Source organism: Sprattus sprattus (assembly GCF_963457725.1).
Source record: "Sprattus sprattus genome assembly, chromosome: 16".
Lineage (NCBI taxonomy): Eukaryota > Metazoa > Chordata > Actinopteri > Clupeiformes > Clupeidae > Sprattus > Sprattus sprattus.
In genome coordinates, this window is record NC_137914.1 from 30,245,302 (window position 1) to 30,317,390 (window position 72,089).

Here is a 72,089-nt window from a genome sequence, read left to right on the forward strand (position 1 = left end):
GGGTGAGTTTTTTTCTGGCTGATTCACGAATGTTCTACAGAATGTTCTACGGGAACATTCTACAGTCATTGTTAAGGCTTCAAGGAAATTATTATGCAGAGTTTTCCTGATCTGATATGCTATCTAGACGTTTTTTATCAGTAGTGTAGGCTATTCATTAAAAATATTTAACAAATATCAGACTAATCAACAAGTGCTTCTTTGTCAACCGTGTGACGTCATCGTAACACCATAGGCCGACAGGTGCCTGCACGTTTGTAGCGATGATAATGTCGTGGCAGTAGTTACCAGCCAGTCTCAAGTGAATTTGTCATCACCTGGCCCAACAGTTGATGATTTTCGACGACTATTTCCTTTCCTCACATGGATTCAACAAAGGGTAAGTGACCTTATAATTTCTTTCTTTATGATATCCAGAAAACATCAGAGTTGTAAATTAGGCTATACAAATCGATGTCAAACCGTTTGTAGGTCAATAGAGCTAGTTAGCAGAATATGAGGTGATGTGATATGATGTGTAAATGCAATGCAATCGTGTGAATGCAAAACAATACAAATGTGAATACAATCGATGTCGAACTGTAGGCCAATAGAGCTAGCTAGATGTGAAAATAACGTGGAAATACACTCCAGAAAGTGAACGTCTAACAACAATAGCCAATTATTTTGTTGTGCAAATCCAGAGCTAGTCAGATGAGGCAAACGAGAAGTTGAGGTGAAATTACCTAATTTTTGTGCACAGAAACCACATATCAGTGTATTACTTTGCGAAGTTAATGTAGTCAATATCAAATATAAGGCAGTTTAGTGTAGATTTTGGGAACATGATAAATGTCGAACAGTGATTTTGAGTAAAAGTTAGGCTAAATGACAAAAAGTGTGTACAACTCTATAGCAAACTATTTGAATATTTCAAGAAACCAGAAACATTTATTTTTAAAAGAGGCCAATTACTTTTATGTGCTCATGGACACACACACACACACACACACACACACACACACAAACAAACACAAGCACACAGACACACATTCACTCATGAACAGGTTTTCATTTGATAACTGTGTTGAGACATCAACTTATCTATGCTTAGCGATGAACAGTGTTCGTACCGTAGGTTTATGCATGTATGTGTCTTTACATTTTGGCCATTACACTAACTGACTGGTATTTCTGTGTGTTTCAGCTGGTGAAGATGTCCTGAATTTTATCATCAGTGAGCTGTTGCCTCCTTTCAACATTTCTTGTCATGTTTATTTAGTTTTGTGAGTTTACGTTTACGCTACTTGTTTTTCTGTACTAAATGAATGAATGCGATGCAGGTATCGGTGTGTCGTTATTTTTTTCAAACTGTTGCATGTTGTGGATGCGCTGATAGTGCGCAAATATGATTTGTCAGTGACAAGTGATTGTAATATGAAAAGGTGTCTGTGCAGTTTGTGTGCATCAATGATGAGACTACAACTATGGAGGATTATCGGGGCCAAAACTAAATAAAAAAATAACTAAATAAATAAATAAATGAATGGTTAAATACTTGGATAAATACATAATTAGATTTATTTATACCTACATTTATTTATTTATACTTACATATATTTATTTATACTTACATATATTTATTTATACTTACATTTTGTCATACATTTTGTCAAACATTTTGTCATACTTACATTTTGTCATACATTTTGTCATACTTATTGTCATACTTATTGTCCACGGTGTAACTTGCTTGCAGCAAAATAAATCCGTCATCCCCCGTCACCAAGTCAGGGGGCGGGTTAAAGCCTCTGATTGGTGGTTCAACTTGAATTGACTGCTTTTGACTAATTCAAGATGGCAGCACCCGGTGTGGATTCAATAAATGGAATATTGCATGCTACAGTAGTCGAAATGTTGGCTGTAGCTGAGGAGATGGAGGCAACTGCAATTCACATTGTTTTTAAAATCATATTGAGGGCTTCGCTGAGATTATATCAACGGTATCGGCCCTGACTGACACAGACATAGATGAAAATGTGTTCACGATCCTCAGCGAGATGGTAGCAGATGAGGCTGAGTGATAGCCTACAGGCCATACATCCTGGAGGTGGTCGTACTCTGTTTGATCTTCGGCTGGCACAATTGAACACTTCGCACTCTCTGGCCTGAAAATACAAGATATTGCGAACCTTTTTCGAGTGTCCAAGCGCACTATCAAGCGACAAATGCAGCAGAGTGGTATCAGGTATTAATAAGAGTAGACTGTGTCTGTGTCAGGGGTATAGATGTTCGGGATCTGAAGAAAGTAATGGGTAAACGTCCCTTGTCATGACTAAAAGGAGAGCTCCAACTATTAACTCTCTAGTCTGAGAGTTGTCATTTGTTGGGGAGCTGTGAGACTCTTTCTCTGAGACTGTTGTAACGTCATTACTGCTTGACTGTCACTATGTTTACATTATTGTGCCCTATAAAAGATGGTCCTCCGGCCTTCAGAGCGGAGAGAGACATGATTGAGACCTAAGCCTGGTGTTGTGTTGTTTTTTATTGTCAGAGGTCTGGGTTTCTCTCCCAATCTACAGATTGATAAACGTATTAAAATCCAGAACTCAACTGAACGTAGACCCCGTTTATACGGTGGGAAAACGTATATATTTGCATGCGGTTTGGCCTTTCATTTACGAGAAAAAACTGAGGTTTTATCACGGGAAACGATCATTTCTAAAAACTCCGGCCAAAGTGGAGATTTCAGGAAAACTCAGTTTTTGCGTGTGCACTGGGTCAAACGGAGTTTGCGTCACATATGCGCCTAAAATGCATTCGTGATGTGAGTGTCCTATATTTACTGTTTACTGATCATGGATGCTGTTAACGTAGTGCTCATTTATACGTTAATGCAAACGCAGGATTGCATTCTTTCAACCCTATAACTGAATCTCTCAACCCTTCCCCAGTGTGTGACTATTGGCTTTAACAATGGTATCCCCTGCACTTCCACCAGTGGACTACGAGTTTTACATTCCATCTTGTCTACCTGTTGTAGCCAAATAAACGTAAAGGATCCACATATCTAGGACTCATAGCCAATTTAATGGATTAGCAGCCTACTTATGCAAACCTACAGGTTTAGCATAGTTATGATGGCGTTTGGGGGCGTATATGCGGGTTCATGTAAACAGAAAGTTTTTTGGAAAAAGACCTTTTGTGTACGACGTTATTTTTGAACGGAAGGGCAGAAATATTCTCTATTCTGTAATTACCCGGCTATGTGTAAATGTGGTCTTACTCTTAGTCATCCGTTTATGAAGAGACGGACAAAACACTTTCTTCATCACTGGTGATTCAAAAACTGAGGACATAAGAACCATGCTACAGCGTAACATTCTAATAGCAGCCTGATGCAAACTATGGAAGAGATAGACGTGATGGGGTAACGACAGCGCTACGACCTGGCTACGACTACTACGGCCAGTGCACCCATGGCTAAGGCCAGTAGGCCACATTAAACCCAACATTTCATAACACTACTAGAAATACTACTAGTAGTAGACGAGTTGAGGGCCTCTTAAATTAAGGATGCAGCCTCACGCAGCAGCTGAGGGTATGTCTTCTGGGACATTCTGGTATCTTGATTTATTTAAATAATGCTCAATAACTTTCATTAAACTAAATCTGGCGCTTGGCATCCATAAACGCCAAAATTCAGTATCCCTCGAGCCTGATCGACTGGTTGAGCCTGCCTGGTGTGTAATACTGTTCATTCACCAATCAGAGGCTTTAACCCGCCCCCTAACTTGGTGACGGGGGATGACGGATTTATTTTGCTGCAAGCAAGTTACACCGTGGACAATAAGTATGACAATAAGTATGACAAAATGTATGACAAAATGTAAGTATGACAAAATGTTTGACAAAATGTATGACAAAATGTATGACAAAATGTAAGTATAAATAAATATATGTAAGTATAAATAAATATATGCAAGTATAAATAAATATATGCAAGTATAAATAAATAAATGTAGGTATACATAAATCTAATTATGTATTTATCCAAGTATTTAGCCATTCATTTATTTAGTTATTTATTTATTTAGTTTTGGCCCCGATAATCCTCCATATACAACAGGAGCTTATGCCTCTAAGCTAGTCAGCTCGTGAAGCATTTCATGTACGGTTACTACAGTATATTCCCACTGCGATGCTGGTTTTCATATCGAGCTGTCGTTGGAATTGATGTTTGGCTGAACATTGAGTAATGTACCATACATGTTATTTTCAGTTATGTATATTTAATTTACCATTATTTCCCTACGGGGATTAATACAAGTTTCATGAAAAAAAACACTTGTTGTGCTTGTCTTGTACCGGAGATCATGTCTTTCCTATACTTGCAAACGTTCAATTTCCTATACAGCATACATGCAAGCGAGACCTAGCATGCTATTAACGGTTACTGCCTGGGCTCTCAAGTTTTGAAGACGGTAAGAGTGCCATACAGGCAGCTAGGCACTGGAGTTACTGGGGCACTGGCGACTTTTACTGGGGCACGTGCCCCAGCAATAAAGGCCTGACGACGCCCCTGTTGCTGGGGCACGTGCCCCAGTAAAAGTCGCCAGTGCCCCAGTAACTCCAGTGTCAAATGTACCTGCAGTAGCGCCGTTCTCATTATGGAACCGGCAGGAATCGTCAAGGCATCTCCATGAGCCTGCTACTTACAAGCCAATCAAAAAAAGAAATGGGCTACACAATAGCTAATCAGAAAATAGTACTACTGTATCTGGGGAAGATCGAACGCAACAACCAATGAAAAAGCACAATTATTCTGGAATTGGTCACGTCATTCCTTCGAAAGTTTCGTTGTTCAATCAAGGTCATCTCTCTCCCCGTTTCTCAGTTCTTTCTGAGGAAGAGGTATGATATGCTCTCTATTTTCAAAATCTAATAACTATCCCCTTTACAAATTGACATCCACCACTATTCAAAGTTCTGTCCTGATTGTTCTAATGACTGTAGCATTATTATCATATATTAATTAATATAATAGTGTCGCATGGTATAAAATAAACCTGTGGCTATTTAGCTTGAGGTATGCTCATTGCAAATGTGCACATATGCACATTTTAATATGATTATTATGGTGGTGAGTTGTTCTTATATTGCATATTAATATGATAGTGTCGCATGGTATAAAATACACCTGTGGTTCTGTCCGTTATTAGCATGCTAGGTCTCGCTAGCATGTACGTATGCGTTAAGGTTAGCTAGGCTAGCTAGCTGCCTGTATGGCACTCTTACCCCCCCCCCATTCCAAAGGTCTTAAAATGCCTCCTTCCTTCCTTCCTATCAAGAGAGCAAGGAGTGTCCCATTGCTCTTAAACCTTCAGTTCCGCTTTTGTCCGACTCCTTGAAATACGTCACATAACGGTCGTTTTTCAAGAGAGGGTCTGAGCTTCCTTGATGCCCTAATGGTGGCATTTATTACCCATAACTCTGTGCGCCATTCCCAACCGGAGATTTTCGTTTTATTTCGAAAATAATGGCGGACATAATGGTTACGGTGGCTATGATAGTAGAGTCAGAAGACCACAAGGCTACAGACCTTAAATGTACATATCAGCAGTAATTAAACAACTGTACTGATATTAAATGTACATGTACATGCCATTCTCAAATTAAAGCCAGTGACATGAGTATTTTGGTGGTTATTCACGATGTATACCGACAGTTAGCATACCTAGCTAGCCTAGCTTGGTAGCATTACCATTGGTTCTGAATGGCAGTTATGCTAAGCAGCTGGCTATCCCCCCACCTGGGACTGTACAAAGAGCTATTTTACCACCCGGGAATAGCCCGTTAGTGCACTTTTAATCGGACACTTTTCGCTTGACTAGCGGGGGCAATTATGCCGTGATTGATTAACAAAGAATTGTCTGAATTCGTTGGGGAGGTATACGTTAGCCATGTCGATGTGAGTAGCTTATTATGATTGCTCGCTTGCTAACAACGTGCTTGCTAACTCACAGAGTGACGGCACCACATACTGCAGTCTGACAGAGCGCGCTAGTGCGAGCAGATACGTACACACAGCGTGATGACGCCACATCCTCTCTGATTAGAGTGTCCCGAATGTTGAAAATTAACGGTCTCTTGATCTCTCGTCACTGACTGGGCATTGAGGAGTCGAGGAGTCGAGGAGTCAAGAGGAGGAGTCAAGAGAGCTCTCTTAGGTTCGGAACGCACGTCTTCAAAACTTGAGAGCCCAGGCAGTAACCGTTAATAGCATGCTAGGTCTCGCTTGCATGTATGCTGTAAGGTTAGCTAGGCAGAAGAAATAGAAAAAGAAGAAGAAGCTGCCTGTTTGGCACTATTAGTAACCTGTCTTTAAGATTTGAGAGCCCTGTAGATGTATAAGCATTTGTTTTGTGAAGCTGTTCTGTGATTAAACATTAGCCCTCTGCACAACTATTCAGATGGACATCAGGAAATTCTTTGAAAACACAGGCAGAGGGAGAGGAGCAAGGAGAAATGAGGAGGTCGAGGGAGGTAGGCAATTATAATTGCCCACATTAACGTTAACATTAACATTTATAATGTAATAGCCTACAATTGAAAGTATGCTGTGCTGTTATTTGATCAGTTGATTAATGGCGAACTTAAACAAGTTTGCTGCATTTGAAAAGGTAACCTACAGTATCACCTATATCACTAGACGTGTGTAGGCTTTAGTATATTAGCGATAAGCTACAAAGAACCAGGATGACTACAGTATATGACTGTACAGTAAATTCAATTGTTTTATCTTTTTCAAATTACAACCTGTAATAGACTATCTGACTGATTTGCCATGGAGGGAAGTACATTTATATTTTGCCTATTCAGTTTTGTCTATACTGAAAAAGGTAAACTTCCCTCATGTTAAGTAGGAAAGACTATAAAATGCATGCAGTGAGTTTACTTAGGCCTTTGTGTTTGAATGTTGCTGACTAGTGGCTGCTAGAGAGAATGAGGGGCAGAGTGCTGGAGCAGTAGGAGAAGAAGGAGAAGAAGAAGGAGGAGGAGAGGGGGAAGAAGGAGCACAGGCTGGGCAGTCCAGGGCCAGGCAGGGCGAGGAGGAGGAGAGAGACATGGGGGCTAGACGTAAAACTAATCAGAATATGGAGGAGGAGATCTGTGACCTGGTGTGTGTGTGTGTGTGTTTAAATAAATTTCATCATACAGTACTCATGAAACTATCTTTGTATTTTATCTTTACCTGTGCTATAATATAGTGTATGACGGTGACAATAATGATTTTGAAGCTTGTGCATACCCTTCTGTAATCTGTAGCCGTCTATTTCATAGTTTCATATTGTGCGCACATTATAAATAAATAAATAAAATAATGTTGGGGCCTGTGCCCCAGTAAAGCTCTAGGTCTAGCAACGCCCCTGCTGGTAGGCAAACTAGCCATCTGATTATTTAGGCTAAACGTGACAAACTGAGCCTCGATTTATGAAGGTTTTAATTAATTTCATAAAACATGATGATGATTGTTCTTTTGTTATACATTTCTACAACTTAAAACGTACCTTTTCTGACAACGTTAAAGCAGTTTTTTCATCGACACAGAAGTAAACAACGGTGGCCGAAATTGCAGGCTCAGGTACTGGTCGCATGCAGTAACAAAGTCAGAGGAGGGCGCATGCCCCCCTCCCCCTACTGACTTTCACTCTCGTTGCCCATAGGCTTATCGATTGGAAGTGAAGAAGGCTACTTTATGACGTTTCGGGTGGCGATTTTTTAAAACTAGGTCTACATGAAATTCTTGGGCAACTCCCCGTCTAAATTATTTTATTTTTTTCCCTCGGAGGGGCACTTTTACTCGAGGGGGGCAAACGGGCAGTTGCCCAAGCAACCTTAGCACACTCCTGTGCACGTTCCTGCGCGCCAGTGTCTCAGCTGCAGAACGCATTCAAATTACTTCTCTTATTGTTGGCTTAAATTGTGACAATAAATCCTAACGAGTGTTCTTCATCTGTTGGAAACCATGCGCGTATTTTTTGAGTATTCAGTAATATTCTGACCGGACGCAACATTCACAACAGTGTTTCGGGTATAATTACTTCGTTTTACCACTGTAAATGACCGGCAGCTTTAACAGGCTGGGGTCCTGTTTAAATTATGTATTTAACATTCACCCCCCGTTCCAAAGGTCTTAAAATGCCTCCTTCCTTCCTTCCTATCAAGAGAGCAAGGAGTGTCCCATTGCTCTTAAACCTTTAGTTCCGCTTTAGTCAGAGACCTTGAAATACGTCACATAACGGTCGTTTTTCAAGAGAGGGTCTGAGCTTCCTTGATGCCCTAATGGCGGCATTTATTACCCATAACTCTGTGCGCCATTCCCAGCCAGAGCTTTTCGTTTTATTTCGAAAATAATGGCGGACATAATGGTTACGGTGGCTATGATAGCAGAGTCAGAAGACCACAAGGCTACAGACCGTAAATGTAAATATCAGCAGTAATTAAACAACTGTACTGATATTAAATTAACTAATAACATGCCATTCTCAAATTAAAGCCAGTGACATGAGTATTTTGGTGGTTATTCACGATGTATACCGACAGTTAGCATACCTAGCTAGCCTAGGTTGGTAGCATTACCATTGGTTCTGAATGGCAGTTATGCTAAGCAGCTGGCTATCCCCCCACCTGGGACTGTAGTTAGACCGACGAAGAGGCACTAAATTGGGACACTTTTAATCGGACACTTTTCGCTTGACTAGCGGGGGCAATTATGCCGTGATTGATTAACAAAGAATTGTCTGAATTCGTTAGGGAGGTATACGTTAGCCATGTCGATGTCAGTAGCTTATTATGATTGCTCGCTTGCTAACAACGTGCTTGCTAACGCACAGCGTGATGACACCACATACTGCAGTCTGACAGAGCGCACTAGTGCGAGCAGATACGTACACACAGCGTGATGACGCCACATCCTCTCTGATTAGAGTGTCCCGAATGTTGAAAATTAACAGTCTTTTGATCTCTCGTCTCTGACTGGACATCGAGGAGTCGAGGAGTCAAGAGAGCTCTCTTAGAATCGGAACGGGGGGACAGTCATATAACAGCTACGCCATTGAGTCAATACGTCAAAACGCGACAGACAAAATGGCGTCTCTATGACGTACCTAGTAGATACGCTGCCCTAGTAGCTACTTTGCCCACACCAGCCAACCAGTAACAAAGGAACAGGTCTGGGGTCTGCATCCTTTTGAAGTCATGGCGGGAACCACTGATTTGAAAAAAGCCAATGTACATATGATGCTTTGAGGTCTTATTGTATCCAACTGACTGAGGCAGTGAGAACAGCCTCTGAGCAGGTCAGAGAAGCATAGCAAGACCCTGCGGAGGGTGGACTCTCGTTGGTGCCAGAGCAGCGGGTCATGATTCACAAACCACAGAGGTTCCATATCAAATAGTTCTAGTCGCCAACTTCTGTTGTTCAAAGTCCATAATTGATTGATTCCTGCTAGTCACTGCAAATTAGCAGAGGCTCCTGAGATTTAGGGCTAGAATAACATTAGTTATGGGCAAAGCACTTATCCTATCTATGATTTCCATTGCTTCTTTTTTGACGGTGTATATAAGGCCAAGTTCAGGGAGATTCATGGATGACTTTAATTTCCCCGGTGTAGCTGTATGTTGTTTTCATGGGGAAGAAGGCGAATTAAAAGCCAGAACCAATATTTTATGTCTCTAATAGAATTTGCCAAAAGGGAAAGGGAAGAGTCAAAGAACCTTATTGTACAAGATAGCTGTTTCTATATTCTCTTTAAAATGCATGCAGATTCTGGACATCCTACTGCTTTTATTCTTGCAGAACAGAAATTATAAACCAATTTTTACACAGAAATCTATTGCTCTCCCACAAATGGGAAAAACCTTTAAACATAGTTTAATTACATTGTTGGATCCTGTACACATCATTTATTATAAATACATATACATACATACATACATTATATACAGTGAAAAAAAAACAAAATAGCATTTTCTTTACCAAAAACAAACAGGACTAGTTTTATAGAAAATGTATGTGAAAAAAAAAATGTAGCAGTGGCCCCTCTGTAAAATGTCCTATTGTCAAAATGTATTGGTTTAAAATTCTGTATTGCTCCATGCCTGCCTGATCTGCCTCCACGGAGATCCCAGCAGAGAAGCAATGATGAAGAGAAATACTAAAGTGATGCTCTTCACCAAGGCCTGTGAAAAAGGCTCACCTGAAAAAGAAGGAATTAAGATGAATGGGTTTTAAAATGCATATGACTTCAGATGACAGATGCCTTGTTGCCCTTTCAAATTAGAGCCCAGTAGAGCCAAAATAAGTTAATTGTCTGCAGACATTAAAGATAAATATATTAAGACCTAATATGGTACTTGCAAGTATTCACCCCCCCTGTGCTTTTGAGTTCCAGATTTAGACAGATGGCAAATTAGTCACAGATGAGGAAAAGTGGGGAAAAGACTGCAAGAACATTTTTAAATGTCCAGTTGAACACTATAAGACAGAGAAAAAGAAAGTGGTAATTGCACCACACCACCCTGACCCTTTGTAGAAAAGGCTGAACCCCAAAACATCCCAGGAGTACATTAACTGGTGAGGGAGGCCAGTTACCAACTTGAAAAATGTACAAAGTTGGCTGAAATTGGAGTCCAGGTTTAGGGTTCATCAATCTTCAGAGTTCTCTATAAATGGCCTCCATTGAAGGGTGGCAAAAATGAGCCTGGAGGAGTTGGAGGTTACTTAAGATGGGGGGGGAAACCAACAAAGAGCTGCTTTTGGGCCAATCTTCAAAGCACTACATGTGATGTAAATACACCATCCCTATAGTGAAATATGGGGCAGTGGTAACATGGCGCTGTGGGGATATGTCTCTGCGGAAACAGGGGAACTAATTCTACACAATATCACAAGATGCAAATTGTTGAAAAACTAAGTCTTGGTAGAGGGCTTACCTTCCAATAGGGCAATTACCCAAGGCACAAGGCTAAAGCAAAATTGGAGTGACTCAAAGTTAAGTGAATATTCTACAGTGGCTCAGGTCAAAACCCTGATCAAAATCCTACTGACAATATTTGAGACTATAGTCCAGAGCATCATCCGTCCAACCTAGATGATCTATATCCAGTCTGCCTAGACTTGTAGAACACACATTGAAGACCAATGTACAACGCTGGTACTGGCTCACTTTTAAAAGACTTCAGGCTGCTATAGCAGCAGGGGTTCTCTAGCATGCAGTAATGTATAGGGGTTGAATACTTAAGCAAGCAGAATATTAAAGTTTTTTAGTTCTTTTCAATTTTAGGAGACAAATAACGTATTTAGCCTTTAGAAATATACCACATAAGTGTTCACAGTGGAAATACTGATTAGGAAAATATGTGTAAGTATCTTTTGTAAACAGTGATGACTTTAAGGGGGATTGAAAACTCTACAAGACACTGTTTGTTAAAAAAAAAAAAAGTCTCCTTACACAAATACAATGCAAATAAGTGCTGAATCCTGTCTTACCTGTGTAGTATCTAGTGAAAGGGTATAGTAGTTCTGGCCAACAGACATCATTCCTAGCACAATCAAATTCTGTATAGGTAATCTGAAACCTGTGGGATAAAACAGATTTAGATAGAATCTCTTTTTCAACTGTTGCATGGGAGAACAGTATTGTTCTCATTGGGTGAGGAGAATGCGAACAGTACTAACATAACATGAACTTCACTACTCCCAAACAATGGACCTCATTCTGGAACATTTTCTTAAGTGTCTTCTTAAATGTATTCTTACAAACTTCCTAAGATCCCTGCCGGACTTATGAACGCATGGAAATGTGTTCTTAAACTGCCAAAGTGTTGTCAGCTGTGCTCCCCCGAATGAGGAATGCCACTGTTTCTTAAATTGAACGCACATTCTCATACATCTGAATTTGCATACATAACCACCCTGCCAGCTCCTTATAAGGGTATGCAAGCACAGGACCGTTTGCACAAAGAATCCACAGGCAACGCGAAAGCAATTTAAGACTCATCATTAATATCAAAGCGGAAAGCGAACACCGGTGGTGCACCGGCCAGTAAACGCAGACCTAACTTCACTGGTGCAGAGGTGGAGGCACTGTTGCAAGGAGTAGAACATAATGTATTTAAGTCCGAGGACGTCAGTAGAATTTATGTGAACGCAATCACCAATGATTTCTCTCAAATTCAGCCCTTGAGAATATGGGCACACTCCAATCTGGCCTATCTACGACTGCTTTTCCACATTCTTAAATCCTGTTCTTAGCTAAGAATGAATCATAGATGAGAAACCATTCAGCAATGCCAGACATTTCTTCTAAACTTTTTCTTTACTGCGTTCAGGAATGAGGTCCAATGTCCAACATTATAATATTATATTTATATTTTTCTCTGAAGACACAAATAAATAACACATTTGAATGTGGAATCACTGTTTACATTTTCGGGTTTGTCAGTCATAATCATCAAAGTGCCCTGAGTCTAGCCCCAAACTCCCGGGGTTAATGCTGCACAAGAGGAAGTGCAGTCAACCTCTATTAGTGAACCCTGAAGACCTTTAACCTGTATTTGCTATTGATGTGGTTATTGTGACTGTAATAACTAATTGAAAATCCATACTTAGGCTAAGTAAGGGGGTGAGTTGCGGTGAAAGGGTCACAGTGCTATCGAACACAAGTGTACTGATGAAAGGCCCTGATGATCACCTTGTTTTGGGAGGAACACTGTGCACCAAGTCTTTACTGAAAGTGACAGAGGAGGTGAGAGGGAAAGACTGAGTTGTATTCAGACGCTGGCAGTGTGTTCCAACGTCACACTGTAACCTCCATGTTGTTGCTTTTTGACTGTAAAGAAATGACATGTATGCATGTAAATTTGACGCATAGACACATAGAGATACAATAAAGAATTAAAATTATATTTTGTATTAGTCCAATTTGTTCAATTCAGTCAGAATCACACCACATTAATGTTTTCTCACTATGCTGGTCAAACCTGAACGTGAAGTTTTGGCTGGCATTCAACATAGAGTATAATTTAGAATTTGATATTATAAAATTGTCAACAACAATGGCAATATTTTTGTACGTAGTAGCAATGACAGGTCATTGTAAATGGAAAGGAAGTTGAAATATGAGTGTTGAATTTGGAAGAACACTGGGTGGCATGGGCTCATAATGTCAACAGTCAATTAGATGGTACATCACAAGCTAATAATGGTTCCTAATTAGTTATTGTCATGTGTCATGAGACGTACTGGATTTCTACAGCTGTTATCTCTGTTTGTGGTCCAGCACTGCAGTGGATAATCATGTGGAGATGCGAGGGCACACCCTCACACAGACCAGGGAAGCCAGGGTTTAAAGATTTGCTGTAATTCTGTACAACACCTAATGGAAAAGACAGGGGAGTGATTAGAATGACAGTAAAATACTTTAATTCAACAATGTTCCAGTAAATACATTTACATATACAGCCAAGATATTACTAATATTGCAAATGGCTATTAATGATAGAAACTACTGGAGCCGGTTTATTTCCTCTTAGCTCATCTTTATACATTCATTTAAATACTAGTTGGTCCTAAAAAAATAAATTATTATAAGCAAATGTAAACCCTACCTAAAGTTCATACTGTAAAAGAAAAAAAGCAGGATATGCTCTTTCGTTAGGTGGCAAGGTACTGGTAATTGAGGGTGATTTTTTTTTTTTTATTCAAAAGAAAATGTTCATTGCTCAGGGATATCCAAAATTTTGCATTCAACTTCTGTATACTATATATCTGATCTGATGTTTATTTCTATAAAAAAAACACACACATTTCATTACAAACAAAAAAAACATTCAGAGGCACATATTAATAACACAAGTACCCTTTGTCCCAATAGTACTACTTATACCCCAGTAATGAGAAATACTCCTTTCTGATTGGCTGAAAGGTGACTGCATAATGGGACACCACAACGTTTAATCCCCGTCCTATATGTTCAATTCTTTAAACTTGGTAACTATAATAACCATTGATTGAAAATTTGACTGAAAAGCCATGGAAAGAGGCTACTTCAGTGAATGTGTAGTCAGACAAGCTAATGAATGAACAAATAGATGTGTTCTCTCATTTTGCAGAGTAGTGTAAACACGATGAATTCCAAGGTTAAATAAAATGTTATCTGTCACTAGCAAGCTGGCAAACTTGCAAGTATAGAATCAGAAACAACTAGCAAGCTAAATTATTCGGGTTTAGCAACAATGCAATGAATTTTAACCTAGCAAAGTATCCAACTTTATCCATGTCTGTGAAAAAAAGAGTAGTACTACAAACTAAACACTTTTTGTACTGAACCAAAAGTAGTGTATAAATGCATGCCTAAATACATGTGTGGCAACCTGCTTGGTAACAGCCTGGGAGGTGTCACGTTATACAAATATATATATAAATAAATATATAAATATTAGGGCTAGGCAAGTTAACGCGTTAATCTTGCGCTAATTCATCAATTAATTAACGCCGACAATTTTTTTATAGCGCGTTAACGCAGGTTTTATTATTTATTTTATGATTGTACAAGTCTGTTGCCTACAGGCTTTTATTTTAAAAAGTCTGCTGCTGACTGCTGCGCAACTGGAAAAGAAACGAATGGGCGGATAAACAAACCTGGAGAAGGGCATAGACATATGTACTTGAAAAGTTGACAACACGCAAGTTAACACAGATACACGAAAGCTAAACTTCTAGAAATAATGTGGCGATTCATTGCCTGTGCGTCACCTCCAGCAAAGGTTAACGTCAGTGGGCGTTAACCGGTCAGCTGTTCGCTAGAATCTAGATGTTCGTTGTCTCTGAATGATGCTAGCAGCAGCTAAGCAGCTGGCTATCCTAGCCTGTCACCCTACTGGAATGGATCCATCATTAAGATCACATCAGGATGACAAGAAAATCAACTATCGAAAATATGATTTTGAGCTTGTTGTGCAATGATATCCCCTGTCCTCCTGGCTCCCGATAAGTTAAGCTAACTAATGTTACCGTGCTAGCTATCGCTAGCTAGCATGGGTAGTTGCCATTAACTAGCGAGCTACAAACGTCAAAATCAAAAGAGATCTGGCAGAAACAACGTCATAACCAGGCTGGTTAGTTACATTACAGGGAAACCAGCCATCAAGTACATATTGCCAACACAACTTTTTGGTGCTTCGCCACACTCTAAACATTAATGCCCTGGCAGTGGCAATAAGCTTTAGTTTTGTATTTGTTTTGATAACATTGTTTAAGTTGAGAATTACACAAAGTATTTCTTTTATTAAACTGCTACTATATAAAAATGTTTTGGCACTTTTGTTCATATGGCAGAACATTTCAAATAAAAGTGCTCTATACTTTTGAATTGATTATTGGATTTTGCGTATAGAAATGCGATTAATCGTGATTAATCAGGGAAATCATGCGATTAATCGCGATTACATTTTTTTATCGTTGCCCAGCCCTAATAAATATTGGACTTGGCAGAGAGTTCTTTACCTCCACCTTCTTCAATATCTTCATATTGGACACCTTGAATGCCGTTATCTATTACAAACATTCTACTTTACATCTGTTTTGACATCCACTGTATTTGCTGTTACTCACTGGTAACATTCACCCAGTCAGCCAGGCTGGTGAAGTTAGGATTTCCATTCCTGGCAATGACCGTAGATGTCACTAATGATGTTAAAATGGTTTGGACAGTATCTCTACGGAAAGTAAACACAAAAATAAATTAATATATTGACAAGCAAACAAGAAAATCTGGTTTAACTGTCTTGGTGATTGCATATCGCCATCTTTCTGGGATTAAACAATTGATTGGTGCTTTGTGAAGTAAACCTTATCTCACTCACAGTTTTACCAAATGTTATGGTTATGGTTACAGTATTTAGCAGACACTTTTGTCCAAAGTGATTTACAAAACATAAAAAAGACATTAGAAAACACAAAAAAAGCAGGAATAGAAATAAGCCTAAATTAGTAATGAAAAATTATTAAATCATCAATATTAGGGTAACAATTATTACTATTATCATTGTTATTGTTATTAATAATAATAACAACAACAACGCCAAATACCTAACTATGACTACAGAGTAGACCTCAATCAAATGAACTAATTAGACAGATGATAACTAAAAAGGTGAGATTTGACTGTGATCTCTTGCTGTGGAGAGGTGGAAAAGACAACAAACGGTCATCAGAGGAGTGTACAGGTCTTCAGGGGGAATAGAGTTGAATCATAGCATTTCAACAGGCAGGTGCCAATCCAGTGGCTATCCTATAGGCCAGAGTCTGGACCAGGGTCTGCACAATAAGTGTAGCATATTGTGTGATATAGGGTCTGAGTGTGAACTGTCAAGACCATGAGACAGAGGCTACATGCTCAGATTAAGATGAAGATAGTCATCAAATACAATTCCCATGTTTCGTGCATATTTAGTTAGGGTCAATGAAGATGCACCGAGCTGGATGTTAATATTCTGTGGAATAGCCGAGGATCGAGAACTCAGTTTTCAAAAGAATGAGCTGAAGGTGACAATCCATTGTCCAAGCTGAAATATCACTGATGCATGCAGAAATGTGAGCCCATATTGTGGAGTCATCCTGGGGGAAAGACAGGTTGAGTGGCGTCCACAGTGATAGGAGAACCCATGGGAATAAATGTAAATAGACAATAGGAGGGGTCCAAGTACCAATCCCTGAAGTACACCAGTGGAGAGTTAGTGAAATTTTGATAGTTTTCCCAGCCATGACACACCGAATAAACATCAACTAAGGTATTCAAACCAGTATTTTCCCTTAAATTCCCAGTTTAGAGAGAACTGATGTCTGATGACTGGGCAAAAGCTACTCTCAATGCTTCAGTCACAGGTAAAAGAGCAGTTTCAGTACAATGACCACTCTTAAAATCAGACTGCTTAGGATCTAGAAAATGATTCTGAGAGAGGAAATAAGTCACTTGCTTGAAGACAATCTATTCAAGAGTCTTTGAAAAAAAAGGAAGAAGATTTAATCCTTCAACCCAGAAGGGTTAAATGAAACTTTCTTAAGCAAACGATTAACCCGTGTAACTACCCAGATAACTACCCGTGTAAATTAATCTTGCATTGTTTGCTTTTAAGGCTAACCTACCTCAGTCTGCTACATTCAGTGAAGTTCTCCAGGCTAACAGGTAACATGCAGCCAGAGGTAGAGTTGAGCCCAAATATCATAGGCCTCAGGTCAGCAGACTCACAGAGCCCGTGTTCACCTGAGGAGAGACGAAAAAAGAAGCAGATTTTTGTGGGGTTGTCAAACTGGGTCAGTTCACCTAAAAATCTCCATCACAATGGACACTGCTCTGATAGAAAAACATTATTTTCCACATCAATAATAGAAACGTTGCAACATTTCATGAGCTTATCTTTATACAGGAAGTGGCAATATGAATGGGGATACAAACAACAATGGGATAGAAGTGCAGTTTCACATTGCATGCTGGAGATCTCCTTATGCTGTTTCTCGAATCGATGACTACTAACAAAAAGGTTTTCTCTCCCTTGTAGCATGATCCTATTCCCATACCCTATGTTAGCATTTATATGCAATATATATGATTGCCACCACCGACATGTTTTTCTGTTCCTACTCTCCTTACCCTTGTAACAGTAACCCTTTGAGCACAGTGTATACCCACTAAACTGTTATATATCAAATTATGTTTGATTTTATATACAGCCGCGGAAAAAATTAAGAGACCACTTAAAAATTATCAGTTTCTCTGGTTTTACTATTTATTGGTATGTGTTAAAGTAAAATGTACATTTTTGTTTTATTCTATAACCTGCTGGCAACATTCCTACCAAATTTCAAATGAAAATATTGTCATTTAGATCATTTATTTGCAGAAAAATGACAATTGGTCAAAATAGCAAAAAAGATGCAGTGTCTTCAGATCTCGAATAATGCAAAGAAAACAAGCTCATATTCATTTTTAAACTACACAATACTAATGCTTTAACTTAGGAAGAGTTCAGAAATCAATATTTGGTGGAATAACCTTGATTTAAAATCACAACTTTCATGTGTCTTGGCATGCTCTCCACCAGTCTTTCACATTGCAGTTTGGTGACTTTACGCTACTCCTGGCGCAAGAATTCAAGCAGCTCGGCTTCTTTTCATGGCTTGTGACCATCCATCTTCCTCTTGATCACATTTCAGAGTTTTTTTTATGGGATTCAGGTCTCGAAATTGGGCTGGCCATGACAGGGTCCTGATCTGGTGGTACTCCATCCACACCTTTACTGGCCTGGCTGTGTGGCATGGAGCATTGCCCTGCTGGAAAAAACACTTCTCAGAGTTGGGGAACATTGTCAGAGCAAAAGGAAGCAAGTTTTTCTTCCGGGACAACGTTGTACTTTGCCTGGCTGAGGTTGTAAAAGACCATAAGGATTGAACCAAACGGACTGGAGGTTCTTCTAAGTTCGTCTTCTCTGATGAGTCCAATTTTCAGCTTTGCCCAACACATGGTCGTCTGATGGTTAGACGGAGACCTGAAGAGGCCTACAAGCCACAGAGTCTTGCACCTACTGTGAAATTGGACTCATCAGAGAAGACGAACTTAGAAGAACCTCCAGTCAGCTTTGGTTCAATCCTTATGGTCTTTTACAAACCTCAGCCAGGCAAAGTACAACGTTGTCCCGGAAGAAAAACTTGCTTCCTTTTGCTCTGACAATGTTCCCAACTCTGAGAAGTGTTTTTTTCCAGCAGGGCAATGCTCCATGCCACACATCCAGGCCAGTAAAGGTGTGGATGGAGTACCACCAGATCAGGACCCTGTCATGGCCAGCCCAATTTCGAGACCTGAATCCCATAAAAAACCTCTGAAATGTGATCAAGAGGAAGATGGATGGTCACAAGCCATGAAAAGAAGCCGAGCTGCTTGAATTCTTGCGCCAGGAGTAGCATAAAGTCACCCAACGGCAATGTGACAGGCTGGTGGAGAGCATGCCAAGACACATGAAAGTTGTGATTTCAAATCAAGGTTATTCCACCAAATATTGATTTCTGAACTCTTCCTAAGTTAAAGCATTAGTATTGTGTAGTTTAAAAATGAATATGAGCTTGTTTTCTTTGCATTATTCGAGATCTGAAGGCACTGCATCTTTTTTGCTATTTTGACCAATTGTCATTTTTCTGCAAAGAAATGATCTAAATGACAATATTTTTATTTGAAATTTGGTAGGAATGTTGCCAGTAGGTTATAGAATAAAACAAAAATGTACATTTTACTTTAACACATACCAATAAATAGTAAAACCAGAGAAACTGATAATTTTGAAGTGGTCTCTTCATTTTTTCCGCGGCTGTATATATATATATATATATATATATATATAGGGATGGGTATCGTTTGGGTTTTTTCCGATACCGGTACTTAACCGATACTTTTAAAACGATACCGGTGCTTAAACGGTGCCATACTTTTTTATTTTTTTTTTAATTAAAGACATTAAAGGCTTATTTATTGCCAAGGCAAATAGTTTTCTTCAAATGTAACAATATATTAACTGTTTAAAGTGTACTATAAATAAAAATAAATACAAAACACTTGGCTTCAAACCTTTTAACTTCAAACTATGAACAATATATTAACTTTTAACTAGAGATGTCCGATACTATCGGCCCACCGATATTATCGGCCCGATATTAGCATAAACATTTAATATCGGCCAATATCGGTATCGGATTTTTTCTTTTTTTTTATAAGTCAGCTCAAACAAATGTTTTCAAAATTGTGCAGTACAGTGCACATTGTAATTGACTCATATTTGTGCATTTATTCAATTAAGGTTATTGAGTTTTAGTTAAAGAAACATACTGCTATGTTGCACATAGTTGTTCAGGTACAATGTTTTATCATTTGTGAAGTCAAGTTTGCCCTATTTGTTGTGGGCATTGTCAAGAGTATCTCAGGGAGAGTGTAATCCAAACTGTTGTCTGAGACCATTAAAAAAAATAAAACATGGTACTCTTCCCTTAAATTAAGTTGAAGTATTTTTCTTATTTTGCACAGACAATGTTAACATTTGGAAAGCCTTGTTGCATTCAAGAATGCATCCAGTGGGGCATCACAATAACATTAAGCATGTTGTGTTAATTCCACAATAGGAGATAATTGATATGTAATGTTACCTAAATTTGGTTTGAGGAAAAATAACCCAAATATCGACATCGGTATCGGCTGATATCGGAATCGAAAATTTAGAGTTGGACAATATCGCATATCGGATATCGGCAAAAAAGCCAATATCGGACATCCCTACTTTTAACAACTGTTTACAGTATACTTAAATAAATATAAATAAATACAAAACACACACTGTACACACACTTCACACTTCAGTAATTCTTTTGCAGAAATATGAGCATGTTTGCCTTCAGAGTAAAAAAAATATTATTTTGTTTGCATTTATTTTAACCCACTGGTTTCGTGAATGTGTACTGCCCCTTTAAGAGTTTAGGTTCAGGGCCTCTTGCCTTCTCTCCCCCCTTTACACGCAATTTTGTTGTTGCATACTGTACGTCGCGTTGTTTGAATCTTTTTGTGCGAAATACAGCCACACTTTTGATCGTTTACCTTTCGGCATTTTCTCCGTTATATTGATGGCTAGCTCTGTTTGTGCTTGCTCTGTGCAAGGCTGCCAGCTCTTCGCTGTCATAAGACCGTTGCAAAGTTAATGTAGCGTCCGAGTTAGTGTTCTCTTAAGAACTCACATTGAGAAGGAATATCTTTGGATGAGACAGTAGCTCTCCGTTTAATAAAGCGCATCCAACTTCTGCTTAGAACAATCACACTTATCTTGAAACCGAAACCAAACACAAGTCAACCCATTACCATAGCAACTCCTCAACACAAATCCTGTTTCCACTAGTCCCATATGGAATGCTACATTATCACCAATGAGCGTGAGTGACACAGGCGAGTCTACATTGGGAGATGGAGCAGTTTTATATGTGCCTCACGAAATCTGTTAGCAACCAAAAAAAGTATACAGATCGTACTCAGAAAGATCTACGCCACTAACGTTACTTCTCGTTAGCTATCGCTAGTTTTGTTAAATTATTAATGTTTTAATAAAAAAAAAAAAAAAAAAAAAATATGCTCAGGCACCGATATCTGCGTTGCATTTCGGTCCGGGTAGGTACCGGTTGTATGGAACCGGTGCCGTTTTGGTACCGGTTCTCGGTACCCAACCCTATATATATATATACTTGTTGTTTCCTTTACCCTTCTGCCACACAACCCTCCCCCATCCCCCTTTCTTATCTCCTCCCCGCCGACCTGAAGCATATGGGTCCCCCTTATGTGCTGTGGTTTTGCTTAAGGTTCCTTCCTGATAAATAGGGAGTTTTTCCCCTGCTGCCATTGTTCTTGGTCCAGGCTCTGGGCTCTGTAAAGCGCCTTGAGACAATTACATTGTTCTGGCGCTATATACATAAAATTGAATTGAATTAAATTCTATTATACATATATCAATGTTTTTTTCAGTTTATTTATTTTGGTTTAATTGTATCTATAGTTATTTCCTATACTTATACTTATCAGAAACATCATATGAAATGGTCAAACCCAAACTACCTGAATGCCATAACTTCAAGGTGGCTCTCTGTATGACCATGGCTGGTGACATCACAACACCCCCAATGACAGGTCTTCCCACTAGATAACCTAAAAAGTAAAAGACATTTAGGAGACATTCCTGTAAGAGGTATAGGTTAGATTCCACGTTAGAGCCACCACAAGACAACTAACCTGTCATTCCTGAGTGAGGTTTAGCTGCAATATCTCCATTCACAAATGTTGCAGAGATCTTGGTGATCAATGGCGCTAAACATAATAGATCGTTAATACAAAACGTAATAGAGAAAATATAATGTGAAATAGAGACAATTTTCAAGATATTTAACAAAAAATGTAATGTTGTTGTGAATGAGCAAGTTTCCTGCATATTGTTTATGTAGAGAAAGAGTTCCAAACTCTCTACAGACCAGAGCGTTCATCAACCCCAATATAACCAATAGAACTTTTGGACGTTCTGTTCAGACCTGTTCTAGTACTCTGACATGAAAATGTGTTGTTTCTATGGCATTTGACAAATCAATGTTAAACTGAAATAGGCAGACGATGAAAGATATAACCTGGTGTTCACATCACACAGAAATATTCATGTTTTTGGTAGAAAAAGATACATTTATTCACCATGGTAGCAGTCATTTTATCAGAAATCATAGTAAACACATTATCAATGCCATAACACTATTCTATGATTACAAACACATTTTACAAACACTTTTTTGCACTTTATGAGAGTGGGGTAGTAATTTGCATAATACAGTTTATGGAAATGTGCACAGACTTTTTCTGAATACACTTAAAATATGAAAATGAGTAGGATGGAAACCCAACTACTCTCTCTTCATCCAGACACCTTGGCAGCGCTATCTTAATTAGATACTGCATAGGGAAGCCCCACTCTGCTGCCACGCTTGACACCAGCAGAACACGGGCAGTTTGAGCAAGTGAAGCCTAGACGGGGTACAGCTTGCCGAACTCATAAATAAGCACTTTGCAAGCTGTTGCAAAAGTTAGACCCCCGTAACCATGGAGTGCCATCATTACTGTCAATTTGTACCTATAAATTATCAGTACTTGGAAAATGTCAGAACATAACAATGCCTGGAAGAGAAGATAGGAGTCATTTAACTAATCCATTTTAGTACCAAGCTATCAGACTGTGTGCTCTACTCACATCGCCGTTTGGTATACAAACCCAATGAGCAATGGTGTTAAAATGTAGGACTTACAGTGGGGGTCCAAATGGACATGTCCAATGGTGTGATCCAGAGTGATCCCAGAAAGGCCTTCTCTTCTCCAATAAAAAGTGTAATTCAAAGCCACGGTCACATTCTCACACACAACCTGATGGGATTCTGCTGATCACACAAAAATGACAACAATATCACTCAGGAGAACAACTCATTAAATATACTGTACTTTAGATGTCCACAAAATGTCATAAAATCCTTTACTGACCAGATCCAGTATTCACATTTTGGGCCAGGTCAGCTACCAACTTGTCAGTTATATTAATAGGTACTACCCCTAAGCAAAAGAAGCATACATGAAATATTGGAATGAAATCAGGTCTGACTCAGCACTGGTTAGCAGTTATATGATCACCATACATCACTATTGTACTAAATTGAAAAATTACCTCCGTGGCCGTCTCTTATATCCACTGCCAGATCAGTTGGAAAGGGTGGGCAGGTGAGGGGGAAGCGAGTGCATTCAGTCTGAACATTTTCCAGGAAAACCGCAGGTGCATTTTTCATACAGTGGCCAAGCAAGGACCTCTAAACATGGGAGACACTGCAGGTCAATAAACGTGTACGTCTATGACTTAATGTGCTAGAAATGCTGCAAGGCAATATTGTGATGTGTGTCTGTGGCTTATTGACAGGAACATTATTTCATATTTTCATTTCTAAAAGGCAATTTCACAAAATTACATAATTTGTTGCTTTCCAACAACTCTACCAATCATTTACAACATTTTGGGCAATGACATTGAAGAGGAAAACATACAAATTAAGAGACTGTAACTAAACGAATGTTATTGTAGTTTGCAATTGTTGGTTGTGTTGGTTTGGATTCATCAAATGAAACTGCGTCAAAAGAGATATCTGAGTTGCATTACACAGACATATGGTTGAACTACTTTAAAAGCCATTCAGTAGTTATTCAGAGATGGTCTGTGAACATTTGTGACGTTTGATTGAGAGTTTGATTCTGTAGTTATTCAGAGATGCCTTTGATATCCATCAACTGAGCTTAAAGTATTATCTACTGTTTGAAGAAAATGAAGATTTCTCTCTTTCTCTGTAAAATAACTTCTCTTCAAGTTTAAAGTCACCTTTTTGGGCTTCATCAGTTCATGACCTCATTTGGGGCGTAATTTTATCAACTCCCAACTTTTGTTTCAATAAATGTTTATTAGTTTCAATGTCTTGTTCTTAAAAAAGTCTGAGGTCAGTGTTTAATACTAAAATAGGCTAATGAATTCAGCATGCGCTGATTTGACATTAAAATATATTGAAACATCGTACAGACAGTTTCGTTGCATTAATCCAGAACACAGCTTTGCTTATGCTTTCTTGCTAGCACAGACACATACAGACGTGGACAAAATTGTTGGTACCCTTCCGTTAAAGAAAGAAAAACCAACAATGGTCACTGAAATAACTTGACACTGACAGGTAATAATAAATAAAAATAAACTGAAAATGAACATATCAAAATCAGACATTGCTTTTGAATTGTTGTTCAACAGAATAATTAAAAAAAAAAAAAAACTAATGAAACTGGACTGGACAAAAATGATGGTACCCTTAACTTAATATTTTGTTGCACAACCTTTCGAGGCAATCACTGCAATCAATCGATTTCTGTAACTCTCAATGAGACTTCTGCATCTGTCAACAGTTATTTTGGCCCACTCCTTGTGAGCAAACTGCTCCAGCTGTCTCAGGTTTGAAGGGTGCCATCTCCAGACTGCATGTTTCAGCTCCATCCACAGATGTTCAATAGGATTTTGATCAGTGCTCATAGAAGCCACTTTAGAATAGTCCAATGGTTTGCTCTTAGACATTTTTGTGTGTTTAAGCTGTGTGTTTTGGGTCATGGAAGACCCATGACCTGCGACTGAGACCAAGCTTTCTGACACTGGGCAACACATTTCGCACCAAAATGCCTTGATAGTCTTGAGATTTCATTGAAACCCTGTGCCAGATGCAGCAAAGCAGACTCAGAACAAAACAGAGCCTCTTCAATGTTTCACAGTAGGTACAGTGTTCTTTTCTTTGAATGCTTAATGTTTGCGTCTCTAAACATAGAGCTGATGTGACTTGCCAAAAAACTCCAGATTTGTCTCATCTGTCCAAAGGACATTCTCCCAGAGGCCCTGTAGCTTGTTAATATGCATTTTGGCAAATTCCAGTCTCGCTTTTTTATTATTTGCTTTCGACAGTGAAGTCCTCCTCCATCAACTTTGGCTCAAACAGCGACGGATGGTGCGATCTGACACTGATGTACCTTGACCTTGGAGTTCACCTCTTATCTCTTTAGAAAGTAGTTCTGGGCTCTAGATAGATAAATCACGCCCTGCTTGCCACGCCTCTATACAAAATCCACAGCAGAGTTTTTGTATTTATCCGTCGCATAAGCCGGAATCAACTGCTTTTGCTGAGTTTCCGCAACCAAACTGGGCCGACCATGTTTTTAGACAAAAAGAACCCACACACAAATAGTCATTTTTACAGCTAAAAAACTTCATTTTATATTTAAAAAAATGTTTCAATGTATTAATGAAGCATGTTTTCAACATGTTATTTATTATTAGTATATGTAGAACCCCTACTAAAACTACACAAACATGCACAAACACAGATTTTGTAGTATACAGCACACAATTACCAAATACCAATTCTCACCTGAGGAATGGTCAAATATGTGTCTGAGGCAGTGAAGATGGGGTGTCCTTGTCTATAACAGGCCACAGAAAGGGGAAGTGTCCGCTTTGGACTTTGAAATGATGAAGACCCCTTGGGAGCCCTATTGGAACACAGGGTGGAACCAAACCATAAGCATTCAAAAACACCCAACATTATTTGACATTCACAAGCAGAAATGATTCTGAAAATAGGGTGACACAGTACACCCACTGAATCCTTACTCGGTTTTTCCACTATAATAGAGTCCCAGCAGTGGATTGTTTTCTACTGGCGAGGTGACACACAGAAAGTGAAACCAGTCTGGTGTATCTTCAGAAGTTTGTTCAGAGCACTGGTAGTCTGGGACAAGACTGACATTTCCACCCAATGGTCCAGGCAGACAATGGGACTCAAACAACTGGTAGGCAACAGAGGAACAATCCTGAGGGACACGGAGCGGGCAGGCAGAGAAAAACGTCTCAAGAAATTAATATTGACACAGAATAAAGTAATAGTTAAAAATGCAGTGTCATAAGGTACTGACTAAAATACTATTGCATTCACTATATGACATTGTCTATGTTTATCATGTGACACAATGTCTATTTTATGGATACGGTTATGGTTATGGATTTTATCCAGAACAACTTAGAAAATACACTTGAAAAATTCGAATTGACAACAACCAGAAAAAAAGCATAATTCATTATAATTACAATTAGATTCGACTAGTCAAGTAAAACATTTTGAAATGTTTGACAACAATGCTCATCTAAACAGTATTACTGTTACTGTGAATGCTACTGTTACTGTTACTGTGAATCTTACTGTTACTGCTACTGTTTACAGTTTCTGTCCATGTGTGCTTGGCATTGACATATACTAAAATACATCTGATGTAACTTTTAGTGGTCAGATTGGTATTGTCATACACTAAAATACATCTGATGTAACTTGTCAGATTTTGGCATGGTAACGCAGTCTCTTATGGCCGGTTCACACTACACGATTGTTGAACATTCCTTCACGATTTAACATGTCACACTTTGCGATCACAGAGCTACGACTTCGGGCTTCGTCTTGGTCGGAAGACTGGCCACACTACAAGATCATGAATCTTTGTATCCAATTCCCTAGGTAACAGCTAGCTACTTTTGATAGCCTACCTCAAAAGTTTACGTAGCCTATCAAACGTCAATTTACGGGTAAGACTGGAAATAGACTACTTTAAAACCAACATTTTGTAACCTACATTTACAATAATAACAGTTTATCAGGCTGGACATTCGTTATACAGGCCAGAGTGAGGTTTATGCTAGGTTTACGCTATGTCAACAATGGATACGTCATTGCGATTCCCCCAAAAATTCTGCATGCCAGACTTTTCGTTGTGGGGTTTTCGAACGTCGCAGACGAAAACATCGCAGGTCCCAAGCATGTCACACTACAAGACCTCGCCTCGTCGCAGACTTTTCAAAATCGGGCCCGATCCTGCAAATTTGTCGGCAACGAAGAAATCGGGGCAAAATCGGGCTGAAATCGTGTAGTATGAACCGGCCATTAGCAGAGAGTAACAGCATGACCACTGGCAGTGCATTGGCATCAAAATACTGGGCATCAAAATACAGTTGAAGTCAAGGCAGCTTCATGGTGATGAATAATGATGCAGATCCGCAGCAACAAATTCAAGGGTCAATATCAGAAATGTACCACCTTCTCTGTGTTACGAGTGTGTGCCAGAGTTTGGGTAGAATGGAGGTTTTTAAGCATGTGTGTTTGGGAAAAAAACAGGTTTATCACATGGAGAGTGATGTTATACCTCTTACCCTACTTTTTAATGAGATCTACACTTAGTCAAAGCCTACACTGTAAGATTACATTTCTTGTTTTAAGTATACTGTAGATATCACATGGATGTACTCTTCTGTTTGTGGGCATCAGACCAAAAAGAGCAATGCAGACAATAAATGAAGTGTCACATTACCATATCACAGCAGCAACGCAGATCACAGCAGTCTGCAGTGAGATCACAAGGACAGGAACCCAGAGGATGGTAAACTGGATGAGGAATCAATGTTTTATTGTCTGTCCAAAAGGCAAGGATGACAAAATAAATGAAGAGGAAAACAGTTAATGAATGCATTTTAATTAAAAAATGTACTGTACATATATATTTATATGCAGAATAAATTCCTAGTTCCCCCAAAAAGTTTGGGTTGGAACACATTTCAGAGAAAGAAGTCAGAAACGTCTTCCTCCTGGTTATGTTAAGTTGCTAAACCTGCTATATTATCGGCGTAGCACTACCAGCTAAATACAATGTAACTTCCCAAAAATGTCTATCTCTTATAATCTCTGCGGAAAATTTTCTAAGAATAAAAAAAATCTCTTCAATCAGTGAGCGGAATTTCCACATCAGTCAGCTTTTGCAGTACAAGCTTTTGCAGAGGAAATACAGTCCCATGGTCCTTTGTTATTGCTATTCAATTATATTTAGCTACCTGCATCCCATGTTTGTAAATTGTAATGCATGTGATACTCCCAATATGAAGCTACAGCAAATCACTAGCAGTTTTCTAGTCCAGATAAAATACCTATATTGATATCTAAGGCAAAGACTAGAGTTGACTTTTTTTTTTAAAGGACTTTTCCTTTTCCCAATAGTAACTAGCCAGCTGTGTGACAGAATTGAGTGTGCTTCCCTTTTTTAGTTTGTGCGATTCCTGTGTGTGCATTTTTACGTTCTCATGATTCAGTAGGAAGCAGGGGGTATGGCGTGAGTGAAGTAAGGGGGTATGGCGTGGGTGAAGAAAGGGTCTGTTCCTGTGCAAAAAGGACTTCAATTGGGGATGTTATTTGTCCCTCTGTCTCTTTTGATGAATGAGAAGTGTGGAAGAGGGAGAAAAATTTGAGGTTAAAAAAACAAAATGTTCTATTAGTTAACTTCACACAAATTGGCAAAAAGTAATGTAACAATTCAAATTGAATTGAATGCGAATATGAATGTACTTTAACTACCATCTTTTAGGTGTGCTAGTGTATTCTGAAATTGCTATGGCTTAGGCTATGCATTAAAGTAACACTTTCGACATTTTTTTATAAGCAACTAGTTTTGGTGCCATCCTCAAATGAATTTTGATAGCATATGGTCAGTTGAAGGACAGATAAACACCTGTGTCTTTCTCACTAGCCCTATAGTTCAGTATACCGGGCTGGAGTAGCCTTAAAAAATGGAAGAAAAGCTGCCATTGCCAGCTTTACTGCCAAAAGACACCAGTTAGTGTGTTGGCAAGCTTCTTTCAGTGTCAACTGGGCTGTTGGTGGTGTTTGCAAGGTTTTAGGTAGTTATCTTGCTAGTTTTGGAACAGAACCCCTTGTTGCTGCTTTAATAATTCCCCCTCAGGACAGGGCAAAATGTCGCCGTATACTTTAACATGGGCTTTTTAAACAAAGATTTCTCAAAACTGCAATAGCTTGTTCATTCTTTGTGAACACACCTTCAGGTGAAGAAGCTAGTATATTATACAAATGCAATGGTGTCACAGAGCTGCCAACTCTCACGCTTTCGCCGTGAGACACTAGCTTTTGCATGTTTTCACACGCTCTCAGGCCGCACAGTCAATTTCTCAAGCAAAAATGTTTTGGGCCGAGATGCGTTCGTTCCTTGAACTCCCCGACCCCGACGATAGATGGGACACAAATTACAAATGTAAAAAAGAGAGAAAAGAAAGCAATTACCAAATGTTTAGTTGTGTAGCCTACACACGCCACAGGCTCAAGCCAGTCAACCAGGCAGGACGGCAAGCTCTCAAGCCCGCCTGCGGCTCTTTGCCGGCTGACGTGCGACTCGGCTCCTGCTCGAGTGCTCACTGACTTTTCTCTTGGTGTACAGAATTTTCATATTGTAAAATAAACATCTAAAATGCACATTTTGCACGCAAAATATTTGGAAATACAGACAAAAAGCTGTCCGATTTGAATGGGGTATTTATTCATGTGTATTTACAAAATACTATTTTGTCATCACGCGATCTTGAGAGATGTCTTCAACTAACGTAAATGCAGAGATGGCAAAGGGTAGAAGCTGCTCCTAAGCTTTCGCTCCCAGGTCAGGGTGCTCCTGCTTCACACACATCCAAAACAAAATCTCAGCAGATGTCTTCATCAATTTGTTTATTTTTGTGCCATATTTTAAATCTAAATTTGTTAATTTCTCTTCCCACTAGACTAGAGGACACTATTTTAAAGGTTATTTTCAAAAAAATCTTATGGGGGAGCATGCCCCCAGACCCCCCTAGTTTTGCTGGGGGTCACAAGAAAAAGAATAGGTTTTATGTAGGGGCTTATCCCCCCCAAAAAAGTGGGAACCTAGATTCGTTTGGCGAATTTTGGTCACCCCTGACAAAATCTCACTCCAAGGTTTTTTGAAAAGTTGGCAGCCCTGGTGTCATGCTTCCCATTCGAGATTGGGAACACAATGTTAGCGTGTATGGGCTTTACACTGGGTCGGAGTTTTATATAAAGATTTCTCGAACACCACTGTTGAGCCTTTTTGGGTCTAATCATCAACAAACGTTTGGTTCTAGGCTAACAGACGTGATGTTCCCAATGCTGTTTGTCTGTTGCATAGCAACAGCCACACAAATGGGGACTATTTTCTCTAGTCTACTGAAATGCGACACACAATGTTTGGTGGCTTATCCTTTTTTGTGCTTTGATTTGATTTGTTTATTTGATGAAGACCGACAGTGTGCATTAATAAACATAAACATGTAAATGCACCCAATTGTAGCCAAAAGGCTAGTTTTCATTGGCAGTTCCCCTGCCAGAGTGAAACTGGCTAAAGATAGGGAAGAATTACAGCATAACATTGGGGAGGGGAGGAGAGAAAAGACAACACCCAGACTATGCTCCTAGAGGAGTACAGTGTGGGAAAAGTAAAAAAAAAACAAAAAAAAAAACACACCTCAGCACATAAGCACATACAACTCACAAACAATACATAGATGAATACAAAACACCAGAGCTACATTAAAAAGCTGCCACTTGCGTTGGCGCTAGGGATAGCCAGGAGTCTCATGACATGTAAGCTACCAGGACATGACAAACACATAAAACACACCTCAGCACATAAATACATACAACTCACAAACTATACATGATTACAAAACACCAGGGCCCTGTTCGGCGTACAACTGAAGCTAAGATCATTAATTTAGCTCGCAACTGGAGATTAACTAGCTCGCTAATTGAGAACAGGCAAAGCCCGTCTGGCGACGGGCGCTAATTTATTTTAACCTCTCGTTAATTTATCCCAGGCTAAAATCATCAGCTAAATTGAACTCAAAATTTTGCAGGACCAATCAGCGAACAGTTCAGAGCTGTGACGCAAAACTCGCCTTGGAGGAAAAGACACGAAAAGCTATCGGAAAAGTTGTCTCAACTCTCGAGAACATCAGAAAATTAAAAGGAGAACAAGAGTATTTTCTTGTAAGTTTTATGATTGGAAAGGACGTCGTAGCTCTTCTCCCAACTGGCTTTGGGAAGAGTTTAATCTACCGAATGCTTACTAAACGTTGCTGATTGGTTAAGGGAACTCCAATGATTTTAAACCTCAAGATAAGCACCCGCCGATCTCGGAAACCAAAATGCATTGGGTTGGCCCAGACTGAAAGACGGAATGAAATGGAGTCACAGGCTGGTAATGGCCAGGCTAGGTGTATAATGCTGTCAGGGGGGGACTCACAGGCAGCTTTCTATTTAAAAATCTAATTTGACTTAATATTTATATTGTCGCTGGTAACTGTTATAAAAGCAATAAGGTACTCGAGTCAGTACTGTATCGTCAATAATGTACTTGTTCCAGGGGCAACACCCTCGAACAAGTACATTATTGACGATACAGTACTGCCTCTCGAACCTAATTGCTTAAAAAAAGAACACGAGGGTGTCTCTTCGTTGTTCTGAAGTATTGTTAAGTCATCAGTATTGTGGTTTCGGTGCACTCTGGCGTGTTATATGCTAATACACACATTTCGTTAAGCTAAGTTACTTACCAGTACTGCTGTTTGCGCCAGTGGAAAGAATTGCGAGAATAAATACATAGGCACATGCCAGCCAACCCCAGAAGTTCAATTGCATCGCCATAGTGGGGGAAAAACATCAACGACTACCTAGTCCTCGATAGGTTTAAGGACGCCATATTTGTTTTGCTACCGAACCCATGGCAACTAGTGTCTATCGTCTATCTATGTCTATGGTCAACGATAGCAGATAAAGTCAAAATAAAAGACTATGTCGGTAGACGGTGGAAGGGTAGACGATCAGTATCAGTATACCCGAAAGCAGTACTAATTAATGATTGGTTATGACCAGTCACCTGACTGGAACAGAGAAACGATCCTGTTCTTCAACTGAGCCATCCTTTCCAAAGTAGCCTACTTACTGAAAGTCAGCAACCAACAATACTATGAAGCAGCGTGAAGCCAGCGACAACGATGACAATTTGGTCGCCATTCGTAGAGTTTTCAGAATAAAAGTGGCAACAACAACAACAAGGAACAAGGACGAAAACAAATCAAGAATGGTTATTTATCAAACTGTATGTGCTACCAAAGGTACGATAAACGTCAAGGTCGGAAAATACAAACCAAATCTGAAAAAACTTTTTTCAAAATACAAAATAATATTGTTCAGCTGATTTATTTCTCCAAAGAAATTCTGGGAAATGTTTGTATACAAGAAAGTCTCATACACGAGTTCTATATAAATGCATTTGTTTTAGAAAATATATAGACATTGAGGACTGAGGACTGCACTTTTGCACTGCCATCATTGAGTCCATCCTTACCTGCTCCATCACCATCTGGTACAATTTTACACTGCCATCATTGAGTCCACCCTTACCTGTTCCATCACCATCTGGTACGCTGTCATCATTGATTCCATCCTAACCTGTTCCATCACCATCTGGTACACCGCCTCCACGGCCAAAGACAAGAGCAGACTGCTGCATATCATTTTTTTACTGAGAGGGTGATTGGCTAGTTTGTCATCACTCCAGACCCCTGAATTGAGCAAATAACCTATTTGTGCCTAAATAAATTATTTGTATGTGGAAACCTACTTGGCGATAATCCTAGTTATTATTCAGATTCTGAATCCCATTTGTAGAGTGCCCTCCCCTATGTCTTATGTTTTTTCATTTGTTCACCTGCTGCCACTGTAAATAAATATTGCACGCATGTACTTCTGTATGTGTGTGTTTGTGTGTGTGTGTGCAAAATGGTTTGCATAATCCATGTTTACACCTTACAACCTAGTTTTACATAGTTGTATTCTTGTATACACGCACTGTTGGTCAGGATAACATTGTAACAGAGCAGAATTAACTGTTTTGAAATGTAATAATATGACGCAGTATTTTTTTTAAATGTTCATCAGTGCTAAATATAATCTGTTTCATTTGAGTGGAAATGCTGGTTCACCTCTTTTTTCCCCTCAGGTTAACCCTGGTCAAGGGAACGGCCTCTTATTGATTCTATTCAGTGTAGCTAGGCTCTTGACAGACAGTTGTGCAGTACATTGAATTGATTAAGCATGAATTGAAATGTGGAATAGGGGAGCGGACATCAATACCTTGTCAGGTGCGGATACTATCAGTGAGTGGTAATGTCACTGTTCATGGACCGGAGGTGCAGCCTAGATCCAACAGCAGACAAAAAACAGGTTGAATTGAAAAGAGGAATGGTTTTAATGAGTCTTCTTTTCACTCATAGTCTTGGTGGTAAAACTGTGGCAAAAAAAAATAGGAAACAACAATTAATTCACAAAAATTAGGGAGAATATAGTCAGAGGCAAAGGGCTGGGTTTTAAAAGGCAGGGCTGGGTTAAATTCTGTGCCTGATGACACAGGACTGTCGAGCTCAGGCATGACGCAGGATGGAGTTGCTGTGATTATGGAGCACTTCAATTATATTATGGATTTAATTCAATTATATAAACACAGCACAAAAAGTAAGGACATTTGGCAAATTTGTAATGGGCACAACTCACATAATCAGCTCTGCTCCTCATCCCCCAAATGCATGTTCCTTACAAATGTGGCACGATCTACAAGTTACAAGTCTTTTATTTGTCAGATGCACAAAATGACACAGGGTTAGACTGCGAGCTGAAATTCTGACAGGGCGCTGCCCAAAAAAACCTACCATTACATAACATCACATAATATAACTTAACAAACCCTGACGTACACTCTGTACAAGTACTTTGAACATAATTTACACATAATAAACATATAATAACCATTTAAAAGGGAAATAAACAGGCTTTCCAACGATATAAGATGCATTGCCAAGAAGCATTGTTACAACAAAGAAATAATCTACCAAGCACAAATGTCCTTAATTTTTGTGCTATGTTTATTTAAAAACTGTTGAGGGAGTTAATACTTTTATTTTGAAAACTTGACCCAAGACGCTGGAAGACAGGATTGTATTTTGACGAGATGTATGCCTCCCAAACGTGTCTACTAGCATGCTTTCTACAATCATTCAGCTCATTTGACGAATTTATTCAAACTTGTTAACCTCCGAGGGGCCTTACATATTTTTTATAAAGTCATCCAATATTGAAATGGATACACGTTTTGTTACCACTGTACTAAGAGATGATATCTCACCTCCTGATATTACGGATAACCTGAAGCTCCTTTTCGGCAAACTGACAGAATGCAGAAGGTAAGTTAACATTAAAGTCTCATGAGGGAATCAGCCAACTAGCACAGGTTCATGAAGAGCATGCGTTCTAATAACATGATATGCCAGACACGTGCGATGAGGATACCTGTCGGCAATCACAAATTTAAACTAGATTCATTTTCACAAGAAAGCGTACGTGCTATGTCCAGAAAAGCACAGGGTCGCTAACCCCTAGCAAGTCAGACATGAGAATGAAAGCAGTTCACAAACATGACAACTATATATCTACAAGCTACATTATCATTATCATTGCATTGGAATATTGATGCAGTCTTGTAACATCAGTCAGCACCCCCCTCTGCATATGTATCACATTCTTTGTAGCTCTAAAGCACTTCGTAAGACTGAGGGTACTCTGTTGTGAATGCTGTTAGACCATCAGTCATTACAATGAGCGATTTTGCTCAAATCATGCTCTCTTAAATGTGTATTTTTGTACTCGCGGACGTATGACGTTATCGTTAGTCAGCGGTTTAGAAAATAACAGGCACTTCCATCGGTGGCACTGCGTGTGATGTAGCTCAAAGTCTATGGAAAACCTGAAAAGTTTCCACTACACATCACTACTTGCCCACATCACTGCTAGCGTTAAGTAACTGTTTTTGTAAGTACTAATAAGTCGTAGTAGTAGTTAGCTAGCAAACGTACAATGTCTTCGAAGTATGTATGGAACTAGGTTAAAACGCATAATGTAGCACTTTAAAATTCAGATTCTTACAACATACTGTAACGACCAGTATGTTCATAGTGTTGTCTGTGTGCCTGTGTCCTTGCTCTCTGTCAGCCGCAGCAGCTCATGTGTTGCTATGCGCTGCGGGGGGCTGGCAGAGTAGCCAGGGGGGCGAGGGCACCTGGTTAAGAGAACGTGTAACTTGTTGTTGTGCCTCTTGTGCTGGAAGTTCTATGAGAAGCAGCCACAGAAACGTATGTGTTCAGCCGAAATCATAACGGCCAATAAAGTCATTGCTGATTCATACTAGTAGTGTCTGTGTGATCGCTACAATACATTTGCAAGGCTGAATTTTCTGCCCATGGTTGATTGGCTCATAGCCTAAAGTGTATAGACTTTAAAGATAACATATTATACATAGAGTAATAAATCACTGTATAGTTGTAAATTGAATGAGATTTTGATGTATTTCAAATGTTTGATGAAGTTGTTATATAGCCTAGGTCAGTCAGTTATCTCAATTAGCCTACATTATTAAAAAAAAAACTTGTTCTCTCTAGTATTTGGATCCTTCTGATCTGAGTTGATAATTTGTGTACTTGCTTTCTGTAATATAGATGCTTAGTTAAGTGTTTTATTTCGGTTGTCTATTCAATTTTATATTTTAATGTGATCTAATTGTATAGCACTTTGATCAACGTGTGTTGTTTTTAAATGTGCTTTATTATTAAATTGGACTCTGACTACATTATCACAGAATAGGCCCCCACGTGCAAGAATGCCCTCATGGTTTTTGAAAATATTAAGAATTTAGAACAAAATTGCACATTACTCATATTTAACTTTAACTTCACCTATTGGTTATGTTTAGGAGTTGCCTGAAGCGCTGCAAAGAGCAGTTCCTAGAGGAAGCTTTCAAGATTCTCAAAGAAAGAATTCAGCTGCAGTCTTTGGAGAGGTCACAGCTTCTCTCACTTGTAAAGCTGCTTGTTGCTATGCAGATGGATGCGATGGACGTTTCAGTTCTATGTCGGAAACTTGACCAGGTGTGTGTTTGTTTGTTTTTGGGGGCCATGTCCATGGTACATTTGGTATGCTTATACTTGGCCTAATTTTTTGCATGCATGCCAATTTTTGTTACACTTGATCCATAGGGGGCTCTGCAACTGACACATTTAATTATCTCGGGCACAGTTTAAGCTAAAACTTTGGCTTGCTCAACAAAATGGCTATCTATGGTCAATCAAAATTAAGCAACCAATTAAGCATCTAATACATGTTTGTGTGAAACGCCAATCTTAATGGAATTTAGTAAGCATATTAACAATGAAAATAGAAAATAGAATATTAACAATAGAAAAATGTTTTGCAAACTTTGCCGCATCAGTAATTTTAGATATTTGTTTCATATTTTTCTGAGGTAAACTAGTTACTACAGTGGGGCAATTTAGTCAGCCCTCAATTGTGCAAGTTCTCCCACTTTAAAAGATGAGAGATGCCTGTAATTTCCATCATAGGTAAACCTCAACTATGGGAGACAAAATGAGAAAAAAAAAATCCAGAAAATCACATTGTCTGATTTTTAAATAATTTATTTGTTAATTATGGTGGAAAATAAGTATTTGGTCACCTACAAACTAGCAAGATATCTGGCTCTCACAGACCTGTAACTTCTTTTTCAAGAGGCTCCTCTGTCCTCCACTCGTTACCTGCATTAATGGCACCTGTTTGAACTCGTTATCATTATAAAAGACACCTGTCCACAACCTCAAACAGTCACACTCCAAACTCCACTATGGCCAAGACCAAAGAGCTGTCAAAGGACACTAGAAACAAAATTGTAGACCTGTACCAGGCTGGGAAGACTGAATCTGCAATAGGAAAGCAGCTTGGTGTAAAGAAATCAACTGTGGGAGCAATTACTAGAAAATGGAAGACATACAAGACCACTGATAGTCTTCCTCGATCTGGGGCTCCACGCAAGATCTCACCCCGTGGAGTCAAAATGATCACAAGAACGGTGAACAAAAATCCCAGAACCACACGGGGGGACCTGGTGAATGACCTGCAGAGAGCTGGGATCAAAATAACAAAGGCTACCATCAGTAACACACTACGCCGCCAGGGACTAAAATCCTGCAGTGCCAGACGTGTCCCCCTGCTTAAGCCAGTACATGTCCGGGCCCGTCTGAAGTTCGCTAGAGAGCATTTGGATGATCCAGACGAGGATTGGGAGAATGTTATATGGTCAGATGAAACCAAAATAGAACTTTTTGGTATAAACTCAACTCCTCGTGTTTGGAGGGGGAAGAATGAAGAGTTGCATCCAAAGAACACCATACCTACTGTGAAGCATGGGGGTGGTAACATCATGCTTTGGGGCTGTTTTTCTGCAAGGGGACCAGGACGACTGATCCGTGTAAAGGAAAGGATGAATGGGGCCATGTATCGTGAGATTTTGAGTGAAAACCTCCTTCCATCAGCAAGGGCATTGAAAATGAAACGTGGCTGGGTCTTTCAGCATGACAATGATCCCAAACACACCGCCCGGGCAACGAAGGAGTGGCTTCGTAAGAAGCATTTCAAGGTCCTGGAGTGGCCTAGCCAATCTCCAGATCTTAACCCAATAGAAAATCTGTGGAGGGAGTTGAAAGTCCGTGTTGCCCAGCGACAGCCCCAAAACATCACTGCTCTTGAGAAGATCTGCATGGAGGAATGGGCCAAAATACCAGCAACAGAGTGTGAAAAGCTTGTGAAGACCTACAGAAAACGTTTGACCTCTGTCATTGCCAACAAAGGGTATTCAACAAAGTATTGAGATGAACTTTTGTTATTGACCAAATACTTATTTTCCACCATCATTTGCAAATAAATTCTTTAAAAATCATGTGATTTTCTGGATTTTTTTTTCTCATTTTGTCTCCCATAGTTGAGGTTTACCTATGATGAAAATCCCAGGCCTCTCTCACCTTTTTAAGTGGGAGAACTTGCACAATTGGTGGCTGACTAAATACTTTTTTGCCCCACTGTATATACAGTACCTTGCGTAGGTATTCACCCCCTTGGATGTTTTACCCTTTTATGGCTTTTATAAATCAGTCATGGTCAATATAAGTTGGCTTTTTGGACAAAAACATTCACAAAATAGCTCTCTTTAATGTCAAAGTGAAAATATATTTCTACACAGTTATGTAAATTAAATACAAATATGTAATGAAAATAAGTGATTGCATAAGTATTCACCCCCTTTATCACCCCCTTTATATAGACTGACCTAATTCAACAGAGGTCCAGCCAATTGGTGCTAGAAGTCTCACAATTAGTGATATGGGGATCAGTGTGCAGTAAATGTGTCTCAAGTGATTGTAGTATAACGACACCTGTGTCTGGAAGGTCTATTCACTGGTCAGTATTCAGTAATCAGTATTCCTGGCTACTGTTACACCATGAAGACCACAGATCACCCTAAGACACTCAGAGAAAAGGTTATTGAAAAGTACAGGTCAGGGGAAGGATACAAAAAAATGTCCAAGGCACTTAACATCCCCTGAAACTCTGTTCAATCCATCATCAAGAAATGGAAGGAATATGGCACATGTGTAAATCTGCCTAGATCAGGCCGTCCTTACAAACTGAGTGACCATGCAAGAAGGAAACTAGTAAGAGAGGCCACCAAGACACCTATGACTACTCTGAAAAAGTTTCAAGCTTCAGCAGCTGGTATGGGAGAGACTCTGCATACCACCACTGTTGCCTTGGTTCTTCACCAATCAAAGCTTCATTGAAGAGAGCCACTGTTGAAAAAATGCTCCACTTTGGTCTCATCAAACCACAGAACCTTCTTCCACTTGACCATGGAGACTTCCACATGCCTTTTGGCGAACTGTAGTCGATCCTTTTTTTAAACAGTGGCTCTCTTCCATAAAGCTTAGATTGGTGAAGAACCAAGGCAACAGTGGTGGTATGCAGAGTTTCTCCAATCTCAACTGCTGAAGCTTGAAACTTCTTCAGAGTAGTCATAGGTCTATTGGTGGCCTATCTTACTAGTCTCCTTCTTGAACGGCCCCTCAGTTTGTGAGGACGGCCTGATCTAGGCAGATTTACACATGTGCCACAATCCATCCATTTCTTGATGATGGATTTAACAGAATTCCAGGGGATGTTTAGTGCCTTGGACATTTTTTTGTATCCTTCCCCTGACTTATACTTTTCAACAACCTTTTCTCTGAGTTGCTTAGAGTGATCTTGGGTCTTAATGGTTTAACAATAGCCAGTAATACTGATTACTGAATACTGACCAGTGAATGGACCTTCCAGACACAGGTGTCGTTATACTACAATCACTTGAGACACATTTACTGCACACTGATCCCCATATCACTAATTGTGAGACTTCTAGCACCAATTGGCTGGACCTCTGTTGAATTAGGTGAGTCTATATAAAGGGGGTGATAAAGGGGGTGAATACTTATGCAAGCACTTATTTTCATTACATATTTGTATTTAATTTACATAACTGTGTAGAAATATATTTTCACTTTGACATTAAAGAGAGCTATTTTGTGATTTTTTTTGTCCAAAAAGCCAACTTATATTGACCATGACTGATTTATAAAAGCCATAAAAGGGTAAAACATCCAAGGGGGTGAATACTTACGCAAGGTACTGTAGTTATTGTTTTGTGTCAATCAAGCTCTATGCAAATAATTAAAATGCATCTGATCACTTTGTTCAATAATCTAGAAACAATATGAATCACCACCATGAAAACTGAAGCAGCAAAGTGTGTGAAACACAAAATTTGTGTCACTGCTGAAACTTTTGGCCATGACTTATTACCCAATTTCAAACAAATCATCCATAAGATGTTGCTACAACAAGTACTACAACAACCATGTTTTCCTGTGTTGCTCTGACATGGTTTGGCCTGTCTTCAAAATTCATTTTCACGTACGGGACATACAAAAGCATTCTATCTTTTGCTACTTGGGGCAGTTTACACATTTTGCATGGAGCCCGATGATTATTGCTTGTGGCTATTTGTATTTATGACAATATATACAACTGACCTTCTTGTGCACAGGTGGTCATATAGTGTATATATTGTTGCTTCACACACTTTTAATGAACAGCTGACACAATGATAAAGTGTTGTTCCTTTTAAGTAACACTATGGAGTTTCTGGAGCCAGCAGATAGTAGGTCAGATTTAATTGATCAGATTGATCAGATTAAAAAAAAGCCGAAAATTACAGAAAAAATGTGGAAGTAGGGTTTCTAGCCAGGCACGGCTCAATGTGAAGTGAAGAATGCCACCAAAGAAAGGCTGCACCTGTTGCATCGGCAAATTGATGGCCAATATCCAAGTCAGCCAGCTAATAGCAAGCTAGCTAACACTAATGTTACCTTTTAATTACAACCTATTTTTCTCTCAAAGTGTTTTTTTCATCATGGCCCTGATACTCTGTTGTGTGTGTGTGTGTGTGTGTGTGTTGTGTGGCTGCATGCATGAATTAAGTAATAAATCTTGGCTGTTGTGGAATGCAAATGATTATTCCCCTTTTTTGCTTGCTGTAGATGGTCCAGTTTGTTGGTGAAATGAATTCAGATATTGTTTTTGAAGAAGTTCAGCGACACATTAATACCATAATGCACAGCGACCAGGTAAGATGTCAGTATCATGCCAGAACTAATCAAATGCAACAACAACAATCATAATCAAGGCAGTAAAAAGAAAATTATCTTCTTTTTTCCAGATTATGTCAATACGGGATCTCCAGTTAGGTGTGTCAGATAAGCATAGTACATGGGCATTATATAAGTACAGCATTTCCATTTCAGCAGCATTTCAAATGTACTGAAGGTAATGTTCTAATATCGCTGCCTTACAGTGTCTATGTTCCTGGAGAGCAGCACTCTTGGCCAAGGCATGTTTCGACAAGAGTGCCATTCTCTACTTGCCAAAGTCGCTCATGGGTTTGAGTCTTCCCAAGGAGAGGATGATTTGAGAGATGAAGCTTTATGTTACCAGGCTGTTAAGGTTTGAAATTAAAGAGTCTGATATTTCTATTATTACTTTTATTAGTGTTGAGTACCATGTCTTACAATCATTTGGAACTGTAAACAAGTAAAAGGACATCATCTGAAGCAACATTCAGGCAAGCTCAATTACAGTACAACCCACAATATATAATGAAGAAGCCATTGAAAAAGAAGGGAGGGACGGGGGAAAGGGACACATTAGAGGAATAGCTGATCTCTCTGGTTTTGTTGATTGAATGTAAAGTGCGAGACGTCCACAAACAGCCAGATCTAAGGAGACATTGAGATGATAAAGAGACCAAGTAAAGTGTTTTTTGAACTAACCCAATAGAGAGGTAATGACACTTGGATGATTTTCCACAAATTCCACTTGCAACAGATATTTGTTCTAAAAGTGAATGACCATGTGCCAATAATCACTTCATTATTACATTTAGAGTCAATTTCTAAGAAAAGAGTAAGTAAAGTTAATATTTGGTTTGTGGTAAAGATGAATACAATTCAAGTTCAAATTTGAAAAAAAATATAGGATAGCAATAGTAAAAAAAAAAGAGAACTACTGTGTACTGTACAGTACTTCCCTTGAGTTCTAGGGACATCTAAGAGCTTTAGACAAGCTTTTATTATGCCTGAAAAACAATATCCATAATTGCAAAAAAAATATGCAATAATTTCCATCCACATGTGATATTTTCTTTCAGGTTTGTCTACAGATTTTTCAGTTATTGCCCAAAGAAGTATCCCCTATGGTGTTTGGGACAGAAACAACAAACCCAGTTATGACCAGAATTCTGGGGTTTCTCATGGACATCCTTCTAGGATGGGTAGGTGTTTTAGGCCATCTGTCTGGCAACCATACAGAGTCACATAATGATCAGTTTCACACAACTTCCCTCTCTTTATTAACAGAGCACCAACAGAGATACAAGACTTTTGGCAGGCACAGCAGTGGCCATGCTGGTTAACACTGCTCCAGAGGAGAACGCTGCAAGGATGGCTGCATTGTCTCTCCTTCAGTTCACTACAACAGGTGACTCACATTTTGGTCATATTCAATTCAATTTTATTTAATTTATATAGCGCCAGACCAATAAATTGTCTCAAAGCGCTTTACAGAGCCCAGAGCATGGACCCCCTTAGTGCAAGCACAATGGCAAGAGTTGATCAGTTTATCAGTTGACTAAGGTTCATTCTTGATGAAAGATGATTCAAATAATTGGTAGGAGTCAGCCTTTCTTATGGCTGTTTCTGTTATGCAAAATAAATACAAAATTATGAATTTGCTTTTTCATTCCAATAATTCCAAAGGAATTTATCAGAAGTCAAATTACTTTCTCAGATGACCATCGCACTTTGTGCTTTTTGCATACTGTTAATATGGCTTTTGGCTTTTCTCTTTGAAATCATTGGAGATGTTAAAGCACAGGACCCGTAAAAGCACAAACAGTAAATATTATCAGTTTCTCAGACGAAATATTGTAATGAAAATCAGTATCACTGGGACCTGAGAAGCATAGTCTCTGCCATTTACACTACACAGTGTGGGCGTCTTCAAATCTACTTGAACTACTTTAGGGTTAAACCTTGCCCATTGCTGGTATCCATCCGAAATACAGATAGGTATTTCTATATCAAATAGATGCAGATAATAGCACCTGTAACATCTCTCTAATGAATAAAGTTCATCAAGTTCTAAGTCGTTTTTCAGTGCCTGCATTACCCAGTTTGGGAATGTGGTATGCCCACTTATTTAGCTGCTTTCACTCTGCAGTTCTAAACTATCCTTTTCTTGACAATTATAGATAGACATGCCAGCCTGCTAACTGTTGTTGCACGGCCTGTAGTAACATTGCAATTTGTACGATCTGCTGATGTAGGGAAGGTGAGATTGACTTGTGTTGTTTGGATGTGCATCATGAAGAGTCTCTTTGTCTGTTAGAACCTTGGCAGCTGACTCTGGGAGGACTTCAGGTACATTGTCATTGCAGAGCAGAGGACGGATTGCAGAGACTGGCTTTGAGCCGAGGTTTACTGACTGCCTGCAGGAAGGACATCCTTGCCTATGGCCTTGATCCCAGGGAGGTGGGTTTATTATAGTTTGTAAAGCATGGTTGTTAATATCAGATGTATGCATGTGGTTTGACACTAAACATTGACATCATTAACATCACTCCACCCACCACACATGTTTATGAAAATAAAGCAGTGAAGTGTACATCACACACCTTACATACCATCACATCAGCGAAGATAAAACCTGATTTTGACTATGAAAAGAGCCATTTTAGAAGGACATCCATTGCCTACTGACTCACTGTTCTTAACAAGCTTACAGTTACACAAACAACACAACGAGTCAGTTCTTATAACACAGCACACAAACACACAACATTACCTTTGCTTTGGTGAGGTGAGGTCTCAACGTTTTCAAGAACAGTTGTGTTCCCTGGGATGACTGATGAGCTGATATGAGGTACTCCGAAATACAAACCTGCAAAGAATTCATACTTCAGTTCGCAAACTAAACAGATTTGAACACACTGACTAGATGTCAATCGTTTCAACATTAGCTACAACGAACAAGTTACCTAAATAGTGGATATCTCTAAGCAACCAAACTAGAGTAGAACTAGAACTAGAATAAATTACAATATGGTAAAACTAATAAAGTCAGGAATCAGTCAGAATGTCGGTTGCATGTTATGTTGGTGAGGTTGATAAGATGATTTCATATAATTATACTATGATGTTTTTTGGGGTTTGTATGTGCTTCTTGTATGCATGCATGACCAAGTTTTTATGTCTTAGACTTGCCTTCTCCTGGATATATTCCCTGTTGTGGCTGCTCTTTCTGAAGACTCATTAGACGATCACTACTATGCATTCCAAGGTAGTTGTGTGCAAAAGTTCATTTGTCCAGTACAAACATTCTCCAGTGGGAACAATGCACTTTGTGTTGACCTATGCAATGTGCTTCCTGTTTTGTAAATTTAGTGTTTACCCTTTGGCTAAAATGCCTGAAAGCGTGTCTTCCATCTATTTGGAAGATGAGCAGTGTCCCACTGATGGGACAAGACTCAAGTATTCAATGCCAAGTCCTTGAGGTCATTTGGAACAATGCAGAGAGCCCAGTGAGTATGGCTTTAACTCCAGGGATTCCCAGGTGTTGAGAACCCCTGCTTGAGAGTATTACTGAATCCTCAACTTGTTAACCCTCTGAATGGTTGACATTAGATTTTTTTCTTATGTATTTTCAGATAGAGGGGATCACGGAATCTGTTCGCAGTGCCCTCTGTCTATTTATGGAAATCTACGAAAGTGACTGTCTGCACCATGAGGATGCAGAGAGGGTACTCTACGGGGAACTGCTGCGTCGCACTCTTGAGTTGCCTTGCGAGACCAAAGCCAAGTACTTGTTCCTCAGTGTTCTACTGCCATACTTGGGCTCCAGAAAGGTATGAATAAATCTATGTATTTCTATACATATTTCTATACTGCTGTTCACAAGTTTGTGACCACTGTGAAATCCTTGTTATATTAAAACAATGTTAATTTAATCAGAAATATACCGTAGTGTAGACATGAAGTCTTTTAATGCTGGGAAGAGAGCATTGAAGATGTAGCATTCATGTAGAACAGCTTAGTGGGTAAACAGTGTGCTCGTAACGTAACTATTACAAGGTTAAGTATAGCAATGAAACAGAAAACTATTCCGATGGTGGCAATTATTTAAATTGCAGGTAAAGGCTAGAACAGAGTATGCGTTAGAATCAGTACCTGACAGTGTGGAGGGGGTGGGTGGGTGAAGACTAAGGGTTTCTTCAAGTAGATGAGGTGGAGAGACTACAGCAGCATCTCACAGCGGAGATTGTCTCTTTCTTCCCCTCCTAGTGAGGTTAGAGGTTAGAGTTTGGCTGCTTAATATGCGTATGTTCTTAATGGATATAGTGATGAGGAACAATATCTCCACAGCCATATGCATTGGGGAGCAACTGTCACACCATGAGAGAGATACAATTTGTTTACCAGCACTGACTCTATATCCTTGATGGAAAGGTCCATGAACAACAGATGGTGCACGCATTTATGAGGTGTTGAAAGTTCATTGAGGAAGTTCTTTGAGCAAGTTTTTAAACATGTTGAGCTAATAGTATATTCAGCAGTTTGGCGTAGAGATATCGTTGAAAGATTTATAGAAAGATTCATTCTGGAGTGTTACAAACGTTATAAGTTTCATCATGAACAGCTTCTTGAGAAGGCACTGCCTTCTCATGGGCATGGAAATGCCTTTTGGCTGCCGTGGATCTTCTCCTATGCTTTAAGCGTGGTCTCTAAAAAGTCTGAAAAAAACATGAAGAAACGTTAAGATGGGATGGCCACCAGGGGGATATTCCAAGTACATGATGTAGTGATAAACCAGGAGAAGCACATGATGTAGTGATGAACCAGGAGAAGCACATGATGTAGTGATGAACCAGGAGAAGCACATGATGTAGTGATGAACCAGGAGAAGCACATGATGTAGTGATGAACCAGGAGAAGCACATGATGTAGTGATGAACCAGGAGAAGCACATGATGTAGTGATGAACCAGGAGAAGCACATGATGTAGTGATGAACCAGGAGAAGCACATGATGTAGTGATGAACCAGGAGAAGCACATGATGTAGTGATGAACCAGGAGAAGCACATGATGTAGTGATGAACCAGGAGAAGCACATGATGTAGTGATGAACCAGGAGAAGCACATGATGTAGTGATGAACCAGGAGAAGCACATGATGTAGTGATGAACCAGGAGAAGCACATGATGTAGTGATGAACCAGGAGAAGCACATGATGTAGTGATAAACCAGGAGAAGCACATGATGTAGTGATGAACCAGGAGAAGCACATGATGTAGTGATGAACCAGGAGAAGCACATGATGTAGTGATGAACCAGGAGAAGCACATGATGTAGTGATGAACCAGGAGAAGCACATGATGTAGTGATGAACCAGGAGAAGCACATGATGTAGTGATAAACCAGGAGAAGCACATGATGTAGTGATGAACCAGGAGAAGCACATGATGTAGTGATGAACCAGGAGAAGCACATGATGTAGTGATGAACCAGGAGAAGCACATGATGTAGTGATGAACCAGGAGAAGCACATGATGTAGTGATGAACCAGGAGAAGCACATGATGTAGTGATGAACCAGGAGAAGCACATGATGTAGTGATGAACCAGGAGAAGCACATGATGTAGTGATGAACCAGGAGAAGCACATGATGTAGTGATGAACCAGGAGAAGCACATGATGTAGTGATGAACCAGGAGAAGCACATGATGTAGTGATGAACCAGGAGAAGTAAACTCAGAGTAAGTGGTAAACCTCCTGATAGAAGAACCCCATGGCTTCATTCTCCTAACAAAACAAAGCCATAGGGCTCTACTATTTAGAACATAGAAGGACAGTAGATTTCTTGTGTCTCGACAAAGTGTGTAATTTTCACAAAACATCACACCTGCGATCCTTGACATTCTGTGGATAAACCCCAGGTTTCATACAAATACACCATTAGGAGGCACTAAAACTAAGGAAGTACTTTTCTGTGTCCTACAATGCACTTTTATCAAGATGCATAATACATTTGACTTTTTATTATATTCCTACATTTTCACAGTGTCTGAAAAACTTACTTTCAAAGTATCGATGTATAGTTTGTCTTCTGATATACTTTGTCCATTATATTTCTATACTTGCATCATCACGCTCAAACTCGATAGCTCAGTAGTAAGTCATTCGTCTGTCAATCCGAATGGTCAGGGTTTAAACTCTGCTTCTGTTGAGGTGTGCATTGTCTCAAATCAACTTAAAGTTATCCACTACGACTAACAGTCCCAAATACCACAATTTATGAATTATGCAACAATGATTCCTAATGTTCACATGCTGCTTGTACCCTGTTATTGCTGCCTGCGGCTACATTTAGGGGTCCAGAGGTGCTTTGTCTCCGGTGTCCACAGGGCCCTGATGTTTCCATATGGATTGTTATTAGGGCTTGAGTATCGGAGTATTCCTTAAGTACACCATTCAAGATTTATTTTATTTCAACAGGTTTTAGAGAAGTATGGTGAGTTTCCTGCTCATCTCTTGAAATGCCTCTCCATAAATCATCTTTCTCCATGGGCCTGTGAGTTTTATAAATCACTCATTCAAGAGCAGCGAAGAGATTTGTGCAAAATGCAGCCATCACCACCTTCAGAATTCGAACTAGCCTCTAAGTGGAGTCAATATTGGCAAGCAACTCTCCTGGAGGCACTAACATCAGATGTGAAACTCTTGCAGACCAATGCAGTCAGCCACCTTCTACCTTGGACTCTGCGTACTTTTCCATCTGCTTCTCTGATGCTGATTGATCCCCTGGACCCCACTTCACAGGGCCATCTCAGAGCGTGGGCCTGCATCATGAGCTCTTACAGAGCCACCTGTGGAGAATCCTCTTGGATATCTGAGGGTAGCCAGGCATTTAAAACTCTGCAGAATGCCTTGACTTCTCTGGACGACGGTGTTCGTTTGGCTGCCCTCAACGTGCTGTGCTGCAGCCCAAAATCCAAGGAAATGCCAAGTGCTTTGGAATTCTCAGCCTTGAGGAACTTTATCCCTCTCAACCTCAACAGCGAGGCACCAGCATTCCGTCAGCAGCTTTACTCCGCTGTGAAGAAGTTTCTCTGCAGAGTGAGAGACACTTGTTTGGCCAAAGTGCTGAAAAGCAAGAGCAAGAGCAAGATGTGCCCTGCTCTAGAGGATGAGGACATACTCTGTGAAGGGGTTGGTGAGTCACAGTGTTTGTAGTTCTATTTTGGTCAAATATTTCATTTGAGGCTTGTATTGATCTATCGGTCTATGATTTGAATTGTTCTTTTACCTTTCAGAGTTTGTGGACTGGGTGGCAGAGCTAGCTTTCTTGTACCTGAATCCTGTAAGCAATTATCAGAGAAAGAGGACTGTTCTATTACTGCTGTCTGCTGTGTTAGAGACATGCACTGACACCTGGAGCCCTGAGAAGAAAAAAGGGCAGCCACCAGGTTTGTACAATGAGGAATGATATCACTGGCTGTCTCTGGAAGATGATGACTGGGAGTTGTATACTTAAGCAATATAGTACGAGTGCGAGTGTAGGTAAGGGATATTCCCACGGGTGGTGTTCAGACGCCGGCAACAACACCCGTGGGAATATCCCTTACCTACCCCACTCGCACTCGTACTATATTGCTTTAAAAAAACAATTCTATAGTCAACCAATTAACATTTTAACACAAAGTTATTGGTTTAAAATGTTTATTTCGCCATTGTTTCTCCGCAACAAAAAATAGTTCCATTGTCAACGTCTTGGTTTGGAATTATGAGAACTTTGAATTAACGGTTATCATCAACGCACTATATACTTGTTTAGCTCACACTAAATAGGAATGCTAGATGACCATGAAGACCGTGAACAATTTGCTGAATTTAACTAAATTTGTGTTGGATTAGAATTGCAGTCTGTACCTTTTAACTTTTCAAATGAATCAGAAGGCCATTCCGTTTTGGATAGTCCTTGTAAACATTTTATTTTAATATTTTCCAGCTAATATATCCACTTTAATTACCTGGGCCAGATCGAAGGGAAGATGGGACTTTTTTTCCAAGTCAAAACAACTGGTTCTCATAAACTGCTTGGAAGATATGACAAATGAGTTAAGTTCCTGAGATTCTCTCTAGCGATGTACTAATAACCTAAACATATGTTTACATCATTGGTTTGAAATGTGTATAAATATCATAAAGCTGGGACCTCACTGCTTTCGGCTGCCCTGTCTTGAGGACACTTATGCTAAATAAGTCAAGTATGACCGCTGTTAACGTCATGGGAATGTTCGTCTGTGATTCCTGTTGTTGAAACAGATATCGTAATTTGAAGTCTTATTTCAATCTAACAGATATGTGAACTGTCTGCTGAGGTGCTTGTCCTGTATTTTCCCAAATTTCCGGATGATGTCATTCCCTTGGTATTCAGCCGTGCTGAGCATTTTCTCCACAGTCCCCGGCCTCAGGATTCTCAAACAGGCGCCCTCATGATGAAGGTCCTTCTACAGAAGTAAGGGCTGCACATACACTACAATTCAAACATGTTGGTCCGCTCTGAAAATGTCATGTTTGCCATAAATACCGATCTTTTTATCCATGAAGTCAGTTGTAAAATAAAAAAGTCAAGAATAATAATTTCCACAATTTGTGCTTGAGTTATTGCTTTAGTGATAATATTATGAAGTAATATAGAAAAATCACCCCATGCCCCCTGAAGCACCTTTTACAAGTTTAACTAACTTGATTGGGGCTTGTGTCATATGAGGTCCATTGATGGGCACTTGCTTTTGTACTGTCTACTGGTAGTATTAATTGACATGCCAGTAAGTAAGTGTGAGTGCATCAGCCATAACCACAAGCTCTTTCTGTAACTTAACTCCTTTATGTGACAACCTCAGAGTTGTTGATTTAGCTACAAAGCCTGTAACAATGATGTAGGTGAAATTGGTACCATTCTCATATGGGAGTACCAGATTATGTAGGTATCTTACCCAGTGAGCAGGCGCCGGGTGAATGTGGGTGCAATTGTGAATGAATTGTGATCTTCACGAGGGCCACCAAGACACACTGGTGCTGTCCTTGCAACAGCAACAATATGTTGATAGTCTCACCCGATTGGACAGGGATCAAACATTCAACACAAAGGCAGATCAATTAAGTTGAACACCTAAGAGGCGCCACACAATGTGTAGTGTTCTCCACAGTGGTCAAGATAATGATAATCCACAAATCAGTCTCATTAAATATATCAGTCTCATGAAATATATTATACTATCAATTTGGAACTCTGGTTAATAATTAAATTAATAACTACAAACAAAGTTACCTCATCAATAGTATGGTTGAAGGTCATTGGAGTTCTGAATAGAAGAGGTTGACAACGTCCATTCTTGTGTAACATTAAATAAACCAGCGTATATAAATCAAAGTATTTATTTACACCATGATAAGAAAATAACACACAATATGTAATCTAGCTAAATGTATCTAACTAATGAATTGAAGGAGTATAGGGATGTGTAAGAGGGAGGGAGTGTGTGTGTGTGAGCTGGTAAGCTCGGAGTTGCGCTGTTAGGAGCGCGCCTGAAAGAATGTGTGTGTTCCTTTGTCTGGCCACTATAGTTCCGCGTGCATGTGTGAGCACGTTCGTGAACATACATGTGGAGTGCGAATTTCGAGTATTATCTTCGGGTGTGTGGCTATGTGAAGGCCCATGTATATGTAATCGTGTGTGATGCCATGTTAGAAGAGGGAAATGGTTAGTGATGCATGCAAGTCCCTATGTATATGAGAAGCAATCACAGCGTTAACCCTTAGATGGTGTGGCGAAGCCAACTACCAACTAACAATAAAAGTATTTTAAACAGTTATGTTCGGTAAGTTATGTTCGGTAAACAAAACAGATACAATACATGAACAATGGCATATGTGAACAGTCTTATGCTTAGCCAGGTTGTTAATCGCTAAATAGCTAACTGCCCAGTTGGAGTACCAGTGCTTTGGAAAAGTGTTGGCGGATCCGATGTTTCTGAGGCAGAAACGTCCGTAGATGGAAAGTTGTCCTTGCTGTGACGTCTTTGTTTCACTGCAGTTAAGCATGGAGGAGTTGATCGCTCGGAATGTTGCAGAATCGCGAAATCTGTTGTTGTGCGTTTTCCCGTTGCAGAGTTAGCTAGCAGGTCTATTGTTAGCTGCTTTGCTTAACTTACCTCGTCTCAATTAGCAGTTTGTTGACTATTGAGAAATCTTAGAGAGAGTCTTGTCTTTGTTGAGAACAAAGAGAATTGTTCCTCACCGACAGTGACGGTAGTAGAAGAGATGCTCCTTGGCCGACGCCAGGAGATAGAGAGAGATGAGCCTGGCAAAAGCCACTGTAGAGAGAGAGAAAGATGTATGTTTAACGCAGCTTATAAGGGAAAAGTGCGTCACGATTTTACCACCTTGTTCGCAGCCAATGCTGTCTCAATGAAATGCAGATAAGAAAGTAAAAGTGATAAGGGAATTGTGGGTAATGAAGTCTTTTGTGGGACTCCACCTACACTGATCTCCACTGGTGTGCTTGTCAACCTTGTTCTCTCGCTTCTGCATATCTTAGTTTCTTCCTTTTGAAAGTTTCTTCCAATATGCTGATTAGCTCCATGCGTAGTGGCCCTAGATCAAACGAGTTTCACAGACAGGATGTGTTTAAATTAGCCTTAAATTACACCTGCACACAACCTGCAGCCTCATTCTTCTCCCACCCACTGACTGAGAATCTATGGAGTTTGGAGGACATCATAAGTAACTAACAAAAATATGAATGTGTATTGCATTCATAACCCACAATTCTGATCTTCCTCTTCTCAGTATTATGCCATTTATTCCTCTGTCCTTTCCTCGGCCCCTATGTGTCTAGTTTCTAAGTTCTTCTTGCTTGAGAACAAAGCTGGTTACCTTTTAGCTCCTTTCTTGCAATGTAGCCTTAGCCCATGCTTAGCCCATGCTTAGCCCATGCTTAGCCCATGCTTTCAATGTAGCCTTATCCCATGCTTTCAATGTTGCCTTATCCCATGATTTCAATGTAGCCTTATCCCATGCTTTCCATGTTGCCTTATCCCATGATTTCCAAGTGTCACCTAAATCACCACCCTCCTCTTTCACTCTGTACTTGCCTTTTCATTCACCTTGTGCGTATTAAAGTGCTTCTCATGGATTCCACTTCTTTCCTATTTTCCATTGTTAAAGCATTGTTCTTGACTGCTGTCCATAGACTGACAGTCATTGCCAGGCTTCTTGGCCAATGTTAGACCTTGCATATGGGTGTTAAGTGCAGTCTAGTTGGTTGAGAATGGGGCTTAGTATTGAGTTCTGTAAAGAATAGGAGGTAAAACGTTGACATTAAGTTATTATGGTTCTTTCTAAATGTGTTTTGCTGTTCAGTCAGGTCAGTTTCTCTTTCCCTTGCCTTTGCCCTTGCTTTGGCTCAGCAGGTCTGAGAATCTGTCTCCAGCATGGCTAAAGAGCAGAGTTCATCGAGATGGAAACATCACCTCACTTTGCCAGTTCCTCCTTCAGTTGATACAGCAGCAGTACTTGACAGCCAAAACAGACATGCTGATGGCTTCACAGACAGCACCCCTTCATGGTAAGCCAAGACCACGACTGACAAGGTTCACCATGGCTAAAGTTTGCTATGAATGTTATGGCTTAAATATCAAACATATTCGTATATCGTTTAAATATCAAACATATTCTCTGCAAGTGATGCGGGGATCAGATCCATTGATTGTGTTGGTGCTAATAGTGACATAATTAAAAAGATCAGATATTAGATTTGACCAATTCATGTCATTATAAAATTGCAACTAGGTGATTTTGTCACTTTTCACCTCCAACTTAATTTGAACAAACTTAATGTCTGAATGTTTTAAGTTTGCTGCATGAGGCTCGTCAACCGTGCCAACAGTGTGTAACACTGAGGTATCAGAATCAGGTCGGAACTGAAAGAAGTGGATCGTGCCTCCCTATTCTTTGCTCCTTATAAACAAAACTTTAATTTATTTTTCCTGTAGGTGCTGTGAATGCTTTCCAGAGGTGTTTGCTGGAGGTGCCTGGTGTCTTGTTTAGAGAAATGGATGATGACATGATTAGAAAGACTCTCGGCGTGATGGAGAACATGACCGTTCTCTTACTTGGGGTGCTTTATGGGGACCAGGACACAGAAAGTAAAGGTAGTGGACTATTGAAGATATTTGAATCTTTGAATCTATTGGAATACTAAAACTTCTTTACTAATCATAGCAACCAGAATTAGGGCTACCCCGTAGTCTTAAATGAAAAAAAAAAAAAAAAAAAAAGCTGACATCAACCATTTATTCTATAGAGGTCCCCCCATCCTTTTGTGAAATGGGAAATGCAATCAGCTGTGTGATCGGTCAGCAGTTGGGCTCTGATGATCCTGGGGAGGAGTATGTCCTGCTTTCAGAGGAGCACAGCCTGGTGCTCAGCTGTTGCTGGATCTCACTAAAGGTGAGGGAGTAACATCAGTCACAATGATCATCATTTTCAGTTGTTGCTGGATCTCACTTAAGGTGAGGGAGTAACATCTGTCACAATGATCATCATTTTCTTGTAAAGATTGTGAGTTAGTTGAACAAAAAAACATTGGTTTCTTTTTTACATTTCCTTTTCCACATTCATAACCCTGAGACTGATGCTGAGACTGTTTTTGCAGTTCTGCCTATAAATACCTTTACCATCATTGACTATTATCTTCCAATGAGAACTCTGGCATCCATCACCTCACTGTGCAAGGAAAATATCATAATACTTCTGATAAACGCCTGAGCGTTTTATTGCTTGAATCTACTCTTTATTTATTTATTTATTTAAGTAGACCAGTGTTTTTTTCACATGAACCCCCAATGATTCTGAGAATTATAAGTCACTTAGCTGTACTGCTAACTAGAGGTGGGGAATTGTTACGTGCCTTCTCAACTTGTAATACAGCAATTCAATATCCCTACGGTTGTTTTGAGATACTTTGTGATGTTTCGTATTAGCCGAGCAGTACAAATGCATATGAAAAGTATCTGAAGTAGTGCTAACAATGTTCACAATACTATTTTTTTCTCTCGATTAGATAGATACATTTTTGCATGAAATACAGCATGGTTCTTGAAGGTTGCTGTGAATAGAAAGCTATATTGTTGTTACTTCTGGAAGATCCAGAGTAGAGATGGTTGAAGCTAGCTGTCTTTGAACATTGTTTAGCACTACTTCAATTACTTTTCATATGCATTTGTATTGCTCGGCTAATAAGAAACATCACAAAGTATCTCAAAACAACTGCGTTGAAATTAAATTGCTTTATTACAAGCTACGAAAGGCACGTAGCAATTCCCTATCTCTGGTTAGCAGTAGCACCTAGCTATATTTACCTCAGAGTGCCAAGAATAGAGTGCAGCTAACTGCTGGAATTAAAAATTAAGCTCCAGACGTCCAAAGCGAGCTTTAAATAAACAGAATCGGTGATATTAAGTTATTTGATCATGTTAATCGTATTTATCGCCGTAATTCCATAGTAATGTTCGGTGTGCAATGAGGATTCTATATCATTCACGTCAAGTATAAACTACAGTTTACATGTATGTAAAATCCACATATTTGATTTACATTTAAGGTCCTTTTCATTTTTGAAAGTGACGGTTTCATCCAATACTGGATTGAGGGAAATTCAGACCATGTGGTTCCTCCAGATCTGATCTAGATAGGCGAGCGTGAAGGTCAAAGGCTGTAAACTGCTGGAAATAAGTGAGGTTTTTGCGGGGTTCACAGGGGGGTTACAGCATGCAAATAATGCATACCAACATAATATGGTATGTATACATGATGCATAAAAACTGGTAGTGGAAAAGGTGGAGTAGGTGCGTGTTGGCCGAGGGTTTCTACAGGTTGAAAGGGTGAGGGGACAATCTTTCCACAACCATTGGCATTTCAATTTTATAAAAAGATACATTTATGTAAACATTTATGTAAACTATTAACAGTATCAGTATTAGCATAATATGATATAGAAGGAGAGGGAGAGTCTGCCTGGCAAGGTGTATGGGAATTTTGTTTTTATTTAGTTTTGATGAGTTATGTTTAATTATGGTTGGTTTACATGGTGCATGCACATTTTAGTTATACAAGGATAACAAGGATGGCAGGATACACAACAGTAAAACTGGCTGGCGACAGCCACAACACACGTTGCATGCTGCACCCGGGCTCCGTAAGAGCACTCCTTCACTGTACAACATGTGCTCTCTGATTTGTGTACATGATGAAGGTTCTGTTGCCAACCCCCCACCTGTTTGAATTATGAGTTTTCATAAAATGTATTTTCAAAAATGTTGATTTTTTTTTTTTATAGGAAATAGGAATATTTCTGGGCTCCCTTGTTGAGAGGATGGTTGATGGGCCAAAAAAGCTGGATCACTCAGTGACTGCACATGATATGAAAAGGATGGCAAAACTGTACAGAGACATTATCTTGAAATGTCGACACTGGGTAAGCAGCACTCTTGGTTAAGGGTGAAGGAATTTTTTTAAACTTTAGTATATCAATGATTTTCTGAATGCATCCAAATCTTCTATATAGCACTTCTGTTTATAATCAATGAGTAGTAAGCATGCCAAATGTACTGTATTTTTCTACATTCTTGTTACACCACTAGGGGGCAGTAGAAGGTTGCTGCCGTGGATTCACCAAGTTTTGCAGCACTCTGCTGGTCAGTGCAGACCCAGAGATGAGAGATATCCCTGCACAGTTGCTTAAAGAAGTAAGCACAATAGAGTTTGATCATCTCACTAAACTGCTAACATTGATTATGAAAATATCTGATAGGTTATATTTCAAATTGTAGCCTCACAACACATAAATGTTTGTTTATTCTGCATAGTCCATACAACAAACAGCCTGAACACACTATGAAGGAGAGATGATCAGGAGTAAACGTCCATAGTGTAGTGTATGTCTTTTTTGTGTTGGCCTGGCATCTTTTGATCTTACAAAGGTATTTCCCGTTACACTCCCTTCTCTCACCATACATTTTGGTTGTGGTTGGTGTCTCCACAAGGCAACAACAAAATCCACAAAATAGTGTAACAAAGGGGAATCTAGGTATTATGTCACTAGGGATCTGGTACCTCAGTGGCCAATAAACACAGGCAGAAGGGGCAAATACAATAAATAAGGGATTTATTAACAGACAGTAGTAAAATGGTATAAAAAAAGGGAACACTGCTTGCAGTACCAACAGCAAAGACAACTGACTCCAAGCCCAGAAACAATAGCGAAAGGAAAATCAAATCAAGTAAGCAAAGCAAAGTAAATGAAAACCATCAATAAGATCACGACACAAAAATGTGAACTAAATGAGCCAGTCTCTTCACACACACAAAACACAACAATTTCCTGAGCTGGGCTACCACACAGCAACCGTGTACAGCAAGGTGGGCTGGAGAGGTGTATGCAATAGTATGCTGTACAGCCTATTAATTAAAGCTAGAGCAAGCAACAGAAAGAAAGCACAGAAAGAAAGAATACATTTACCCAGGTGGGAAGTGCGAGGGTCTGGGCTTTGCGTCGCCTGTCGCCTAGTCAAAATACAGCGACCTGTCTCAAATGGTCACCTAGGCTATCTTTACCCTTACTAGATACCGGAACGTGTAATGGCGTTTGCTGGCTTGTTCTCCCGACTCTCGCAAATCCCCAGACAAAAGGCGGCCGCCCTGTCACAGAGTTTCCCTTTCTTTTTAAAACCCACACAATTGATTAAACCTCCCACTCATTCATCCCACCGTGACCTCCCCTCCAAAGCCTGCAGGAAACTAGACGGATGCCGCCAGGCCATGTCAGGTTAAGAGTCTCTTATACACTACCGTTCAAAAGTTTGGGGTCACTTAGAAATGTCCTTATTTTTCAAAGAAAAGCACTGTTTTTTTCAAAGAAGATGATATAAAATTAATCGGAAATACACTCTATACATTGTTAAATGGGTAAATGACTATTCTACTTGGAAATATCTGGTTTTTAATTAAATATCTACATAGGTGTATAGAGTTCCATTTCACAGCAGAAATGGGCTCTAACCAGAGTAGAAAGAGAAGTGGGAGGCCCCGGTGCACAACTCAGCAAGAAGACAAGTATATTAGAGTGTCTAGTTTAAGAAATAGACACCTCACAGGTCCTCAACTGGCAGCTTTTTAAATGGTACCCGCAAAATGCCAGTGTCACCTTCTACAGTGAAGAGGCGACTCTGGGATGCTGGCCTTAGAGGCAGAGTGGCAAAGAAAAGGTATATCGCTGAGACTGGCCAATTAAAAGAAAAGATTAATATTGGCAAAAGAACACAGACATTGGACATGGTGTTCTGGACAAATTTAAAGTTTGAGGTGCAGCGGCGTAACAATAACTTAACGGGCCCGAGTGCAGATATTTCCTATGGGCCCCTTAGTCTCCTTAATGTTAAGTGACGTTCATTTCGAGTCTGGTTAGGCGAACGTAAATGTACTTATGATGTACAATACACATTAAGGGTCGCTACGCTCAATTTGTTTTTAGTAAAAACACCAAAGAACACAATATTTCAACGATCAAACTGGTTTATGACAAACAGATACACAACACGAGGGAAAACATTTATACAACTTCTTCAGGGGGTAATCAAACTTTATTGTGAATGACGAGCATTTGCATTATGGGAACAGACAGCTGAATTAGCGACTCGTCTGCTGCAATCAACAAACAAATAACTAACTAACAAATAACTAACTAACAAAAAAATAACTTCATCCAACAATATCCCTTAGGCCTATGTGCAAAGTAACGTATTCTTTTTACGGCATTGAAGCGAAAACCATTATTTGAAGTAGCATTAGGCATATGAAAAAAGACATAACATGCATTACGTTTATAATGGCATCCTACGAGCCTTGCGTCGAGCAAAATCCTCAACAATGTCAGATATGTTTAACTCCCTGGCTCGGATGCTTTCGATTGACAGGGTAGCTAATCCACTCAGTCTCTCTTGCCCCATGCTGCTCCTTAAGTAAGTCTTAATCATTTTTAGTTTCGAAAAAGATCGCTCTGTTGTGGCTACGGTCACGGGTATGGTAAGAAATAATAGCAGAGCTGTGCAAACCTCGCCAAATGCCGATGCAACCGAGTGGTTATCAACAATCAGCATTTTTGCAATCTGTTGTACTGATGACTGCTGGTAGATCGTTGCTTTAAAGCAGGACCTGAATGATAAAAGATGGGCTGGAAACGTGGGCGCAATATCCCTGTTATAGTGGTCAGACAAAACTTTTGCCTTTCCAAACAGCTCATCATCTCCTGCGAGTTGAAAGGTGCTGGGGTGTAAAGCATCGAAGACATGACAGGTTGCTCGCATGCTGCTGAATCGTTGGGAAAGCTGGCTGATTATTATATCAAGATAAGCATTGAAAATATGCACTCTGAAATGGGTTTCTGCATCTGACAAACTCATATCTTCCGAGAGCTCGTCAAAGCGACGTTTCACCCTCTTTATTCGTCCCTTTTCAAATACGTCTTTAGCCCCCCATTTCTTTGCGAGTGTCTTGGCTGTAGCCTTGGCTTGGTCAAAAGCACCCCGGTAGTCAGACAAATTTTAAATAATATTGTCAAGCAAATCCAATGCTTTATGCAGGTCTACATCTGTTTTTTGGAGTACTTTGGACACTGCATCTACACTCTCTAAGACCTTAGTCTGGAGAACCACAAGACAAATGAAACTACATTTCTCCATTGATCTCCTTAAACCAGCAGCTTCGTCGCGCTCATCCCTTTTCTCACCCGTCAGTGTGATTTTTGTCAATATTTTCAATATATCGACATACCTGTACCGTATGGCACATAGGGACTCGTATCTTGAGGACCAGCGAGTAGGACATAATCGCTTCGGAGTCACGTTTGGGTCAGCTGAGAACTGTGTATGAATTATGTCAGTCAGCATGGCCCATCTTTTAATGCTTTGTGCAAAGAACACGTAGATGTGCTCTATGGTACTGTAAAATCGTTCCATCTCGGGAATGTCCTTCACAGCGTCATTAAGCACCAAGTTCAAATTGTGCGCTGCACAATGAACATAGGTCGCTAGCGGTTCCATCTTCCTTATTCTGGCTTGTACCCCTGAATAAAGACCACTCATGTTGGCTGCTGCGTCATAGCCCTGCCCACGGCACTTGGACAAGTCGAGTGAATGGCTGGTTACGCTGTCCATTACCTTATTAGCTAATTCGCAAGCAGATGTATCCGCCGTCTCCACAAACCCCAAAAAAGACTCCATAACTTTAATGTCCAAGGCTTTATCCATAGCATCTCTTACTATTGTCACATACCTGTACACTTGGCTAAGTTGGTCACGCTTTGCCAGATCCTGCGTAGTGTCCATAATTACAGAGAAGAACGGTGCTTTATTTATATCAGCTACGATCTCCTGTCTGACTCGCTGAGACAAAATATAAATAAGTTCGTTCTGGATAGCGGGGCTAAGGTACTTAACCGAGCCCTCGGGTCGCCTGATCAAATCTTTATGCACAGGATCATAGCCTGCCAAGAGCTCGATTATAGCAAGGAAATTCCCACTATTTGGCTACCCCAATACCTTCCTATGGCCCCTGAAAGAAATGTTACTACAAGCCAGAGGCAGCGTTACATTTACAATGCACTCCAACACCTGTCTCCAAAAGAGTGCTGCATTACGAACATCTCTCTGCGCATCTATAGTGCCATTACGTTGCCATTGCTCAAAGACAGCACATGCTGTGACATGGGATTGAGAGGATTCGTGACATTCTATCTTTTCTGCCAAATGCCTCCAGTCATTAACCCCCTTCACCAACGTGTTATTATAATGAGGTGAACTGCGATCCCCAAACAGCCAGCACGGTTCACAATACACACAATCCAATTTCGCTGAGTAGCAAAGCCAATTACGGGGCGGTTTGATACCAGCCTTTGTTGTAGTGTGGTAAAATGACTCAGAAAAGCAGCGATTTAACTGATTCCTAGGGAAAGGACCTTTAGGTTTGCAAGAACCAGTAGTAAGAATATATCTTTTTAATGAAGCACCCAAGATATTTTCATCAAAACTCCACCTGTCTGTGGGGTAACAAAACAGTCCTCCTGCTCTGGTCTGATCCTGTTCTGCACTGACTGGCATTTCCTCAACAATGTCCTCCTGATCACTGTCAACTCCTGCTTCGGTTTGACGATCACTGACCACAACTCTCACTGCAATCATCCCTGTCCGACTCATTAGGCCTGTAATAGGAAATTGCTTGTGAAATACTATAGTTTAAAGTCACTTTAATGGTGAATGTTTGATTTTATTTCCGTTAGATATGCTAGCTTAACGTTAAGCCTATGTAGCTTTAGCTATTTTCCGACTACATATGCAAATAGTTTACAATATCTAACCTGGCTGCTGCCTTAGCCTATTGGCCTATTCGTGCATTTTATAATAGCCATGTCTAAATGCATTCAATAAGGCTATAGCAGACAGTAAACGTAATGTGATTAGCCTACCCTGGTGGCTGAGTTTCACACTCATTGCTGATGGGCTGATAGGCTGAGGCTCAGACGTAGCTTCCTCTTGGACACTCTTCGCCACAAATCCAAGCAAAGATAATTTTGCGAACTTTGAAACCCTTTACTCCTGCTCTTTTCTTTCTTGCCGCTTTCTGCAGCCACTTTTATGTTTGAAGGGCATGGGGTAGCCTACTTATCACTGAACATTCAACGCAATGAAACACAATGCAACACAACAGGATGGCAACATGTGTGGGTTGGCTATAGAATCATCGACAAAATTATTTCCCAGACACCCTTGCTATTTTTCGATGGTAATATTACTTAATAAAAATGAGATTTGCTTCATTCAGCAAAAGGCAAATGAGGCTAAATTAATATTTTCTGTTGTTAAGACTGACTATTGTTAAAAAGTTTTTTGGGCAGGGTTAGCTCATAATTATGAATAACTGACACCATCATTGAGAAATGTTTGCAAATTGATTGGTCTGGATCATATTCATTACATCGTCATTTACCGCAATGCAAAGGGCCCTGGCAGGCCTTCGCTAGCAAAGCATACGTCTTGGCCGTTAAGTGTGACTCACTTTAAATCTACGATGAGATCGTGGGCGGTTCGGGCCCTAGTGCAGCCCCACTCCCTGCACTCCCTATAGTTCCGCCACTGTTGAGGTGTTTGGCTCATACAGAAGAACATATGTGAGACGCATAACAGGTGTAAAGATGCTGGAAGAGTGCCTGAAGCCATCTGTCAAGCATGGTGGAGGTAATGTGATGGTCTGGGGCTGCTTTGGTGCTGGTAAAGTTGGAGATTGTACAAGGTAAAAGGGATTTTAAATGGGGAAAGCTATCCATTTTGCAACGCCATGCCATACCATTTGGACAGCGCTTGATTGGAGCCAATTTCCTCCTACAACAGGACAATGACCCAAAGCGCACCTCAAATTATGCAAGAACTATATAGGGAAGAAGCAGGCAGGTCGTATGCTGTCTGTAATGGAGTTGCCAGCGCAGTCACCAGATCTCAACCCCATTGAGCTGTTGTGGGAGCAGCTTGGCCATATGGTACGCAAGAAGTGCCCATCAAGCCAATCAAACTTGTGGGAGGTGCTTCAGGAAGCGTGGGGTGAAATTTCTACAGATTACCTCAACAAATTAGCAGCTAGAATGCCAAAGGTCTTCAATGCTGTAATTGCTGCAAATGGACCATTTTTTGATGAATGCAAAGTTTGAAGAACAAAATTAATATTTCAAATAAAAATCATTATTTCCAACCTTGTCTAAGTATTTTCTATTCATTTTGCAACTCATTTGATAAATACAAGCGTGAATTTTCATGGAAAACATGAAATTGTCTGGGTGACCCCAAACTTGTGTAAGTACATGTAAATAAACACACATCTCGTTATTACCAATAACACCCCACTCAGTGCCCCTTACAAAAGCATACAAGTTAAGTTCAGATATAAGAAGATAGAGGTTCTAAGGAAGGGGAACAGTATGGTGTCTGTCTAGGTGTGAAATATGTGAAGACATGAAGGGCTGGCTACCATTTGATAGAATGGCGCCAGCGTACTGCATGTAAATGTCAAACATTCTTGTGGGGATTTACTTGAGTTGTAACTATTTAAAAAGTATATGAGAAACACAAATATTTTTCATGGTGGACGGATCTTGTTTAGCTTGCCCAATGGGCTTTGATGTTGCAATATTTGCCACTATCATTATGTCAGTATTTTCCTGACTATTAACCGCACCGTATCTCAACTACAGTACAGTATTTTATGGAATTCTACAAAACAAACCTGTGTGTTGACGGCACCCGTGTATTAACCGCAGTGTATTCAAAGTTCCATCATGCCATGTAGTTGGGGTGCAAGCCTTCTAGGCAAAGGTTACGTTATCACTGTGGAAGACTGAATGTGTCTAAGTGGAACTGGGTTACTTTATCGTTGTGGAAGACTGAATGACTTACCTATCCAATGTTGTTTTTATGTGACGCATTAATGGGATTTGTATGTAAAAAAAAAAATAAAGAGAGAGAGTGAGAGAGAGTCCCATTCATGCTTTACCTGGCAGAGTTACCATGTGCATTACTTACTAAAAGTAAAAAATGCATTCCTGTGGATAGGAGCTACCTTAACCCCAGAGGACCTACCCTAGACCAAGAGGACCTACCCTAGACCTAGAAGACCTACCCTAGACCAAGAGGACCTACCCTAACCCTAGAGGACCTACCCTAACCCTAGAGTACCTACCCTAACCCTAGAGTACCTACCCTAACCCTAGAGGACCTACCCTAACCCTAGAGTACCTACCCTAACCCTAGAGTACCTACCCTAACCCTAGAGTACCTACCCTAACCCTAGAGTACCTACCCTAACCCTAGAGGACCTACCCTAACCCTAGAGGACCTACCCTAACACTAGAGGACCTACCCTAACCCTAGAGGACCTACCCTAGACCTAGAGGACTTACCCTAACCCTAGAGGACCTACCCTAGACCTACAAGACCTACCACTGCATGAAATGTGGGATTTACGACAGTCGCCGACCCTGTGTATTGCCGTGGAAGCCCAAAAGGTCTGAAAGGCCCCCCCTTCCCCTTGCCCAGCTGGGTGAGGTTTTCATATGTTAATTGTTTGACCTGGATTGAAAACAACCCCCCCCCCCCCCCCCCCCCCGTCACTGCTTCACTGATTTCAAAAACTATACCCAAGTTGCTTAACGGCTGTTAACGACTCTTAATGACTGTTATCAGTGTAAGCCTGACTCTGTATAATTACATGCCAGAAACGAATCTCAAGAACATTAAGGTGAAATAATAATATATAAGTTAGGAACATTACACATAAACTTTTAAACACATAGCACAAAGCTCAAGCTTAAAGGAGCCCAAAGCAACATTAGGGCATCAGAACTGGAAATATTCTGGATAAGACAATCTTTATGATATTGACATTTACTTCACCATATTAGCACATTTGCATCATTATTTGATACTCTGGGCATTAAAAATAGCGCTAAAACTAGCCACAAGAGTGTAGCCCTTTATATGTTGGTGCCACCAAAAAACGTACTGAAACCCCACTGGACCTACCCTTACCCTAAAGGACCTACCCGAATAGTTACCACAGAGCTGCAGACATTTAGCAAAAGGTATTGGTCACATCCACTGGACTGACATAACAGATTTTTGTTGTTTTTTTATTTTTTATTTCCAGGGTCTCCAACTTCTCCAGTCTCCCCGTAGCACCTCAGTGACTCGTCGAGCTGCAGGTCTGCCAATGCTCTTCCTCTGTGTGGTTTCAGCAGCAGAATCCTGTCAGAGCAGGTCTCTGCTCTCCCTCAGCATAAACACCCTTCTGGAGGTGGCAAATAGCCCTCTACCGGACAACTGGGACCAGACTCTTGATCTACCACAGGTTTAATTTGTTTTAATTCTGTGTTAGTCCTTATTAAGCATGAGTACGATCTTTAGGACCATATTGATTTGGCCTTCATCAAAGTAGCTTAGGTCTTCAGTACTTAATCAGAACATATCTCACACATCTAGCTTTTTGACTGCAAGTATGGACTGTTCTCTGTCTAATTATACATCCCAGACCTTGACCACCTGTTGTAAAAAGCTTTATCTTGTTGTTAAAGCATTTTTTTTAAATGATTTGCTTCAGCTGTGAGTTGTCTTAATGTTTTGGCTCAATGGAGTATATGAAGACAAACAGCAGAATGATAATATAGCCAACTTACTGTACTTACTTACTTACTGTAGCTTCCCATGTATCTTTTTGTAGGTGTGTGCTGTTCATACTCTAAATGCTTTGGTTCGTGGATCTAGTCTGGGTGTGGCCATTCAGAAATACTGTTCAGACATGGCCACTCTTGCTCTGACTCTTCTCAACTCCTGCTGCTGGGCCGTGAGGAATGCAGCATTGCAGCTTTATAGTAAGTTATGAATTCATATATTTATTTTAGAAGCCAAAGTAAATAGTTAATTCCAGCCCTGTACATCTTTCTTCTCCCTGAAAATGTGTTTGGGATTTAAGTTTTTTTTCATACAATGTTGCTGACACAGTGAGGAAGACAGTTGAGGAAGTAGTAGTCATGTTACTTAATAAAGAAGCTACAAATTTAGACTCGCAAAATCTAAATGCTTTGCATATGGATACATAATATATTTGAATGTGAATAAGGAAGTATGCAGGACAGCAAAGAAAGTTATCAGTGATATCATCTAAATGAATTCAAATCAATTTTATTTATTAAGATAGCATCAATGTCAATTGAAATAGTCTCAAGGCGCTTAACAAAGGCCTGAGCCCAGAGCCTAGAACTCAGTTCATTTTGTCATTGAGAAATGGCAGTTAACAGGAACGATGGAGGTCAAGTTGAGATCTAGAAGACGATTGCTAGAAAGACAAAACAAGCCTTTTCTGGGGGTAAAACGTCCTGTGGGCTGATGGCAAGGGTATGTTTAGAGAGAGAAAGGTAAAGAAAGGAAGAGAGGAGCACAAGAGTGGCAGCAAGATATAAAGATGCTTGCCACAGAAAAAGAGAAGAGTCACTTCATCAGTGAACCACACACACGGATACATTCCCCCACACACACTTACATGCACTCACATCCACACCACCACACATGCATGAACACACACGCACACATGCACACACACACACTGCCGTTGCAAAATGATGTTTTAGTTTCTACTTGTTCTACTATATTATTATATGTACTACAAGAATGCTTTGGCAATGCAAATTGTGTTTTTTTTGTCATGCCAATAAAGCTAAATTGAAATTGAAATTGAAAGGTGAAGAATTCCATGAAAGGAACAGCTCCATCTGGTAAGCTCGAGGGTGGATCAATCACGCTTTGGTTTGGTATTGCAGTATGAAGCACGGGGAACATTCACTGGTTCAGGATGGATTCAATTAAATACGACCAAATTATGGAAGCAAACATCACACTATCTATTAAAAAGCTGAAGATGAAAAGAGGATGGCTTCTCACACAGGATCCTAAACACACCTCAAAATTTACATTGGAGGTAACAAGAGGTGCAAACTGATGGATTTGCCCTCCCAGTCCCCCAACCTTAAAGTCATAGAAACTCTGTGAGTAGACCTCGAAATATCAGTACATGCAAGACGGCCCAATCATCTCACAGAACTAGAAACCTTTTGCAAATAAGGGAAAATCTTCAAAAGAACAATAGAAATACTCTTACTACATATGTATTTACTGTGATACTTGCCAAAGGGGGTTTTACTAAGTACATGCAGGATACCCAACCATTTGCTTTGGGACTGTCCTTTTTTGAAACTGTCAAAGATGCTAAAATACTTAAATGAGAAGTGATACTATCTCCTTCCCTTGTAGAAATACCAAAACATCTCAGTGTCCACAGGAGAACTGCTCTGTGACTCCGAAACTTAAATGTGCATGTTTATCCGTGCTTTATGAAAGAAACTTGCATGGTTTTATCAGTTTAGAAACCAGCGCCAAAGCGGATGAACTCAAATGGAACCAAAAGTGGTTGGGGATGAAACAGTTGGGGATCATAGAGCAGAAGCACATTTTCTTGTAAATGCATAGTACATTTCAAACTGTAAACTCAATTTTCCCAATATTTTAAGATTTCACGCTGATATTCAGTCAAATCTAAGTGATTATGATTTAAAGTACATTATGAAAATGTTCTACGTACCAGAAAGTGAAACCTGTTTTCCTTGGCAGGTTCCTTGTGCACACGAATGCTTGGCCAGAGCCCCGGGAGTGTGCACGCCTCCAGCCAGTGTGGCATGTGCCCACTGACCTTCTTCACCCACTACCCTTCACTGCTGCCCTTCCTCCTCGGACAACTCAGAGATGCTGCCCTAGATCTTCAGGAATCATCTCAACTCAGACGACTGTGTGTCCATCCCTCCCTTTACCCTGTGCTGACCCTCCTGGCCAAACTTCAGCCTGGTCTTCAAACTGAAACCAGGTACAGTGACAATGATTGGATGATACTGCTGACCTAGGTCAGCCTAGACCTTTTGTCCAGTTTGCAGTAGAAAAGACTTGGCTATCAACAGGCCATGCAAATAGTTGTGAAAGCAGGGCTATCAACAGAGTTCTTTTAGTCTGTTATGGACCCCTGACAGAATTTTCAGTTACCCAGAGAAATCATTTTTAGTCGTACACTTTTAATTGAGTGTGGAGTTTGCCCAGCTAAGTTTGGCAGCTAATATTCAAAGTTACACACATACCGAAAAGCCATGTTCCTGCTAACATAAGCACATGATTCATATAAAGTAATTAATACAAGGCACTTGATTATTATATTCTTATGTCATTAACAGTGTTTGGAAATAATTTCCATCATTGTGTTTGTTCCGTGAGGAAGACTTTTGTGTTTGTTCTGCTTTTGTTGGACGTTGTCTCATGTTATTCCTGTGGTGTTTTTTTTTCTGTAGAGAACTTTCAGACGCTGTTACACTGTTGCTCCAATTAGCCTCCAGTCCTGTGTACAGCATCAGAGTGATGGCTTCCAAAGCACTCGTGGCCATGATGCCTTGCTCAAAATATACTGTTTACCTCATCAAGCTGGTTGAAGAGTTACCAAAATCAGGAGAGGAGCCCTGCTTTCACAACTATTTGCACAGCCAACTCCTTCAGATCAGAGCTATACTAACTCAAGTTCTGCATACTGACAAGTAAGTATGGAAGTATGGTTCTGTCTTTAAAGCCATACATTAAAGGTTACACGTTAAGTCATTTTGATGCATTTATGAAGTTTGTGAATTCATTCATCCATTCATCTTCACTTTCAGGTCGTCAATACCTTCAAGTAGATTCTTTACACCAAAATGATAGTCTACTACTACCATAATACAGTATACTATTTTATTATAGTCAAGACAAGAAAAAGAGAACAGAAACAAATCTTTATTTCAATAGCACACTGGCTTTGACAAACAACCATTTTCAATCAAATGGATTTGTACGGATATTTGATGTTCAAACTTTGTATGTGGAATGTTTCATGTTTTATTGCAGAACTGCTTTAAATTCACTCCGTCTATTTGTGGACGTGTTGGAGTCCAAGATTTGGCTTGTGACATCTGGCCAGAAGTGCCTTATGATCAGAATGTTATATCTGGATTTGGTCTGTCTTGTGAGGAGCTGCTGCTCCAAGGACTTCTTGCACCAGTTGTGTGCACTACTTCTGTCAGAGCTTCACACCTCACCACACCATTTGCAGGTGCGTTTCATCCACATGCTAATTTACCTGACATTTTCATCAATCCCAACACTATTTGTGTACTAACGCCAACAGTCTTATTTTCATCAATCCCAACCACTATTTGTGTACTAACACCAACAGTCTTGTTCACATACAGGTTGGCTCAGACTCCTTTCACGAAGCGGTTGTTTACTTCCTGTGTGAAGATCCAAGTTGGATGTGCCTGGTGTGGCAGAACTTCTCCAGTTGGAGTGCTGCTCTTAAGCTGCCATTGCTCAGATGGGCATCAGAGGGATGTGGCTCAAGCATGACCAAAATACAGCATCTGCTAGAAAGAACTTTGCAGGTATGATGGATGGATGGGTGGGTGTTGACTGTCCTACTGGTGCTATGACTGAGGTATGATGGATGAATGGGTGGGTGTTGATGACTTTGTTCTAGTTGCAGATGTTCCTCAAGGTGGAGAGATATAATGGTAGATGATGTTCCTCCAGGTGGAGAGATAGAATGATAGATAGATGATGTTCCTCCAGGTGGAGAGATAGAATGATAGATAGATGATGTTCCTCCAGGTGGAGAGATAGAATGATAGATAGATGATGTTCATCCAGGTGGAGAGATAGAATGGTAGATAGATGATGTTCCTCCAGTTGGTTGTGCGACTGCTTCACACCTGGTCCTAACGAGGTAGCTCTAGGGTCTGGAATGGTATCCATGGACACTGACGGTGAATGACAGAACCAAGGGTGTGGCAGCAGGCAGGAGGTATTTTCATACCAAAGTTACATGCAAAAATGAAATGATCTGGCCACGGTGCACCTGTGAGCTTTTGGACTTGTGATTCAGTTGTCTGCAACAGGAACATGTTATGTTTATGTTATGTTATGTTATGTTAAGAAGTGAAATAGGATTATTGTTTGGTATATATTTTATTTTATTTGGGTAAAGCACTGCTTCACCTGTAGTCCTAGAGACATTGTCTCTGACTCTTGGCAAGAGTCTCTTGCACACACAAAATTAATTTATAGCTTTTTTGTCTGTCATGTTGGATGTACTCAAAAGTACTCAACTTAAATCCATCCTCCATGTATCTTGTAAGGACTGATCATCCTGCCTGCATACTTGGTTTATACAGTTTACGTTGCACTAACAAGACTACTTTTTATTCTCCAGTGCTAATGCTGGGTGCTGGGATATCCTATTCTTTATAGGTTATTGAGTAAACATTTGTTTGACTGTTACTCCTTGCTCCCCCTGAATTTAGAAAGAGTGTATGAAACAAAACTTTTTATTTGCAACGCATCTCAGGGGGAGTACTTATACCACTGCACTTTGTTATTGTGTAACATGTCGTTGTCGTTGTGTTATATGTTGTCCCTCATCGCACCAACAGGAGCAGCGCTCCAAATTTTGTAAAATACCCTCACAATAAAGTCTTTTCTATTATTTCTATTTTCATTACTCAGTAATTTAGCTAAGAAAATAGGCCACCTAAATCTCATTTCTGCTCATCTCACATTTCTGATGCTCTTTCACACACTATTCATTAGATTGTACATCAAGTGGACTAACATTTGCCTTCTAGATTACACAGTGCAAAATAACAAAATGTACTGGTTGTTAACAAGCTCTAGAACATTTAAGTTTACAAGCATAATCTTTCACACTTCACAGTAATCTGGCAGCTTTTTTTTTTGCATTGTCCCACAGTGAGATACATATCCTTACATCCATCACTTAGGAGAATTGACAGTTCCTCATATCCATCATTTAGGGGAATTTACAGTTCCTTATATCTATCATTTAGGAGAATTTACAGTTCCTTATATCTATCATTTAGGTCAATTTACAGTTCCTTATATCTATCATTTAGGAGTATTTACAGTTCCTTATATCTATAATTTAGGAGAATTTACAGTGCATGGAACTCCCACACTTCATCTTTACATTTGGTCATTTCAATTACAACAGTGTTGTTTAAATGCATGCGACTGAATTCATTTAATTAAGCGTTTTCCATTATATATTTATAAATATAGGAAAATATGTAGTGTCCAGATGTACAAGTAGATCCTTGGGCATGTAGTGATGTCATTCAGTTATGGAGTAAGTTATTAAATTGTATCACATCCTAAAAATGGACAATAAATATGAAGCCTCTAACAATCATTGTCTTTCTTAGGTTAACCTGAAGGACGTGTTACTGAATGAAGATACTGAAATCAGGGGAGTGTATCTCAAGGCCCTAGTATCAGTCATGGCTGGAGGAGTCGGTGGCTTGGTGCTGGAGAAAACGGATATCCAAGAATGTGCAGAGATCCTGGTTAGGAGCTTGGAGGTCTCTGATGGGGGGTCCGAGTACCGCTCACAGGCCCTGCGTGCTTGCAGCCTGCTACTCTCTGAAAGGTGCGCTCATAAAAGCTGCCCTATACTGTCTGTTTGATACTGTGCTTTCTAAAATCAGATTCCTATCCTATGCTATTGGATTTGTCACCATTTTTCTATCACCAATACACTTGTGGAGAGTAGTATTGGTCATAACTGGATAACCTTCAGAATATACTAAACAATCAGAACTTTAATATATTTTAATGTATAAGTACAAATTGCCGGTTTCAAGCTGATGTGTAGTCTACACTTTTTTGTAATCTTAGTTTATTATTGGATCAAATCTGTCAGTAAAAAACCTCAGTCACAATGGGTAAGGAAGACAAACATGGACAAAATTTCAACTCCTGATATTACACATGTGTAAATCATGTTTTAAGATATTTATTTGTTGGTTGCGAATACCTGGCTGGGAAAAGCTGGGAATTGATTAAAATAGAAAAATAGATCAAAGTGATAGAGCAGTTGTCTTCGCTATCGATCATTCTAACCATCTCCCTGTTCAACCATGTCCTTTGTCTTTGCCACTTACTCTCTCTAAACTTGAATAAGTTGGAAAGCATCTGAGGACCACCGGTGGGCTGAGAGTTTGAGGGAGTTATCTGACGGTCCACTATTTGCTCCAGTGGTGATGGCATCAATGAGTAGCAGTTTAGTCCCAACGAGAGTAGAAATAGATGTCAAAATGCATGTTTTGAAGAATAAAAACTTGGGGTGGAACTTATTTCTTGCAAGAAGTGGGAAGAAAACCCCATTTCTTAAGCCTGTAAACAGGGATAATGGAAGGTTAATACTTGTGTGGCTGGTTTCTGCTTCCCGGAAACCTTTGATTAGAAGCCTGGGGTGGCACCTGTCATAAATGAATTAACAGAACGATTGAATACCTGCTACTTTGGCAGCATATTCAAGGCCCTTCAAACTGACAAGATGGTTGAGGCCAAAATAAATTGAACTGGGACTTCCAAACTGTAAACTGATGTACGGTGGACCTACAGGATGAAGATCATCACATGCCTTGGTGTAACACTTCTGACACTGGTTGGGACTGACCCGAGCGAAGGGTTACCGGGTCCTTATCCTAAATGCTTTATAAAAAATATTCTGCAAGACTACACTTGAGCTCCAACTCAAATATAAACTGATGGAGCATCCTTTGTCCTAGCATCATTAGAAAGTCTGTATATACAGTGTGAGTACATGTTCACCAGTCCATGCGTGTCTGTGTGTGTGCACATATGCAAGTATGAGTTCATTATTATGGTCCAGGATTTGATGTGCAAAGCACCCTTCATGTGTGACCATTTATTTCATTTTTTGCATCTTCTGGAGCAGCCAAAATATGTGTTTACAGAAGACAGAGTGGGTGTTTTTGCATGTGCCTGTCCTGTCCATAACAAACCAATAGCAACTACTGATTAAGCATAGCGTCATCATATCAATGTGTCTTATTGGTAAAAGGTGTGTCGATGTGAACTGCTTTGAGACTCAAAGAGAACGAAATGTACATGTTGTATTATACCCCCTCATATTGCTCATCAAAATGCAGTCATTTATTGTGAGTATAATAGCTTTGGAGCGTAGGAGCACCCAAAAAAAAACACCCCATTCTGTTGTGTCTTCAGTGCTGTTACTTTAGACCTCATCATTTGACATGTTGCTCTCCCTCTTTCTTAACTCCTCTGCTAGCCTGGACTGGACCTTGTGTCCACGCTGGTGCAGCCTACTAGAGCGTCACATGGTGCCACATGCCTCGGAGGCCCTCAGACTGGCCTGTGCTGAGTCCCTCTGCTTGGCTGGAGGTCCTCTGATGCGTAAAGACCAGGAAGACAACGGATACAAATTGGAATTGAGCCTTAGGTAAGATATCTCACTTTAATTCACCCTCCATCCTGGGGTAGACTCATTTCACAAATGACTTTTTGGTGTGTGCTCCTAGTAAGACTTTATTTATATAGCACATTTCGTACAAGAGTTGCAATTCAAAGTGCTAGGGCCAAGTCAGCCTGCTACTGCCATGCAGTTCATTTGATCTGGGTCTCTTGCTCCAACATGTGTGAACAAATGATCTTTTTCTGTGTGTTGGATTTGCTGGGTTTGTGCAGACAAAATGAATGTTATCTATCATCGATGAATACGAGTCATTTTAAATGAGCATAATTGAGCATAATACACATCCAGGCTGCATTTCTCCACTCCAGTCATTTCTTCTTCT

At 39.9% G+C, this 72,089-nt stretch overlaps 2 protein-coding genes across 2 annotated transcripts in view; one reads left to right on the forward strand and one right to left on the reverse strand.

Moving 5' to 3' along the window:
• Positions 1-10,119: 10,119 nt before the first annotated feature.
• On the reverse strand, positions 10,120-31,738 carry tctn2 (tectonic family member 2; the record flags this gene model as incomplete). The annotated part of the gene is made up of 15 exons (XM_080853642.1): positions 10,120-10,241; positions 11,534-11,622; positions 12,738-12,875; positions 13,289-13,421; positions 15,659-15,762; positions 17,192-17,309; positions 21,681-21,770; positions 21,855-21,929; positions 22,907-23,035; positions 23,136-23,204; positions 23,317-23,455; positions 25,592-25,712; positions 25,834-26,033; positions 27,576-27,676; positions 31,648-31,738. 15 exons carry the CDS (start codon positions 31,736-31,738, stop codon positions 10,120-10,122), a joined length of 1,719 nt encoding a protein of 572 aa, XP_080709768.1.
• Positions 31,739-40,918: 9,180 nt separating this feature from the next.
• LOC308377305 (tRNA (32-2'-O)-methyltransferase regulator THADA) overlaps positions 40,919-72,089 on the forward strand; it is a gene marked incomplete at its 5' end in the record, with an annotated part of 33,343 nt that continues 2,172 nt past the window's right edge. Inside the window, 25 exons of the mRNA XM_080853888.1 lie at positions 40,919-41,062; positions 41,766-41,888; positions 41,974-42,094; positions 43,004-43,146; positions 43,873-43,954; positions 44,059-44,195; positions 44,322-44,519; positions 47,168-47,885; positions 47,986-48,138; positions 48,681-48,789; positions 48,881-48,950; positions 49,033-49,190; positions 52,150-52,304; positions 52,732-52,890; positions 53,043-53,188; positions 55,077-55,214; positions 55,381-55,485; positions 63,485-63,685; positions 64,055-64,205; positions 65,998-66,247; positions 66,720-66,959; positions 67,303-67,507; positions 67,647-67,835; positions 69,672-69,895; positions 71,564-71,734. Coding sequence (XP_080710014.1) covers positions 40,919-41,062; positions 41,766-41,888; positions 41,974-42,094; positions 43,004-43,146; positions 43,873-43,954; positions 44,059-44,195; positions 44,322-44,519; positions 47,168-47,885; positions 47,986-48,138; positions 48,681-48,789; positions 48,881-48,950; positions 49,033-49,190; positions 52,150-52,304; positions 52,732-52,890; positions 53,043-53,188; positions 55,077-55,214; positions 55,381-55,485; positions 63,485-63,685; positions 64,055-64,205; positions 65,998-66,247; positions 66,720-66,959; positions 67,303-67,507; positions 67,647-67,835; positions 69,672-69,895; positions 71,564-71,734 — 4,490 coding nt within the window. The remainder of the gene's footprint in view (positions 41,063-41,765; positions 41,889-41,973; positions 42,095-43,003; positions 43,147-43,872; positions 43,955-44,058; positions 44,196-44,321; positions 44,520-47,167; positions 47,886-47,985; positions 48,139-48,680; positions 48,790-48,880; positions 48,951-49,032; positions 49,191-52,149; positions 52,305-52,731; positions 52,891-53,042; positions 53,189-55,076; positions 55,215-55,380; positions 55,486-63,484; positions 63,686-64,054; positions 64,206-65,997; positions 66,248-66,719; positions 66,960-67,302; positions 67,508-67,646; positions 67,836-69,671; positions 69,896-71,563; positions 71,735-72,089) is intronic.